Raw genomic sequence first — 72089 nt, 5'->3', positions numbered from 1 at the left:
ATCTTATGATGTACCAAATAACCTTGAAGCTAAAAAGAAGTATCAAATTAAAGTGGTAGTTAGGCCTGTTATTCCTAACAACAACATCAATTGGTAAGTGTTTGACTCTAATGCACAAATTGTAAGTTTCTTGCAGAATGAGGTAGAATTCTTAGATAGAAATTAGTCAAGGTTGCATGGCCAATATGGTGATAAGATTATCAATCTTAGTTCTAATAAGTTTCCTAAGGGTCTCATTACTTTAGAGAGTTTCTTCAACCCTAATGACCAAGCAAGAAATAGAAGCATAAATCTAACTGCTGACAAAGATGATTACACACCAATTGTGGTTGTTGATGGGAAGACTTTAAACATGGGAAATTTATGCTTTGAAACTGAGCAAGAGAATTTAATTCATTTATATCAAGAATTTAATGATGTATTTTCATGGACATATGATGATTTAAAGGGTTTTGACCCAAGTTTATTTCAGCATACCATAAATTTAATTGATAATGTCAAACTAGTAAGACAAAAGTAGAAGCCAGTGAATCCTAAGATTGAACCATTAATAAGAAAGGAGTTATCCAAGCTAATTGAGGCGAATATAATTTTCCCTATCAAGCACTCATCATGGGTAGAAAACCTTGTCCATATTAGGAAGAAGAATGGATAAATTAGATTATATATGGACTTTAAGGACCTTAACCAAGATTCCCTCAAAGATCATCATCCTCTTCCTTCCATGGAGCAGATATTGTCCAAGATCAGTGGTTCAAGAAGGTTCTCATTTCTTGATGGATTCTTTGGTTACAATCAAGTGTTGGTCAAGGAGTCCAACAGATACAAGACTATATTCACCACCAAATGGGGCACTCATGCTTATAGTAAAATGTCTTTTGGGCTAACAAATGTAGGTGCTACATTTCAAAAGGCAATGGAGATGGCCTTCAAGAACATGATTGAAAGGTTTATGTTGGTTTAACCTGATGATATCATAGTTTATTAAAAGAATATAGCAAATCATTTGGGTCATCTTAGATAAGTGTTCATAAGATGCAGAGAGTTTGGAGTATCTCTTAACCCAAGAAAGTGTGTCTTTGCTACTAATCTAGGAAAATTATTAGGACACATTGTATCCAAGGATGGCCTAATCATTAATCCAAAGAGAACTAAAGTCATACTTTCTCTCTCCCTTTCTCAACATAAGAAAGGGCTGCAAAGTTTCCTTGGTAGAATAAATTTTGTGAGGAGATTTATCCCTAATTTAGCTACCATGGTAAAACCTCTTATAGCTATGCTTAAAAATAATATCATCTTTTTATGGACATGAGAAGGGAAAGTAAGTTTTGAAGAAATCAAAGTAGCCATATTCTCAACCCCTACTCTCATCAATCCAAATTTTAATAAGGATTTCATTCTTTAAACCTTAGGTGGTGAGTCAAGCATTTATGTTGTCTTGACTCAAGCAAATGATAAGAATGAAGAACAACCCATTTCCTTCTTTAGTGAAGGGCTTAAGGAATATGAAGACAAATACAATTATTTAGAGAAGCAAACCCTTGCAGTCATAATAGCTTTGAAGAAGTTTAAGCACCTTCTATCACACAACAAGATCCATTTACTAGTACCCCATGCTAGTGTGAAAGACTTTCTTTTGAGAAAAGATATTAGTGAGAAGAGAGATGGATGGATCACTAAGGTAATGGAGTATCATGTTGGCATTCAAATTACCCAGTTGGTAAGGAGAAAGGGATTGTGTAAACAAATGATCTCATCTCAAGAACTAGATGAGGAAGTTGTTATGGTATTGATAGAACAACAAGAAGTGAGGAATGACAATGCAAGGATTGGATGGATGATATGATGACCTTCTTATCAGGTAATGGATATCCTCAAGGACTGGCTAGAACTAAAAGGAGACAATATAGGTTGTAGTCAATTCCTTATGCCATAGTTGATGGTATCCTTTTTAGGAGGGATTTCAATGGAGCCCTATTGAGATGCATTAATGCAGACCAAGCTAAGAGAATGATCAAAGAGCTTCATGATGGTTTTGATGGTGGCCACTTTTTAGCAAGGACAACTGCAATGAAGATTATGAGAGCTAGTTACTACTGGCCATCCTTGTTCCATGATTGTCATAAGTATGTGAGGAAGTGTGAGAAATTTAATTTCTTTTTAGGTAAGCAAAGACTTGCAGCCCTTCCTCTTCATCCCATTCAAGTAGATTGGCCTTTTGCTCAATGGGGATTAGATTTCATAGGCCCCATCAATCATCCTTCTAGCTTTGGTCATAAATGGATTCTAGCTACTACAGATTACTTCATCAGATGGACAAAGGCTATCGCATTGAAGGATGCCATAGAATCTTCAGTTGTTGAATTCCTTGATGGAATTGTGACTAGGTGTTAGCTAGGGTTTTAAAACACTAAGTATAACCCCTCCCGAACATTTAAATTTTTTTTTTAAAAACCTTCAAAGCAAAAAAATTATAAATTATTTTGCATTATATTTAATTATTTAAATAATTAAATATTAATACTTGCAAAATAATTAAATATCACATTTAATATGATCTTTCACATAATTAATTCTTTAATTCCAAAAGAATTAATTATTACTATTGTAATGTGATATTGAAAGAAAATTTGATAAATGGTAAGTTGGTGAGGGTAAGGTAGATTGAAAGGAGAATTTGAGATAATTAATTCTTTCTAAAAAGGAATTAGTTACTATTGTAATATGAGATTTTTGGAAAACTTATACAAAGAGAATCTTAGGAGATAAGGTAAAGAGATAAAATTAAATTAGTTCGGAAAGAAGAAGTTGTGGTGGTTGAACTTCTTTGAAAATTTATTTAATGGGAAAAAATCATTTGTAATGGGGTTCTTCTTCTTTCTAGGGTCTGTAAGTTCTGAAAGCTAAGACTGCAGAGAAGGAGTACAATTTGTAATAGGGGAAGGATATTTGTTTTATGTAGATTGATTGTAATAAAGGGATGGAACAATACTATTATTGTTTTTTCATGTTTCTAAAATAAAGAGGAATATATGTGTGCTTGGTTTTGTGGTTTGTACATTTATATTTATGATTTAAAAGGATATTGAGTCCTTTTACTTATGTTTTAGATGCAATTCTGTATTACTACCTTGAATGTGATGTATGCAGTCTTTTTGTCACGTACTCATGTTTCTTGCATAATGATATTTATAGCTTCCTCTCTCTCTCTCTCTCTCTCTCTCTCTCTCTCTCTCTCTCTCTCTCTCTCTCTCTCTCTCTCTCTCTCTCTCTCGTAATAAGAAAGATTGGTTAGGTAGCCCTATGGCTGCCTATTCATTTTTCTCTTTCTATTTAGTTTATAAATTTAGTAATTGCATTCATCCTATGTCTATGGATGAATGTCAGAAAACCTTAGTACCTTCATGTTAAAAGTATATCCTATCATTAAAATTCATTGTAAATATATAAATGAGGGAGCTATACCTCTTAATTCAGAGGATAATTATCAATCAATGATAACTGATCCAACTGTTAGTGCATTTTGTCCTTCCTAATTGGGCATGTTGAGTCCTCATTTGTGTTTCTATCTGAAGGAAAAATCTATTTACTAACAGATTTTTGGTGACTTTGTTGGGGAAAGAAAGTGAAGTTCTAGTGTTTTCCTTTCCTTGGATATTTGAAGGTACCTCCCCAAGGATGGAGATAGGTGACTCTAATTTATTTTGATGAAAGAAGTCTAGTGTTATGGCTTTGGTTGCAACCCAGCTGTGGGGGCTCAGATTGGGTCATTTGCTTTATCTCAATACTCAACCTTGCCTAAAAGTTCAATAGAATATCTCCTAAAGTTTTTCGGTGATGCAAAGCAAGACCCTGATGATCACATTAAAGAAACTATTTGCAAGGAGTCTCATTAGGAGCACTTCTGATTGGTTTTAGAATTTGTATAATGGTTGTATCACTTGCTGGAGTGACCTTGAGGTAAAATTTCTCCAAAGATTTAGGCTCGTAGTTGATGTTGCTAAGTTATTATTAAATTTCTTTCAAATTCAAAAGAAGGAGATTTTTCCCCTATGAGGGATTTTTTAGATAGGTTCAATAGGTGTTTTGGTAAAATTCCCCAAGAAAGCCAACCAAATAAAAATAATCAACTATGCATGTTCATTGTTGCTTTACAAATTGAAATCAAGTTTTTTTTAAAGTGCCAAAGAGTGAAAACATTGCAAGATAAACAAAGGGAGGGTATTAGTTTAGATGATGACATGATTCTAAGTAGAATGAAGTGTAAAGAAATTGCACAAGAAAGAATTTGTCTCTATGAACAATAGAATTATCTGAAGCTAAAGCCTAAACAGAAAAGGCACATTCTCAAAGCAGTAAAATTAGCACCTCCTACCTCTTTTTATCAAAGCTTAACAGTTTTCAATGATAAAGATCTCCTAATCCCTCATGTGATTGAAAGCACTCCCTATAGTGTAGTAGGAGCCTATCATCTACATGTTGACTATGATGATGAATATGCCTCAAGTCAACTAACTCAATGATTGGCCTTGATATTCCTCCCATTGAACAAAGCCTAGAGGCTAAAAGATCAAATAAAAAGTTATTAGGAGATTTTCAAACTTAAGAGTTTGATTCTTTTATATTTGAGATTTTTAATGTTATTTCACCAAATGATGTTGTTTGGTAAGTTATGAGGGATCAACATACACAAGAAAAGATTGATGACGAATACTCTTCTAAAAGTAAGGTTGATCACACAATGCAATATCTATCAGCATGCTTGGATGGTTCTTTCTATGAGCATGAATTTGATTATGAATTATTCTTGTTTGAACTCTTAGAGATTAATGAAGCATTACTACATCCTAAAGCATCAAATGATAGCCAAGAAGCAGAAAAGGACTCGTGCATTTTTCAGCCCCTTGTAGATCTTTTCCCCTCTCTTCCTTTGGAATAATTGGTGCAGCAAATCACATGTGCGATCCAAAAATCAAAGGACTCAAGGTATAGAAAAAGTAGTTGACATTCCATCTCTCTTTTTAAAAGATGATATTGATTTGAAAAATGTGGAAGAAAATCTTGAATCTATATTTATTTTCCCTCCTTTGCATTCATTTTCCATACATGAGTTAAAGATCACATTGGCCATGTTGCTCACTTGTGTGCAAAAAATTCTTCCATTCTATCGAGAGTTGGTTTGAAGAGGCTCATACTTTTTCCAGCCTGTAAATGGTCACATTTAGTTTTTAGGTTTTTGTCCTCTCCATTGTAAATAACTACCTCTTTTTGCAAATTTTGGCTTGGTTTGTTTTTTTTTTTTTCTTTGTGTATTGTTTCCCCTCCAATAAAGTTGCATCATCTTTTAATCCTCCCCTTCCCTTGAGTCAATCCATTTTTTGAAAACTATCAAAAATAAAGGCCCTTATGAATTGATTGGCAACACTCCATACCCACCCAGTTATATTGTGTAAGTTCAAATTCAAGGCTAAATTTTACATTTCAGCATGCAGATTCAAAGCTCAGATCATAGTTTAAGCTTCAAATTCAAGTTCAAGTTAAGATTTTGATATACGATTTTAATTCAAATATCTGTGAAAAATGAGGAAAAATTGCGAGGAACATGGTAAATATCAGAGATTCAAATTTTGTTCTGTGTTGAAGCTAGTCATCCCTAATATGCAGGCAGTACATTTTGAAGCATGCCTTCTGATCTAAGATTTTGTGAACAATTTAGTGTCGGGGTGCTTGGACCATGTGAAATTTTTGAAGAAAATCAATTGGAAACAATAGGTGTAATGTATTCATTAAGTGCCCGTGCTTCCAAAGATTTTAGATGCCAAACTCAATTTGGGAATAGCTACACAAGAAATTTTCAACAAAATCATACATTATTATATACAGTTTACTGCCCTCATAACCTAGTAGATTTCCAACATGCACTAACAGCTAAAGCCAAGGAAGGTATAAATGAAATTTACTGATTGGATGTTGCTAAAGTTTTTTTAAAAGAAGTTGCAAATGCTTCTATTATGTTGAAAAGTACTTTATTTGGGGTGGTTCAATAAAAATGGGATCCCTAAAGTAATAAGTGAAAAGAAAAAGGGAATGAAAAATACTTCATCACATTTTAGGGTTGATGCTTTTGATGCAATACTTAAAGAGAAAGATTGCATGTTGTGGTTAGATCTAGTTCAAGATAGGTGATAGATCTTCTAATATTAGAATTCATGGTATCGCATATGGTCCAGGCCATAGAATAAGTATTGAAAAATTCAGACAGATAGAGGAGACTGTTATAGTGTTATACAACGGGATCCAACTTGTACAAATTGTTGTGTAGCCCAAGTTCACTGTTGGTGAAGAGTTGGTAGTTTTTTGTGAAATCCTTGACCGAGGTTGGGGCGAGGCACACATCATTTTAGACAACAATGACAATACCTATTTTTGTGTGAGGAAGCATGAAGGTGTATTATTTATCACATTCCCTTCATTTTACATAGGAGTTTTCACAGCCAGTGATACCCCATATAAGCACTGAGATATATAGGATGAGAAAAAAGTCTTCTCAGCTAGCCTAAAGGGTGATGATGATCAACCAAATCTTTCTCACAAAGGAGCTCTCAATCTATTCTCGTACATTCTCAAAAATTCAAACTTGATTGCAAATTTTGTTGTATTATATACAATGCCTGACAAAATTCCAAGGTCCTTTATGCTTTGAGGATGTCTATATCCTTTTACGAAAGATTCCATTATGACTCAAGAAGGAAGAGTGCATCCAAGGTTGCAGCATTTGGATTTTTTTGGAAAATCCATTTCATGGGCATCAATCTCTACATTTCATTGTAGAGGACATGTATATGTGCAGTGACATATTACATGCAACTTGTAGGCAGTTTACAGAGTCAAGTTTTATTCTTTGCAATCATAACCATAGGTCTACAAATATTTAGACGTTTTGATGAAACAATTCAAGTGGACTGTCGATGATTACATATTGTGTATCTAAAACTTAAAGATCTTCATCTTTGCACACATTTTGTGTTCATTATACAAATATGATACCTATCATAGATCAATATACTTCGATGAATGTTCTTCCCATATTCAAGACTTTGGAAGATATTAACAAAGAGTTTAGTTTTGATGCCATGCCTATATTACTACATGTTTTAAATGCATTAGTTAATGTCGGATTTGGTCATGACAAGTTGTTGACAACTACTTTAAATTCATTGAGTGGAGACAATTTAGGAAGTTGACTTTTCAAAAACAAGAAACATGGAAAGGCCAATGTAGCTGCTAGTTTGGGCCTAATTCTTCTCTGGGATGTTGATGTCAGCCTTACACAAATTGACAAGTACTTTCATAGCAATGATAATCATGTCATTGTTGGAGCATTTCTAGCTATTGGTATTTTAAATCATGGTCATCCATGCAAGAAAGTTTCAAATGGAAAAGGAGATCTGAGATGTTAATAACATGTATCACTAGGCTAAATATATAAGTCTTGTAGGAATTTTCTTCAAAAGATAATAAAAAAAAGGATAAAGAAGATCTTGCAGGCTTCAAATTCATTGATTAGTGTGTTGAATCTATGGCCCAATAGGAAAACATTGGATAACAGCATTGAAGTGTCCCAGAGAGTCTGGAGTTCTCTACATCCTGGCGCATAATGCAGCCCCTAGAGAGAGCCACTATAAGCTAGGGTTTTAAAACCCTAAGTATTACCCCTCTCAAACATTTAAAATTTATAAAAATTTAAAATTTAAAAAAAAACCTTCAAAGAAAAAACATCATAAATTATTTTGCATTATATTTAATTATTTAAATAATTAAATGTTAATACTTGCAAAATAATTAAATATGATATTTCACATTATTAATTCTTTAATTCCAAAAGAATTAATTATTACTATTGTAATGTGATATTGAAAGCAAAATTGATAAATGGTAAGTTAGTGAGGGTAAGGTAAATTGAAAGAAGAATTTGAGATAATTAATTCTTTAAAAAAAAGAATTAGTTACTATTGTAATATGAGATATTTGGAAAACTTATACAGAGAAAATCTTGGGAGATAAGGTGCAGAGATAAAATTAAATTAGTTTGGCAAGAAGAAGTTGTGGTGGTTGAACTTCTTTGAAAATTTATCTAATGGGAAAAAATCATTTGTAATGGGGTTCTTCTTCTTTCTGGGGTATCTAAGTTCTAAAGCTGAGACTGTAGAGAAGAAGTACAATTTGCAATAGGGGAAGGATATTTTTTTATGCAGACTGGTTGTAATAAAGGGATGGAACAATACTATTATTGTTTTGTCATGTTTCTAAAATAAAGAGGAATATACGTGTGCTTGGTCTTGTGGTTTGTACATTTATATTTATATTTCTGATTTGGAAGGATACTAATTCCTTTTACTTTTGTTTTAGATGCAGTCTTGTATTACTACCTTGAATGTGATGTATGTAGTCTTGTGTTCATGTACTCACGTTTCTTGCATAATGATATTTATAGCTTCTTCTTCTTCTTCTTCTTCTTCTTCTTCTCTCTCTCTCTCTCTCTCTCTCTCTCTCTCTCTCTCTCTCTCTCTCTCTCTCTCTCTCTCTCTCTCTCTCTCTCTCTCTCTCTCTCTCTCTCTCTCTCTTCTCTATAATAAAAAAATTGGTTAGGTAGTTCTATGGCTGCTTATTCATTTTTCTCTTTCTATTTAGTTTATAAATTTAGCAATTGCATTCATCCTGTCTATGGATGAATGTCAAAAAACCTTAGTACCTTCATGTTAAAGGTATATCCTATCATTAAAATTCATTGTAAATTTTGTAAATGAGGGAGTTGTACCTCTTAATTTAGAGGACATTTATCAATCAATGATAATAGATCCAACTGTTAGTGCATTTTGTCCTTCCTAATCGAGCATGTTGAGTCCTCGATTATGTTTCTATCTAAAGGAAAAATCTATTTACTAGCACCAAGTTTGGTGCCCCTTCAACCCTTATTTCAAATAATGCAATATCTTTTGTAGTAGCTCATATTTGTGCATGGGCAGTTGACCATAATATCTACTTGAGCACATCCTTGAACTACTATCCCCAGGGCAATGGATTGCCTGAGTCATGTAACAAAATCCTAATTAGGTTTATGAAAAGAACTATAGAGGATAACTAGAGGTGTTGGCATCAAAAGTTGAGGACATCATTATGGGTTGATAGAATAACACCTAAGAGGGAAATTGGAAATTCACCCTTTATGTTAGTATATGGTAGGGAAGCAAGGCTTCCAATTTCATTAGAGTTCCCATCTCTAGAATTGGCTCATCAGTTAGATTTGATGGACAGTGATGCCATGATAGTAAGAATGGTAGAGCTAATAGAACTGGAAGAGAAAAGAAACTAGACCATGCAGACCCTAGAAATAGATCAACAACAAGTCAAGAAGCCCTTTGATAAGAAGGCCAGGGTCAGAATATTTAGAGAGGATGCAAACAGGGAAAAACCAGGGAGGCACTCAAAATTTGATACATTATGGAGTGGTCCCTGTGTGGCTATCAACTGCAAACAAGCCAATGCTTTTCAATTAAGTTGGCCTAATGGTGAAATATTGCCTATTCCAATTAATGAAATATATCTTAAGTCCTACTTCTGATAAAAGATGTTGTTTCCTATATATAGTTAGGTTAGTTTCCTTCCTTTGAGTTCCTATTTTCCAAGAAGTGCATGAGCACATGAAGTTGCAGAGTATTTTTGTTCCTAGTTTCAGTCATAAAGAGGCAGTTTTGAGGTTCCTAGGACATTTTTTCTATGATTTTAGGATTTTTTTGGGTGGATCTTCATGATTTCTATGACTCTATTGCCCAATGGATGTGCTAGTTATTGATATTATGCATAGTTGGCTTGCATCCTGCCTGAGTTGCTAGAATTGTTGGTCACTTTTGCCTTCCTACCAAAATTGCCATATTTAAGTTCAAACCTAGTTAACATTCATATATTTGAAAATTCAAATATTAGGGCACATAGAAATACTTTGGTTATACGAGCTATATCCTAAGTCCCAAGGTTAATTCATGTTTAATAATTCTACAGGGCCGCAACCTTCCCCACCATTAGATCTTCCTAGATCTACGGTTGTTGCCTTATTGCCCTGTGGAGTTACAAAGGTTTTATGGGAGGTGACAAAATGACAAATAGACACATAGCAAGGTGGACCCTCTTCCTTAGTTCTAATAGAGTTTATCGTAAATCTTTCCAGCCATCAATCTTTCCAAGATCAACGGTCCTTGCTATGTCATTATAGAATGTTATGAGTGTTTTAATTCATGCGACATAGAGACATTGTGACACGTGTATCTGGTGATGTCACTCTCTCAGTGAGCTGCAAAAGTAAAAAAAAGTTGTCAAACAAGTTGGCATATGGACAGGTTCTAATTGGTTCAAATCCTGGCATGGTCAGTGATTGGTTGCATGTTATTGGGCCATCAAATGAAGGTAGATCTACAATCATCATTATGTCACTATGCAGAGATGCAAAGGAGTTATTCCATGTGACATGGCAAGGTCTTGACGCATATCCCTGGTGGACCTATTATTTTCAGATCACAAACGTGAAAGGTCAGGGTTATGAATGTACGACTAGGTTCCTATGTTACGATCTTATGATCCAGCATAAGATCATGAATCTAATCCTTGAAGCTGTTGAAGCTATGATATTCAGCTATCATAATATCGTAACTATGTATGGTCACAAGAAATGTTAAGGTGGGTTGCAATCTTACCGTACATGGTTTTCGTAAGATCGAAGGTGTAGCTGAGATGGTCTTCTGAAGGCATGAAGAAAAGGCTTTTTCATAACATCGTGGTGATTGTAGTATTGTAAGAAGACTTCAAGGATGACTCGATGTTACAATAAACTAGCAATCATAAGATTATTAAGAGTGTCCTCGACCATAAGATGTTAGGAATAAGGTGTCTCAACCTTGAATAATTCCTATTCTTATTATTTATTTTGTAAAATGTATTTCTTGCAAATAATGTTGATGTGTCGACATCTTGAATTGTGTGTAAGGAGATCATACTAAAATGGTTATGACGGATTCCTATGACACGTAAGAGCTATGTTAGAAAGATTCAATGACAGGTGAAGACATCTGGCAACTAAGATATTTGAGTAGAAAATTTTTTTAGGGTTCCTATTTTCTCAGAGAATGGTAAAACCCTAATACGGTTTACCTTTTGGGAGTAGCCCTAAAGTGAAGTGCATGTTATAAGCATTTTTAGGGTTGCGAAGAGAAGCGATGCATGAGAGTGTATTGTTGGTATTGTGAGTAGCTACTGGAGTCTTTTGTTTTTGGTGTTGAACTTGCATTGCAAGTGTATTGTAACCTCGTGTTGAAGATAATACATTGTGCAGGTTCTGAAGGGGTGGGGTTGTTTTACCGAAAGGTTTTTCCCCACCGGTAAATCCTTATGTTATGGTTTCCTTTCTCTGTCTATTTTCTGTATGCATGGTTGGCTGCAATATTGTTGTTTACATGATATTGAATCTGTAAGTGTAGAAGATTTTAATAGGATTTGCATCATACTTTCCTTACGAGATTAGTGTAGGAAGCTATTTCCGCACCTGAGTTTCCTTACAAGTGGTATTAGAGCTTGATCAACTTTTGATCCTAGTTGTTGGGTAGGGTTTTTTGAGCTAATCTCAAGATTGAGTGGGAGTCTTGTGCAGAGCATCTTGAATCTTATTTGCAGATTGAGATGGCGAGTTCATCATATGGAAGAATGGAGGTGGAGAAATTTAATGGCACTAATTTTGAGTTGTGGAAACTCAAGATGGAAGACATGTTGGAAGATCGTGACCTATGGGAAGCAACTAAAAGTGCTAAAAGACCAGCAACTATAGCTCAAGCAGATTGGGATATCAAAGATCGTAAAGCTAAGGGTCTCATAAGACTCTGTTTAACCGATGTAGTCCTTCTAAATGTTCTAGATGAGAAAACTGCATATAGTTTGTGGGAGAGACTTGGGGTCGTGTATCAGGCCAAATATTTGGTGAACAAGTTTTTCCTAAGGAAGAAGTTGTATTCTTTGCGAATGGAGGAAGGTGGATCCTTAACAGATAATTTAAATGCATTTAATCTGTTGGCTACACAGTTAACATCAGCTGGTGTCAAGTTAGAGGAGGAGGATCATTGCTACACACTTTTGTGTTCTTTACCGGATTCATGGGAACATCTTGTAATGGCTCTCGAAAGCACATTAGTCACCTTCAAAATGGATGATGTGGTGTCTTCGTTGCTATCAGAGGAGATGCGAAGAAAGGCTCCCGTTTTGAAAAAAGAAGCCCTTGCTCTTCATGGGAGATCCACGGAAAGAGGGAAGAAAAATGACAATAAGTCTTACAATAAGGGTAGATCCAAATCTCGTGGGAAGTCAAAGACTTCCAATAAGTCCAAGGAAAAATGTTGGAACTATGATAAGACTGGGAACTTTCGTAAAGACTATAAAGAGCCTAAGAAGAAGAAGAAAGCCTCAGATTCTGGTTCTGAAAAATCTCAACAAGATGGCGATGCATTCATCGTAGCTTTGGCAGCCCATGCATCTGATGATGTGTGGTTGGTTGACTTGGGTGCATCTTGTCACATGACCTCTCATCGAAACTGGTTCTCAAGATATGAAGAGTTCGATGGTGGAAAGGTGTACTTGGGTGATGATTCTCACCTAAAGATAGTTGGGCATGGAAGGGTCACTATCAAATTTCCTGATGGACAAGTAAAGGGAATCAATGGAGTTATGCACATTCCAGGTTTGGCACGAAACCTATTATCTGTAGTATGCTGAATGATGTAGGTGTGCAAGTTATTTTTTCTAAAGATGGATGTGAGATTATGAGAGGAGCTATGGTGCTTGCTAAGGGTACTAGGAGAGGTACTTTGTTTCAGCTTGATGCACACATTTCTCAGTGTAATAGTTCTTCTGTTTCAAAGAAGAGAGTAGCTATCACTTCATCCCCACCATCTAAATGAGCAGTAAAGAAGACTGTGGTTAGTGGTTCTGATGGTAGTGCAACAAATGTACCTAAGGGTGCAAACACTTTGGAAGGTAAGCTTCTTGTAGAAAAGACAATGTTATGGCATTTGAGATTTGGTCACATTGGTGAGAAGGGTCTCAGAACCCTAAAAAATAAAAATCTCATTGAGGGGTTAAATGATTGCAATATCGAGTTTGACTTCTGTGAACACTGTGTATATGGTAAACAATATTGTGTTCAGTTTTACTCTAGTTCTCACAAATCTTTTGATGTTTTGGATCTTATTCATTCTTATGTATTTGGTCCTGTAAAAGTTCCTTCAATCTCCAAGTCTGTTATTTTTGTATCTTTCATAGATGATTATAGTAGAAGGACATGGATTTATTTCCTTAAAAGTAAGACACAAGTCTTTAGTCAATTCAAGGCATTTAAATCCCTTGTAGAGAATCAGACTAGTAAGAAGATTAAGTGTGTGAGAACTGACAATGGTGGTGAGTTTTTCTCAGCAGAGTTTGAACAGTTTTGTAAAGAACAAGGTATTGAGAGGCATAAGACAACTCCATATTCCCCACAGAAAAATGGAGTTGTAGAGAGAATGAACAGGACACTGATGGAGAAGGCTAGGAGTATGCTTAGTTGAGCTGGTTTAGAACAAAGGTTTTGGGCCGAAGTTGTGGCCACTGCTTGCTATTTGGTTAACAGATCTCCTACATCATCTCTTGTTGGTAAGACACCCATGGAGGTGTGGTCTGGTAAGAAGACTTCAATTAGACATCTTTGTGTTTTTGGTTGTGAAGCTTATGCACATGTTCCAATTGAGAAAAGATCTAAGTTGGAAAACAAAGCGGTTAAATGTATTTTCATCGGGTACAGTGCTGGTGTGAAAGGATACAAGCTTTGGGATCCTGTGACTAGTAAGGTGTTGTATAGTAGAAATGTTATTTTTAGAGAGCTAACATCTTCTCCTATTGTGCTACAACCAGATGAAAAAGAAAAATAAAAAGATGTTGTTCAATTGCCTCCTACCCTTGAGAAGACTGAACAGAGAGACCATGTTGGGTCTAATGATGAGGAGAGCTCTAGCAGCTCTGATAGTTCAGAAGAAGAGGAAGAAAAAACTCAACCTCAACCCTTGAGGAGATCCACAAGAGAAAGAAAGCAACCAGAAAGGTTTAGTTATTCTATGTTAGATTCCAGTTGTGCTTTTTCTTTGATTACTAACACTGATGAGCCTAGATCTGTGAAAGAGGCTTTGGGCATGGAAGATGCAGGTTCCTAGATTGAGGTTATGGATGATGAGATGGCTTCATTAGAGAAAAACAAAACATGGGACCTTGTACCTTTGCCTAAAGGGACAAAATCTATTGGTTGTAAATGGGTGTTCAAGAAGAAATTCTATGCAGATGACAGTGTTGAAAGGTACAAAGCTAGATTGGTTGCAAAGGGGTATTCACAGGTAGAGGAATAGATTATGGTGAAATATTCTCTCCTATTGCAAAGTTGACATCCATTAGATTTCTGTTATCTCTTGCTGCATCATATGATTTAGAGATAGAATAGATGGATGTGAAGACAGCTTTCCTTCATGGTGATTTGGAGGAAGAGATTTATATGTCACAGCCTGAGCACTACATTGTTAAAGGTAAAGAATCCTTAGTTTGCATATTAAAGAAATCTCTATATGGTTTGAAGCAATCTCCTAGGATGTGGTACCTTAATCTTGATGCCTTTGTATTGTAAATTGGATTTGTAAGATCGAAATCAGATCATTGTGTTTATTTCAAAATTGAAAATGATCGCCTTCTTATTGTTGCATTATATGTTGATGATATGTTGCTGTTTGGGAAGGGTAAGGGTATGATTTCTGATTTTAAATCTCAGTTGTCAGCATAGTTTGAGATGAAAGATCTTGGGGAAGCTAGGTACATCTTGGGTATGGAAATTAGTAGAGATAGGTCTCACAGAAAACTTTGGTTGAGTCAGAGTAAGTATGTGAAGTCTATGTTGGACAGGTTCAGCATGGAAGATTGTAGACCACTATGTGTTCCTATTCCTGTGGGAACAAAGTTATCTGTAGATGATTGTCCAAAATCTCCTAGTGAGGTGGAGGATATGAGTAGAGTACCTTATGCTAGTGCAGTTTTTAGTCTTATGTATGCTATGGTCTGTACTAGACCAGACATTGCCCAAGCAGTGGGAGTCCTGAGTCAATTTATGGCTAATCCTAGATGGATACATTGGGATGTAGTTAAGCAAGTATTCAAATATTTGAGGGGTACATTAGATTACTCCATATGTTATCATGGTAACTCTTCTACATCTCAGCATTCAGTTTGTATTCATGGGTTTGTGGATTCAGATTGGGCAAGTGATATTGACCGCAGGAGATCCACCAGTGCTTATGTGTTCACTATGTTTGGTGGTGCCATCAGTTGGATGAGCAAGCGACAACCTGTGGTTGCTTTGTCCACTACAGAAGCTAAGTACATGGCTGCTACTCATGCTTGTAAGGAAGCCATTTGGCTTAAGAGATTGTGTTCTGATGTTGGTGTTGATGCAGAACAAATTACTATTTGGTGTGACAGAACTTTAGAGTGCTATTTTCCTTGCAAAGAATCCAACTTTACATGCCAGAACGAAGCACATTGATGTGCATTATCACTTTTTGAGAGATATGGTGGAAGATGGAAAGGTAAATTTGGAAAAGGTAGATACTGTGAAGAATGTTGTAGATGCATTAACGAAACCAGTGGGCACTGAGAAGTTCAAATGGTGTTCAAAGACTATGGGCCTTTCGGCCTATAGCGGTTAGTTCCTATTATGTTCCTGTAGCTCTTACAAGGTGTTCGACAAGTGGGAGAATGTTAGGAATAAGGTGTCTCAACCTTGTATAATTCCTATTCTTATTATTTGTTTTGTAAAATGTATTTCTTACAAATAATGTTGATGTGTCAACATCTTCAATTGTGTGTAAGGAGATCATGACTACAATGGTTATGACGGATTCCTATGACACGTAAGAGCTATGTTAGGAAGATTCAATGACAGGTGAAGACATGTGGCAACTAAGATATTTGAGTAGAAAATTTTTTTGGGGTTCCTATTTTCTCAGAGAATGGTAAAACCCTAATATAGTTTACCTTTTGGGAGTAGCCCTAAAGTGAAGTGCATGTTATAAGCATTTTTAGGGTTGCAAAGATATGCGATGTGTGAGAGTGTATTGTTGGTACTACGAGTAGCTACTGGAGTCTTTTGTTGTTGATGTTGAACTTGCATTGCAAGTGTATTGTAACCTCGTGTTGAAGATAATACATTGTGCAGGTTCTGAAGGGGTGGGGTTGTTTTACCGAAAGGTTTTTCCCCACCGGCAAATCCTTGTGTTATGGTTTCCTTTCTCTGTCTATTTTTTGTATGCATGGTTGGCTGCAATATTGTTGTTTACATGATATTGAATCTGTAAGTGTAGAAGATTTTAATAGGATTTGCATCATATTTTCCTTATGAGATTAGTGTAGGAAGTTGTTTCCGCACCTGAGTTTCCTTACATAAGATACATTGATGATTGTAGGATCGTAAGAGGTTGACTTGATAAAGATGTTTCACTTGTCCGAGCTAGAAAAGAAAAGGGTCTTTGACCAATAAAATTGCAAGAAAGGTACAGGGTGAGTGTTGAATATAATTGACTTGCTAATACATTTGACTTGGCATGCTAGCGGCGAAGATGAAACAAATATTTAACAGTGGATCATATTTTTTGATCATCTACAAATTTCTTTTAGCATTGCCATGCTTAGTAAATGAAAAAGGAGCATGAATTCATCACCTGGTTATCCATCTACCCAACTATGCATTGATTTGCATCATTTCTATCACTTTAGGGTTTACTCCAATCAAGGTTTTTTATGATTTTCATGCCTCTTCAAGTGTACCAAATCAAATCTATTGTTAGGATCATCTTGATTGTTCTCTAAGCACTTAATGGTAGTGGCTATGGAGTAAATTTAGTTAGAAATATCTCACTTATGCTTGAACTATAAAAGAAAGGTTGTAATTCTTTCTTAAGGTTGACTCTTCTCTGTTTTCTTTGGCATGCTACTATAAATTCCCTTTAACTTTGAATTGTATGGTGCTCTACCTTATCTCCTTCAGCCATTGATGTATTGTGCAAGACCTATCTATCTCTCATTAGTTTATTGTGGATATCTGTAATTTGCATGACTATATCTCTTTGACCTATGAATGATATATAAGTGAATCTCATATTCCTTGTGTCATTTGTTTGGGTTTTTCTGGATCTGTATGTGATTTTTAGATTAAAATAAGTCGAGATATGTATATATTTTGGTGTCATGATGCTTCAAGAGTGCATGTATGGGTAGAGTTTGGTTTGAACACTCTATTTTGGTGCATCACCCCTTAGAGTAGAATAGGTAGCTTTGTTTTCTTGCATCTCTTTCTCCCTTTTCCCCTCGAAGTGTAGTTAGGTGCACCCTGACAGTAAAGGAAGTTGGCCTTTTCTAGAGTCTCAACCTCATAGTTCAAGTCCCAAAGCTTGGAGGTTGTTTCCATGTTTCACAAGGTTGTCCTTAGGTAAAAACTTTGGACAAAGGTGCAAACTTTTGTGACAATAAGTATGGGAAAGGCCTGAACCTGTTCTGCATAAAAAGGGTCTACCATTTCTTCATGCTCATGTTCTTCAACATCTACAACATCCATGTTTAACTTGAATTATTCAATCTTCTTTAGGGTGAACCAGGACCCCCACCTTCTACTCACTCCATGGTCTTCTTTGCAATCAGCCCAAAAATATTCCAGTTGAGGCATATGAGCATAATTCAAACTGGGATTCTAATAACCCTTTGCTATTAAATCTAGAGTGGGCAAAGTAACGTGACAAGTACATCACTTTCAATTCAACCTCTAGACTGAGAGCATCTTGAATGATTTTATAATGATAATGGCCAAGTTCAATTGGAAAGGTGTAACCAAAGCCTTTTCTAGCTTTACATTTTTTGTCTAACTCCGCTACTTGCCTACAAAATTCAATCAATGCATAGTGATCCAAACAATACATGGGTACATTTAAGGGTTTACCTTCATACATGCTAACCCTTATGTATGTGAATTTAGGGAACTGGGTGAAGAAGCTATCATATATGATAATGAGTTGAGCTCCTTCTTCTATCAATCTTCTATGTTATTTACCTTGGAGTTCAAAAACTAGTTTGGAAAGGAAGGTATCATGTACCCTTTTGAAGTCTTTGGGATTCTTCTCTTTCTGCAATAAGGGAAAATACACATAGATTGGCATGCTATTCACCTAGACCTGATGAGGCAATCCCTCCCACTCCCTACTGTAGACACCTAAAAACCTTTAGAAAATAAAGTATTTTTATTTTCTGAAAAAGTCCTGATGACATCATCATTTATTAATTAATTATTTAATTAATTAATTAATTAATTTTTATGCCATTAAATCCCTTTATCTTAATTAAAAATATTTAATTAAGGAATCCCTCCCAAAAATGTTTAAATCTTATTTAAACATTATTTCCTTATTTATTAATTATTTAATTAATAAATTGACCAAAAAACCCAAAATAAATAAAAAATTTATTTTTTGCCCAAAACTTGGCCAATTTTCTTAAGACCACTAACCTCTTCCAAAATCTTCTAATCCTTCTTTAATTTTAATTAAAGGCTAATCCCATCATTTCCTACCCCTAATCCCAACTCAAAATATTTAATTAAGATTAAATATTAATCCTCATGTTTATTAAAAAAGTTTTAATAAATATCTCCTCAACCCAAACTCTTGAAATAAATAAAACTTTATTTATTTCCTAAAAATCTAATTTATCCTCATCCTAAGAAGTTCTAGACTCTTCTAGAAAGTCTTCATCCTCATCCTAGGAAATTCTAGACTATTCTAGAAAGTCTTTATCCTCATCCAAAGTCTAGACTCTTTTAGAAGATGTCTTTAAACCTAATCCTAATCCCCTCCTAACCTTGTCACATTCCCTAAAAATGGGTTAAGACTTACTAACCCAAGCCAAAGTTAACAAATATCTCCTCTTTCACCCACCCTCATTAAATGCCATCCACTTGCCTATCCCTAAGCTAATCCTAAACCATCCTAATCCATCCTCTAATCATTTTCACAAGCCTAAGCAAGCTTAAAACCCTCCTAATCAAGTCCAAGTCGAAATTGCTCTCATCACCCTCAAAATATCTCAACCATAAAACTTTATGAAGTCCACTAGGCCATAAATGACTCTTCCAAGCCCTTTTATTGCTCTTACAAGCCATTATGAGGGTCTTTATGAAGATTTTATCCCTTGAGCCTCCTTTGTTGACTCATCCTTCCCCTTTCCTCCATCCTCTCACCATGTGACATGTGTCACTCCTTGATTGGTTGTAAGGAAGCACAATCCATGTGCTCTCCTCTCATGCAATCTAAGCTTTTTATAAGCTTTTTCACATCCTTGCATCCTAGCCCTTGATCTCTCAAGCCCTTTGCCTATTTAAGGAATCCTCTCCCAAGTCATTTTAACAAAATCCATGAAGTAAAGTCATAATGCCATTTTGAGAAGCCATTTTACATCAAAACCATACACTCACACCCAAATTCCAACTCCATTTGAAGCCCTTTTTGAAGCATAAGCTTGAGCATACATCCTATCTATTTGGACAAAGATACTCAACAAGAGAGCTTCTCATTGAGAGAGCCCATTAATGGATCATATTCTCAATTGAGAGTTCATCTTAGTCTATCTTGAAGTTTATGAATTTTGTTTAGTTTGTAGAAGCTTTATTTAAATTTGGTTTCTATTAGCATACTAACATTGCTCATATACATTTTGGCAGGCCTGGTGGGACCCCGCATGGGTCATCTTCATTAGCTTTTTTAGTCAAGTTTTGTATGTCATTTGCTAATTTTGGCTAATTTTGCTTGTTTTTGTGATTGGTAGGATTGTATAAATTGGTTTTGTAAGTCCACATGAGCATGAAGAAGACAAAGGAACTCATAGTCTATCTCATAGTATTTGCAGATTTTTCAAGCTTATAGGTGGACAAAGCACTTGGAATTCTTCTTCCACTTCTTGTATATATTCTTCTTATTCCATCTACTTCTTCTTCTTCTTCTTGTGGGAGATCTTGGCCTTTTTTTTTAAGGAAGCAAAATCATACACACTTCTTTTTAGTGCTTAAAATGAACCCCCAAATCATACTTAAATCCATTAAAAAATTAAAAATTTGCAAAAAAGAAAAAATCTTTTAACAAGTGAAACTAAACCAATCTAATCATTTTCATCCTTGCAACATCAAGGTTTTAGATGCATTCATGCAAAGTTAGGAACACTTCATTTTTGGAAATTTAAAAAGAACTTCAATTTTCCATTTCAAAAGGTTCAAAATCAACACTAAGTGCACACTAAAATCTAAATCAAACTCAAAGCATCAATCAAGGATAAAATGAACCTCATTTGAAAATATTTTAAAGTTCTTTTAAAAATCTCATGAAAACTAAGATTCCTAAAACTTTTGTTATTTGTTCCAAACAAATGTCTTGTTGCAAAATCTTGAATGTTTCTTAGATTTTTCATGCATCAAAACAATCTAGGAATATCATTTTTGGGCTTAAAACATGCAAACTAGAACACAAAATCTTGAATGAAAAGCAAAGTCCAAAGAGTCATTTTCACTTTTGAGTCCAAAAAAATATTGAATGATCTAAGGTTAAAACAAAGCACTTCAAAGTTCTTAAAACAACACACAAAATCTCAATCTTGAATGCTCAAAGGAAAAAACTTGAATGTTTAATCACTTGTCTTTGAATGCATGTTGCTAAACACACTCTTGAATGCCATGGATTAAAATCAAATTTTCCTTGAATTCATGATTAAAACAACAAATCCAATCTTGAATGCCAAGGATCAATTAACCATTGCAATATCAAACACTTCATTTGGAGCTTCTAAAATTGAACAAAACAAATCTCTTTTCCACATGCAATTTAGGTAAAGTTTGATTTTTGGATATTTAAGAGACTTTGTTAAGTTAAATACAAATTTGCAAAAATCAATTTGAGTAGTTCCTTGGACTCACCTCTTTTCTAATCACCCATCAATTCAACCATTGGTTGCAATCTCAACACCATTTATGGGGATGGGTCTACTTGAAAAAGGTGTTAAATGTTCCACAATCTAACTCACTCACTTGGTCTTTGAACGTTTGCTTTAACTTTATCAAAAAATTTAAATGACCAAAACCCTAGATTAAATCGATCACACTTCAAGTTTGGGCACTAAAATTGAACAACTATTGATGTGGAGGGCATCCGGGCGCGCGCTTGGCAATCAAGTTTCACACATCTTTGTTTTGGGCTTAAAATAAACCCACACTCAATCTTGAATGCCTAAAAATCAATGAACATCACATGGTTTTGATGCATTTTCAATGGCGCTCACATTTCTTATGTTGACGATCTCTCGACTTTCATTATGCTAATGACCCTGTCAAATTGGAATGAGCATTGTATGCCATAATCACAAGTGTCTTCAATCATAGCTTACAAAATTTAAATCATCAATTGGAATGAACGCATGTCTTTTAAAGCCCAAGATCATGTATGTGGTCTTGTTTTACACTTTTTAGGAGGCTTTCTTGGGGATTTCATCACCCCTTGGGACGACCTCAACTCCAGCGTTCTGGCGGAGTATAAAGATCGGGAGGTGAATCCAAAGACACCTCTCTTGGAATCAAGATTTTGTCACTTGGGCTAAGCCTCAAGGAACTTTATACCCTTGAGAAGTGAAAGAGGAGAAGTGGGTTACCGCTCCTCTCGGTTGTGTGACATCTTTTTGGTTTCATCTACGGATTTGGGCCTCATGTACCTTGCGTATATTGAGGACTCCCTAGCTATAACAAATTTTATCCTTGTAGAAAGCTTCCTAGGATGTTGGTGTGTTTGACGTGCTTGCTCAAAACTTTTGTCTGCTTATTTGTTCATAGCTTTTGAATGAATGTTTGCCAGCTTTGGTCAAAATCCCAAAAAAGCAAAAATCTCCCAGCTCAAGGCATACTTAGCATAGTCACTGCCTCATCAGAAAATAATCCAAGCTCCCCCACTGCAACTGAATCTATCTAGTTCCTTGCTTTAGAACAATCCCAAATCTAAAGTCTCTCCAAATCATCCCCCCCTAGCCAGCTAGAAACCCAATCCAAAATCACACCCAAGCCTTTAGAGAGTTGTTGTCATTCTGCTAGCATTTGTTATCCAATCAATCCGACCAATCCACCAGCCTCACCATGGTTATCCTTTTGATAGAGCTTTGTCTAGGGTAATCTAGCTTTGTCACCTGTTATCCCTCATCTCCTTGAGCTAAAGGTTGGGATCCACAAGTGATCAATCTCGTGTCATGCCCATAGGATCATTAGTCTATTCTTAGGTTTACACAATCTCCACCAATCCAGCACATAGGAAAGCAAAACTCTCACTTTTTGACAGCATGCCCTTGAAGTCTTCCATCCACAGGAAAGCCAAAAATCTCTAGCCAATCCTCCTTAGGTCTGTCATGCAACTTTGACTCTCCCTAGGAAATCTTTCATCAGCCAATCCAAAATCTGTGCTTAACCCAAATCCAACCATGACCTTCCGTGTTCATCCATACGCAAGACCCCATCCCCATCAAACTCATCATCAAAGCATGAAGTACCAATCCTATCATGATGTGTTTGGTCGCATTGTCCTTGCTCCCATCACCTCCTATTCTAATGATGATGAAAATCTTGTTGACTATGACGGGTATATTGAAAGCCTTAGAAACATTCCCCCAAGCATCCCCCAAAATCCAAGAGTTATTCCAAACTATCTAGTCATGTCATCTGATATTTCAGCTTCCCCTCCATCACCCCATCAACCAAGCTTCCAATCTTCCACCCCCATCACACTAGCTATTCCTGTCAATCCACCTCCACCTTCGACACACGAGTCTCCAAGGAATCTCCTAGAGGAAATACAAGAAAAGTTGCCTCCAACAGTCAATAAGCCATCTCATCTAATCCAACCATGTGAAGTAGTCAGTGATGAAGCTTCCCCATCTATAATATCACCTCCATCTCCCATAGCTATCATCCCCATACCATCCATCAAATTTCTTAAAATCCTTCCAATTCTCGCAAGCATCAAAATCCCACCACCTGGCAAATCCCTCCAAATCCTATCCACATCGCCTCCAAGCATTTCCCAAATCTCTCGTAATGACCCTTATGCATCCATCTTCTACTCACCCATCTCCACTATTGAATCTCCCATCTATCCATCCGCTGCCTTTGAAGAATCCATCCCTTCACCTCCTATCGCACCATCCACTCCAAACCAATCCTATCAAGATCCTACCCAAAAGCATGTTGACATCCCCCAAAGCATAAATGAAGATATCATCGTACCATGTCTTCCATCCATAGTGTTGTCACCATCTCCTCCATCTCCAAAACCTCGAGCCATATCTCCTCCACTACAAGATATCTTGTCATCCCACCAGCTACATCAAGATCCTATCCTTCCATCTCCCCCACTCCATGCTTCCATCTTACCACCTATCCAAGCTATTCCACCATCTATAATCTACCCTCTTGGGTCACTTACATTCATCCACGGTGGCCCTCTCTCAGCAAAAGAATTAAGAACAGTATCTCCCCATTGCAATACACCTAATAAATCACTTCTACCATTTTCTGCAAGCAAAAAGTTTCCTCAGCTTGTTCAAATGCTCAATCGATGGCATTATCAAGGTCAAGGTTTAGGACCACAAGAGCAAGGAATCAGAGAGCCTATTATTGCACAAAAAAATTTAAGATTTTATGCTCTTGGATATGTATCCAAAGGCTCACCATCTAAAGGTGTTGGTACACCACACCCCCAAACCAAGCCTATCTCCAAGCCCACCATACCAGCCTCCCATCACTCCTTCAAGAAATCTTATGTCATCCCCCCCTCCACCATCTTTGCAACCCAAAACAACCTACTATATCCCCCCTTCATCCGCTAAATCCATTTTGGGTCCCTATGTCCCAAAATCTACCATCCTCCATCCTCCTATCAGCCATCATAAAAATCCTATTCCATCCATTTCTATGCAAGATCAACAAAGGCACATATCAGGGCACATCATCCATCATCATCCCCCTACATGCTCTTTCATATCCTCTCCATCTCACAAAGCTTCTCCTAACCATCTTCCCAAAGCTTACCACAGCAATGTAAATGCCAACTTCAAAATGCATAAAGCTAAAAATTCACATCCTAGGCAATCATATGTCTATTCTAAAAGACATACTCCAAAAAGGCAAAATCCAATCAAAGAATGCAAAACAATGCAAAAGCCTACGAAAAGAAAATCCAAAACCATGTGGATCCCCAAGAAAAAAGTTGAAACCCAATGCATAATGGCATCCACCATTGCTAATCCCCCATCTAGTGACTCATGTCCCCCATCTCCTAACTCCATCTTGGGTGCCTATATCCCCAAGCACGCTTCCAAAAATCCTCCATCACGCCCGCATCTACCATCTATCCCCCATATGCTCTTTTCACACCCGTTCCAACATGTGCCAATGTTTCTCTTGCAAGCATCCCCATCTCATGCTCCTTTCCAGCATTTTCATCCCTCCATCTCCTACCATCAATCCCATCTAATCCGATCTATTGCATAAATCACACATCCGGTGTACCAATAGCTAGCAACAAAATTGAACATTCCAACAGCCAATGAAAAATCCCAAAAAAGCCAAAATAGTTGAAGAAAGCCAAAATCATTCCAGCTAAGTCCAAAGTCAAAAAGTCAAAAAAGAAAAGAAAAATAAAGCGTCCACTGGTGAAAACTTGGCAATTCAAGCACCTTGGACAAGTAACATGATGAAAACTTGGCAAACAAGCGTTATGCGTAATCCCGCCATCCCCAGATTAGCCTATCACCCTCATGCTTTTGGTCATCTCTTGACATCCAACTCCATCTTCCAATCTATCCACCTATCCTCCACCCTCCATCTTCCATCTCACACCATCCACTAATCTCCTGCAACTTCAGCCAATCATCCCAGCTATCATCCATCTCCCTAGCCCCTTCAGCTTTTTCCATCCTAGCTTCAATCCTATCACATCCATCATAAGACCTTCTTCTGCATGTTATCTTCTGATTGGGGGCACTATATTCCTTGGAGATCTTGTCTTGTCCATCCTCCCTTGTCATTGGTATCTAGCTCTAGGCTATCCTCATGCAAACCCAATGTCATCTCTTTATATCCATCATAATCCTAGCTATCTACCATCCTATCCATCCATCTCATCCTGCTCCTCTAGCTATCCTTGGTCACAAAATCTCTCCTCATCATTGGATGCATCCTGCCAAATCCATATCTTTCACTATCACCCCACCCTTAGCTTTCACATCTTGCACAACATCGAACCATCCCGCTATCCTCTCATCCTGAGCTTTTTATCCATCTGTATCATACCTATCATTGGTTTGTTAGCTTGTACCATATCTTGATTAGCCCGCTTGTAAATATCTTGGTCTATCAGCTTGTACATCCTCTTTAGCTTAGTACCATTGCATCTATCCAACATTCATGTCAGTTCATCCTTGATCAACATCTTGCACCCATCGCACATCTTGGTTAGCTATTCCAATGCATCCTTTAGCTAGATTTCCTGTCACCAAAGTGTTATCTTTCTTAGTTCAGCTTGCCAGACGCATCACTCATCCAAATCCAATAGCTTAGGTGCTCTCCGATAGGTCCTTGCAGGATATAGCTTTCCTCATGTCTGATCTTGGTCCGTTAGTACCTCGTCCTGCCCATCTCGTTGGCAAACTGTTCTCTTTTGGATTTTCACTTTCTTTTGATTTGGACTCTTCCCTGTTGGGTCTTGAAATATCTTTTCCAAGAAATCTTCTTGTTCCCTCCTCAAGGTTGCCATGATCTTCCATATCATGGTATACTGCGAATGGGGCAATCAGAGCGTAAGGTCTTGATCATGTCTTTTACTTGTTTTCTTTTCTGCTTGTGGGTTACCCAGTGTCAGTTCCACTCTGATTCTTTCGAGATTCATGTGTGATGCTGGGGAAATCCTTGTGTGTTTGTTTTAAGTCAGTCCGTCAGTCCTCTGGATAGTTGGTGAAAAGGCCTTGATGTTCTTGGTAACCTTGGCAATTAACCAACAGTCCTATAGCAAATCTAGTGCTCAACTACATGGTGGTACTTCTCTTTGAAGTATCCCCCCGCTCAAAAAGCTTCAATGGTTTTCCTTCATCTCCATTATCCCCCATCCATATCCAGCATTCGTCTCTCCTACCCTAGCTTATGCATCAGTATCTCTTTGAATCACTCATCACTCTTAGCTTTAGGGATCCACAATCCTAGTCTTAGGGATCCACCAATACAAATCAATCCACCAAGCCTCATCTTTCGAGATCCACAATCCTAGTCCTAGGGATCTCCGAAACCCATCTTCCACCAATCTAACTCTTTGAAATCCTGTTGCATTAGCTTTATAATCCCCTCATCCATCTCCCTATCCTGGATTCCTTTTTATAGCGCTCTGCTCCTTCATCCTCCACCTTCCCTAAAGTCTTAAGCTTGCTTCCTCTTCTGCATCTGATTCTCCTTTATCATTCTCCCATAGTGAGAGTTTGAGCTAATTCAGCCCCTTCTCTTTGCCAATCTGAGTTTCCTTGCTCATCTAAGATTCTTGTACTTTTCAAGAAGCCATCGAGCCTCGCTTTCTCTCCCCGTCGCCTTCTTGAGGGGGCATCTCACAGTCCATTCTCTCCTCTTCTGCTCTAGCCTTGGGCATCTTATTTTCTTATCTTTGATGCCATGCCACTTGCGGCATCACATCAAAGAGGGGAAAAATGTAGACACCTAAAAACCTTTAGAAAATAAAGTATTTTTATTTTTTGAAAAAGTTCTGATGACATCATCATTTATTAATTAATTATTTAATTAATTAATTAATTAATTTTTATGTCATTAAATCCCTTTATCTTAATTAAAAATATTTAATTAAGGAATCCCTCCCAAAAATGTTTAAATCTTATTTAAACATTATTTCCTTATTTATTAATTATTTAATTAATAAATTGACCAAAAAATCCAAAATAAATAAAAAATTTATTTTTTGCCCAAAACTTGGCCAATTTCCTTAAGACCACTAACCTCTTCCAAAATCTTCTAATCCTTCTTTAATTTTAATTAAAGGCTAATCCCATCATTTCCTACCCCTAATCCCAACTCAAAATATTTAATTAAGATTAAATATTAATCCTCATGTTTATTAAAAAAATTTTAATAAATATCTCCTCAACCCAAACCCTTGAAATAAATCAAACTTTATTTATTTCCTAAAAATCTAATTTATCCTCATCCTAAGAAGTTCTAGACTCTTCTAGAAAGTCTTCATCCTCATCCTAGGAAATTCTAGACTATTCTAGAAAGTCTTTATCCTCATCCAAAGTCTAGACTCTTCTAGAAGATGTCTTTAAACCTAATCCTAATCCCCTCCTAACCTTGTCACATTCCCTAAAAATGGGTTAAGACTTACTAACCCAAGCCAAAGTTAACAAATATCTCCTCCTTCACCCACCCTCATTAAATGCCATCCACTTGCCTATCCCTAAGCTAATCCTAAACCATCATAATCCATCCTCTAATCATTTTCACAAGCCTAAGCAAGCTTAAAACCCTCCTAATCAAGTCCAAGTCGAAATTGCTCTCATCACCCTCAAAATATCTCAACCATAAAACTTTATGAAGTCCACTAGGCCATAAATGACTCTTCCAAGCCCTTTTATTGCTCTTACAAGCCATTATGAGGGTCTTTATGAAGATTTTATCCCTTGAGCCTCCTTTTTTGACTCATCCTTCCCCTTTCCTCCATCCTCTCACCATGTGACATGTGTCACTCCCTGATTGGTTGTAAGGAAGCACAATCCATGTGCTCTCCTCTCATGCAATCTGAGCCTTCTATAAGCTTTTTCACATCCTTGCATCCTAGCCCTTGATCCCTCAAACCCTTTGCCTATTTAAGGAATCCTCTCCCAAGTCATTTTAACACAATCCATGAAGTAAAGTCATAATGCCATTTTGAGAAGCCATTTTACATCAAAACCATACACTCACACCCAAATTCCAACTCCATTTGAAGCCCTTTTTGAAGCATAAGCTTGAGCATACATCCTATCTATTTGGACAAAGCTACTCAACAAGAGAGCTTCTCATTGAGAGAGCCCATTAATGGCTCATATTCTCAATTGAGAGTTCATCTTAGTCTATCTTGAAGTTTATGAATTTTGTTTAGTTTGTAGAAGCTTTATTTAAATTTGGTTTCTATTAGCATACTAACATTGCTCATATACACCTACAACATGTTAGAATGTAGAACAAGTAAGAGGACATATAGAAACCAAAAGCTCAAGGCACTTGCGAAATTTCCTCATGCAATCTATCAGCTATGATTTCAACCTAGTCAATGTATTTCACTCTGCTTAGAATGGTTTGAACAAAGAAGTACATCCAATTTCCCAAAAAAAAGGCATTTATGTTTCCCTTGGCATTTTTCAGAAAGGTTGTAGGGTAAAAGCACAAACCTGTGTCACATTTTATAAAGGAGAAGTGATATCAGAATTTAAAGTCTTCAACTTTAATGAAATAAAAGTGGCATTTTTGCTTAGAATTTGAAGATGATGTAAACTAATGAAATGTGTAAAATTGGATGAAGTTTATGTATATAATTTTTTAAAAAAAAATTGAGTGAAAATTTTATTTATTTTTGAATTTTTAAAGTGTATTTTTTAATTTTTTAAAAATACTAAAAATATAGAGTTTTTTTCCCGTCAAACAAATATATGCAAATCTTCATATTTTGGTTTGATTTTGGAATATGTTAGAGTTAACATGTATACCTGGTACACCAAAAAATTAAAATTAAAATTCGGCTAATATTTTTGAAGTTATAACTGGTCAAAGTCAAAGTTATCAGAAATAGACAATTTTTTTCTCCCGTCAAACATTTTCCATCAAATCTACATTTTTTTTTTTTAAAATTACATATTCTTGAAGAAGACTCTCTCCTCTAGTACACCATTAAAATTTTTTTTAAAAATTAACATGATTTACTATTTTTTTCTTATTTTTGAATAGACATCTTCTTGAATCTTAAGATACCTACTTGTAATATTTTTAAATTATAACATATTATTCATAATCAAAACTTTAAAAAAATTATACAATCATAATCTTGACTCCAAGAACTACTAAAGTATATTTTTAGTTTTAAAAAATACATCAATTTAGTAGGTCAAATTGGCCTTCAAAGTGAGATGTTTACAGAAGTTCTGATTTTTGCTTGTTTGGCTGCCACATAGACAGTTACGGCTGGAACTGTTTCGGCCGTAATCGTTTCGGCCGGAACAGTTACGGCTGAAACTCCTAGTCGGCCTGAGAAACTGCTAGCGGTTAGTGTGACTTTTTGATATAAAAAAATATTGTTTTGTCTTTTTTGAATAATTAAATATACAGGGACAGCGAAAATTGAAAGAAGATTTGCAAAAAACAATTAATTTTGAAGCAATTTTCAACAACTGTTTTGCGGATTTAATCAATATTGCAAAGGATCGAATAATTTGAAGGTGCTTTTTTTCTCTTCTAATTATTTTTATTTTTATGTATTATATATTGAACCATTAGCTGATATTTAGTAAAATCTAATTTTTTAATTTATTTTTCTATAGGTTGAATTATTCAATGGGTAGTAAAAGGAAAAGATCAAGGAAATATGATAGAAAAAGAGATGACAAAATGAAAGGTCATACAAAACATGCTCAAAACCAACCTACTGAAATTCCTGAACATGATGAGATTCATGAAGAAAATGAAAGTAATGAAGACGAAGAAATTGGCAGTTCTATTGATAGAGACAAATTAGAAAGCATAAAAAATTTGATGGATTTGGATGAAGAACTACTTTTTAACCAAATTCCATCTAAAGATATGATAAATGATAACACTATCAAAAAGCATTGTCAGAACATGTGGGATGAATATTTCAAGGATAAAAGTATATTTGGACAGGCACAATTATTTGTCAAGTTATTTAGGAGAAGAGATATGAGACCTGTCTTAGAGTTGTTGGGTGTTGATAACAGGAAAAGCCATGCTCATAGTATTAATAAAACAATAGTTGAAAATTTTCAAAATGCTTATAACAAAATTGACAACACAACTCGAGGAGGTGATTTGAGTAATGCACATAAAGCATTGATGACTACTATATCTAGTAGAAAATTGACACATAGAAAATAGGTACGTGCAATTTTTGATGTACTACATATATCTAGAAGAACTGTCCAGAGATACATCAAGAGGAGAAATATGCTAGATGATAACATTGAGAATAACTGGGTGACTATTTGTAGAGTTCCTCAAAAAGACAGGATTTCTGAAGAAGTAAAAAGACAAGTTATTGAATTTTGGACCACACATTCTCATGTTTCTTCCAACAGGCATGATACTATACCAATTAAAGATCAAGAAACAGGGGCCAAAATTGAACATCCAAAACATTTCATAGATATAACTCAAAGTGAACTTTTTGAAGCATTCAAACAAGAATTTTCAAATGTCAAAATATGTCAAAGAATGTTTGAGAGTTTACGTCCTTCCTTTGTACGCATAAATAAGATGCGAGAAACTTGTTGTTGTAGAAATCATGTTGAATTTGGTCTACACTTGCAATCATTTAAAAAAGTTATGGAAATACTTGATCCTAATTTGGTCATCCCTAGCAGTACAACACAATTTGTGAGGTCCATATTATGTGATAAATTAAAAGATTCAGATGAATTCAAAGTGCAATGCATCAAAAATCAGTGTGAAGTTTGTGCAGATTTACACAAATTTTCTCAAATTATGCAAGTTGAAAATATTAATGAATCCACACCAGTTTCATGGATGAGATATGAATATGAGACATACCAAAATAATAGAGGAGATGAATCCAGAAAAATTGTATTGAAGGAGAGTGAATTGCATTATGATGAGTTCATGGCCAAGTTTCGTCCATTGATATATCCACATATCCAACATTGTCATGGTGCACGATGGCAAGCTAAACAGTTTCGTGATTCCAAAAATTGTTTTCCACCTGGTTGTATACTTTCAATTGTAGATTTTTTTGAGAATTATACATTTGCACCTCATACAGAGCTCCAAAGCCAATATTATCATTCTGAACAAGTTGCAATATTTGTGCAAGTGACCTATAGACATGCACAATTTGAGGTGGATCAGATAGAAAGATTGGAAGAAAATGAACGCATCATCATCAAAGAGGTTCATTTCTATATTAGTGATGATAAAGTTCATGACAAGAGTTATGTGGCTCATTGTTTTGCAATGTTCTCTGAAGATCTCAGAAATCATGGAATAAATGTTTCAGAGCACTGGATTTGGTCTGATGGATGTGCAGGTTAGTATACACCAAATAATTACACATTTATTTAACTTTATTTTAACTTGTATTTATTTGGACATGTCCATTTCTATTTAATATATGTACTTGGATAATTGTAGATACTTATCATGTTTCACGTTCACAGGACAATTCAAATCTGCAAAAGCATTTAATTGGTTAGCAATGCAACATGCTAGAACCAATGTTAAGTTTTTATGGAATTTCTTTGAAAGTGGACATGGAAAAGGGGAGCATGATGGAGCAGGAGCATGTATAAAACATGCACTTCGACAACATGAACTTGCAGGTAAATATATGCATTTTTTAAATGTACATGTTTAATACTCTAATAGCATATATTTTAAATTTTATATATACATGCATATTTTATGTACATACAGGGAATAGGATAGAGAGCGCAAATCAAATTGTTGAATGGTGCAAAGTTCATTTTGCTACTCAAGATATTGAATACAATAAGTGTTACTTTTGGGAGGTGAAAGGTGAACTAAATTATATTTATTTTTAATGTCTTTTTCAAATCAAGTTGAGTTTTTAATTAAATATTTATTTTGAAATATGACAATTAGTTTTTGTATTTGTAACAGATATAGATCGATCTAATCCTTACAATTGTCAAACAATTCCTGGAATTAGAAGTTTACATCAAGTGATGACTACAGGAAACCATAAACCTCCAATACTTAAAGTAAGAGAGAAAACATGTTTTTGTGATGATTGCATTAAGGACAATGTAGTGAGTGCATGTGAAAATATTGAAAATGGATATGTTTCACATTGGGATTTGAAGGAGATAGTTAGAAAGCCTCCTTTTGAAGATGTTGACATTGACATTGACATTCATGATCCTGTATATTCAGCTGATTATGAGCGCATTTCTAATTTAGTTGTGGCAGGTTTGTGTGCATATATACATATATATAAATTAATATACATGTATATTTTTTTTAAAATTAATTTATATTTCTCTTTTTATATACATGCAGGAGATATTTTTGCAGTTCAAGCCTTACCAGATAATGCAAAAAATGTGGACTATTATCTTTTAAGATGCACAAAAGCAAAACACAAGTTGCTAGAAGGAACTATAGATGCTGATGAACAGTCATATCCAATTGGATCAGTTGTTATTGAAGGAACATATTATCAACAAACAAGGGTAATTGGTAGTTGTATTGAATTTATTGAATAGAAGCCTGGAGAAAAGGTTTTACACTATAGCAACCATGTTATAGCAACCAAATTACAATTTGAAGCAGTACAAAGAAAAGGACGTCGTGGAAATCAAAAGTGGAAATTGCCTATTGAAGAACATGAAAAACTTCTAGAGATAATAAAAAGTAGAGAGGATCCTAACAATACATTGTTTGTGGAGCTCTAGTTTACCTATGTACTTATTGTGGAGCTCTAGTTGAGTTATGCCTGTATAGCTCTTATACTCTCATATTTAATATTGATAGGATATTTGTTTTATATAAATTTTTGTACATTGGATCATTTATCTTGCATATGCAAAATTAGACATGTATTGTTATTTTTATTTAAATTCGACATGGATATCTCATTTAAGACCAGGTCTCTTAGGACCTCCCCTTAAGACAACCTTTTTAGTATTTGTATGCATTTGTACGTGTACATATAATCTTTATATGTTCTTATATGATACATTCTTTATGTTTGTATATAATCGTTATGTTAAGATTACATGTATATGTTATATGAACTATGTTACATATAATTACATGTACATTATATTTTATTAATTAAATGCTGTTAATTATAGTTAATTAAGAATGTATGTCATTAAATATAGTTAATTAAGTTATTAAATAGAGTTAATTATTAAGACATTAAATATAATTAGATTAAATATAGTTAATTTAAAGGTTAAATATAGTTAATTAAGGCATGTCATTAAATAGAGTTAATTAAGTCATTAAATAGAGTTAATTATTAAGACATTAAATATAATTAGATTAAATATAGTTAGTTATAGTTAATTAGGTTAAATATAGTTAATTATAGTTAATTAAGACATGTCATTAAATAGAGTAACTAATTAAGTCATTAAATAGAGTTAATTAGTAAGATATTAAATATAATTAGATTAAATATAGTTAATAGGATTAAATATAGTTAGTTATAGTTAATTAGGTTAAATATAGTTAATTATAGTTAATTAAGGCATGTCATTAAATATAGTTAATACATGATCTACATTAAATATAATTAGACTAAATATAGTTAAGTAAGACATGTCATTAAATATATGTTATATTGTTATGTACATTGACCATTAAAATTATATAGTTAATTACACTTAGATTAAGGCATTAAGATGAATAACTATACATATACATGTAAACTTGAATATTGAAAATATGAATAACATATAGAAACATGTGCATAACACATACATAAGTTACATAAAAGATGAAGACATCAAAAGATCAATAAAATAGACGTCTACATTAAAAGATCAATAACATACATGTGCATATATCTGGAGAATATAATGTACCCATATTAAATTTATAAAAATAGATCATGTAGATCAAATGTCTGGAAATAACATATATAAAACATCAAAATCTCCATATAAGCATGTATCTCGAAATAACATATAAAACATCATTTAGTGTCCATGATATAAACACGTATTTAGAAATAACATATAAAACATCAAAGTGTCCATATAAACCATGTATCTGAAAATAACATATAAGACATCAAAGTGTTTGGATATAAAATGTATGCATATGGAAATAACATATAAAACATCAAACTGTCCATATAAATATGTATCTAGACATAACATGTGTGTAGTAAAATAAAAGGCCACATATGATCTAATCAGCTACATCCCCCCTCCTGATCTTGGGCCTTGTCCCCAAAAGGGTCTATCGGCTGCATCTGAACCCTGTGTCAAATGATAACAAGTGAGCCATTTAATTATGTGTACAGACAAATTATATCAAGATCTACATGTATATAAATCAAATATATATATATATATATATATATATATATATTGTAACATACCTGGGACTCACGACGTGTAGGATCTGTCGGCACTGTCTGCAGATCAGCAAAACGTAACATACTATTAGTCAAACCCTATAACACATACACAAACACACACATATACATTAATTTAAACATATAGACATATTATTTACTATAATAAAAATAAATCTAAACATATAGAGATATTTACCGTAGCATTATGTAATGCTCTGCCGATCTGACTGATATCTAAATCATGTAATGAAAAAATAGTATCAGCATCCAAGTCAATAGTGTAGCCCTGATCTGAAAGCATGGAAGTAAATAAACCAGGTTGTATGGTGCCACTGAGATCCTGAGTAGGGGGGGGGTGTTGTAGGGTCCTGAGTAGCTGGGGTTGGTGCTGTAGCCTGGGCCTGTGTAGCAGTAGGAGTAGTAGAAGGTGCAGGAATGTCCTCCTGCCTCTGTGAATCCTCTAGGACTGTTGTACGTGACAAAGTATGTCTAATCTGAGAGCTCATGTTACGAAGTGGAATCCCTGAGAGTGTAGATAATGCTCGATATGCATCTAAAAGATCAGATTCTAAATATGATGCCAAACGATGCAATGCATCCACCTCTAAGACTGCAAAAATGTCTACAGGAGAAGGTATGTCTGCAACTCCATAATCATCATCAACAGGTGTGCTAGATGATGTAGATGTGGGAGTGGTACCTCGAGACCGTAGCATAATTCGACTACATCGATCAGAAGAAATCTCGTGTAACTGTGTGGCGACGATGGAAATGCTCGAAAAAATTTGTGTCCTAATTGTGTCATCAGGAACACTCTCACCTGCAGTAGCCATCTATGGACCTCTCGGCATAACCAAAAGGTTTGGATCCGGAATTGCCTGTTTGTTAACGGGCGCAGGAGTGTCCACGGGTCTAAATCTATCAGAAAGTCTCCCCTGACCCTGCCCAACATGCCGTGGATAATCTGTATAGTCAACATCATAGTGTAAATGAAATTCTGCAAACAATTGTTTGCAGAAATATAGGGGGAACTCATCCTTCTGTGGCCATCTATGATGAGTAGCCAACCAACGAGGATACATCAATGGTGCAACAAGTGGATCAGTACACTTCGTCGTCGAGTAGCCTCTGACTCTGCAACGATGTGCATAAGATGGAAACATGGTTTTCACCATGCCGGTGGAAACCTCAATATCAATCTGTGTGTACTTCACAGTGCCAGTGACACTGTGAGATAAAGAAGAATAAAATGTCTCAATGCTCATATCATCAAAAGGGTTGTATGATTCAACTGTATGAATCATACGAAATAACTCCTCTCGCATCACTATAACCTTCTCCCTATTAGGGAGGGTGGTAGAAGAGGAAAGCGAGCTATCCAAAACTTGCATAGCACGAGATAATCTCGCCACTGTATCTCTAAATAACTGCTATCTATCATGGGTGGAGGTCGCTCTACGTGTTGTACCAGACTCAGCACTCTGACCCCCACCACGAACACTGGCATCCCCTAAGGATGCAGAAGCACGATCCGCAGAACTGGATGCCATAGTGTATATATGAAAATAAATATGAGAATATGAATGTGAAGCTACAATCTGAGTGATAAATATCTAGAGATCTGCACATGCAATATATATAGAAATATAAACATACAAGTCTATTTAAATTAAAATAATTAAAAGTTAAATTTAATTTGAAACACATGTACATATAAATACACAACATTAAATGTATGGTGCTAAATGAACAATCATGTAACATACACATGTATTTTAAAACAAATTATCTTAGAGACCATATCTAATGTACATTGTAACGTGCTCATGCAAATGTGAAAAATAAATATTCGTACATGTACATGTATATGCAATAAAAATAAAATAAAATTTCTTGATTAAATGATAACTAAATGCACACATGTACATACATGCAATAAAAAAATATAATTCTTGACTAAAATCTAAATTTTGATGTAAATGCTTTGATGATTATGGCCCAGAGTGTAGATGACAGTTAGGACATAGGGATAGAAAAATTTGTTACTAGATAAGTAAATGAGTTTAGTTAGCAAATGTTAATTTACAATTTAGAACTCATGACTTAATTTACTAGTTTGAATTAGAGTTAAGAATGTTAATAAAGTAAATGGGATATAGTTTTATTAAGGTTGATAGTAAGGTCAGTCTATTATGTGCTAGTTTAAACATATGAATACCTATTACAACCTATAACAGACGTAATGACCTAGTAGGAGTCCCTAGGTCCCCTTAACATATATATGGATAAAAATACCTAGAAATGTATCATGAGGTCCTATTACGACTCCTATGTCCCCTTAAGACACACATGTATGGATAACGTATTGAAAAATGCAATTGACATAAGTGATCAAGTAATGTGTTGTTTGGTAATGTAAGACTCATTATTACCTGACAATACCTATTATGTGCTAGTAAACATATGAATACCTATTACAACCTATAACAGACGTAATGACCTAGTAGGAGTCCCTAGGTCCCCTTAACATATATATGGATAAAAATACCTAAAAATGTATCATGAGGTCGTTATGTGTCATATGGTAATGTAAGAATCATCATTACCTAATAAGACCTATTATATCCTAATAATACATATTAAGATTTATTAGAACCTATAAAAAATAGTATGATCTATTACGACTCCTATGTCTCCTTAAGACACACATGTATGGATAATGTATTGAAAAACGCAGTTGACATTAGTGATCAAGTAATGTGTTGTTTGGTAATGTAAGACTCATTATTACTTGAAAATACCTATTATGTGCTAGTAAACATATGAATACCTATTACAACCTATAACAAATGTAATGACCTAGTAGGAGTCCCTAGGTCCCCTTAATATATATATGGATAAAAATACCTAAAAATGTATCATGAGGTCGTTATCTGTCATTTGGTAATGTAAGAATCATCATTACCTAATAAGACCTATTATATCCTAATAATACATATTAAGATTTATTAGAACCTATAAAAAATAGTATGACCTATTACGACTCCTATGTCCCCTTAAGACACACATGTATGGATAAGGTATTGAAAAATGCAGTTGACATAAGTGATCAAGTAATGTGTTGTTTGGGAATGTAAGACTTATTATTACTTGACAATACCTATTATGTGCTAGTAAACATATGAATGTACCTATTACAACCTATAACAGACGTAATGACCTAGTAGGAGTCCCTAGGTCCCCTTAACATATATATGGATAAAAATACCTAAAAATGTATCATGAGCTCGTTATGTGTCATATGGTAATGTAAGAATCATAATTACCTAATAAGACCTATTATATCCTAATAATACATATTAAGATTTATTATCTAACCTATAAAAAATAGTATGACCTATTACGACTCCTATGTCCCCTTAAGACACACATGTATGGATAAGGTATTGAAAAACGCAATTGACCTAAGTGATCAAGTAATGTGTTGTTTGGTAATGTAAGACTCATTATTACCTGAAAATACCTATTATGTGCTAGTAAACATATGAATACCTATTACAACCTATAACAGACGTAATGACCTAGTAGGAGTCCCTAGGTCCCCTTAACATATATATGGATAAAAATACTTAGAAATGTATCATGAGGTCGTTATGTGTCATTTGGTAATGTAAGAATCATTATTACCTAACAATAACTAGTTGTTAAAATGAACATCATCAATATCTAAGTGTGGTTCATTCGGTTAGTAGAGGGCCTATGTTATGGTTAGAATGTGGTATGGGTTATGATTGTAGTTAATATAAGGTTATGTTAGAAGGTATATTTTTGTATATTTTAACCTAATGTTTTTGTATATTTTAACCTAATTTTTTTTTATATTTTAACCTAATGTTTTTTTATATTTTAACCTAATGTTTTTCTACACTTTTAACTAATGTTTTTCTATATTTTACTCTAATGTTTTTCCTAGTATTTTTCTACACTTTTAATTAATGTTTTTCTACGTTTTTATCTCATGTTTAACTACATTTTTGCTAACAAATTAATTTAAATACCATTCTTAAATAATCTAAAATAATTAAAATAATTTAAACATATTAAAAAATAAATAATTTAAAGCATTCCACTCACAAAATACGTAAAAAACAACTATTTTAAGTACGATTAACATCTACTAATCAAAAAATACATTTAAAAACTATTAAAAAATAGGGAGGGAAAAATCACCAACCAGTTACAGCCGAAACCCTTAATCCGCTCTCCAAACATTCAAGAACCGCAACAGTAACAATGATAGCCGCTAGAGGTTTGCGCCGAGTTTTATTCCATTTCGGGGTTTCGGCCGTAACCCTTTCGGCCGAACCGGTTTCGGCCAGAACGGTACACGCCAGGTAGGTGCACGAAACTGCCACGTGTGTACGACCGGAGCCGTTACGGCCGAAACCGTTATGGCCGAAAGTGTTCCGGCCGAAACGGTACAAGATATCAAAAAAGGTGACACAGATTTGTGCTTTTACCCTATAATATCCTTAACTTTAGGAACCATGTATTTACACATCATGGGATGAGGGAGGCAAGAACCACCTTTCTCAAGGTTGAGTAACCAATTTTTAGCAATGACATTATTGAATTTGTTGGTATCAATGAAAAACTAGGAGTGAGATAGGCTAATGGCCTAATCTTCATGTTCTTCATGGGAGGGATCCTGAAGGCACCTATTATCATGACTCTATTTACCTATACCAAGAATTTTCCTATGTGTGTTCTGATGCACCTTTTAGTTGTGTTGTACTTATTTATATACTCTAAGACAAGATCTAGGCAAGGGGTAGCTTCCAAAAATCCTCCAGCCTACACTGACCCACTCATGGACATCTTTTCTGCAATTGACCTAGGTTTAGATTTTGATAACCTTTGACACTAGTTTTTCAATGTTTTCTTTAGCAAGGAAGGTATCTCCTAGTTTAGGTAAGAAACTAGTTAGGGTTGTGATTACTTTCTCTTTGGGAAACTTAGGGCAAAAGGCAACCATGTTGGAGCTATAGATTTTAATTTTTCCCACAAGGAAAAGAAAAAATAAAAGAGAACCAACAAAGTTTACTTTATCATTAAGCATGATTAAAACAATAGCTGATGAGAAGAGAATGAGACTCACTGAGAGGGATCTATGAAAAATCTCCTATCAAAAAAGATTAAGTTGTAGAATCCCTATATCTCCAAGAAAAACCAAAATGCTTACCTCATGCAATAGTGACAGAATAATAAGAAAGGGAAACTTTTAATACTTTAAACAAAAGAATATTTTTTAGACAGATAGATAAAACTTATGATTTGATATGGAGTCCCAATCATTAACGAGTGTTTCCTTTCCTTGCACATACCAAATTTCACTCCCCTACCTTTCATACCAATGAGCATTCAATGCATGTCTTTTCTGCCTTTTTGGGTAATATTTTGTAATCTCCCTACTGCTAGGTGTCTCTATTTGGATGACTTTCAGACTAATGAATCTTGAACTCTTGAACCATGGGTAGTGGTTCAAGGTTCATGTTCGAAAGTCTTAAAATATGGGGATATAATGATTATATACCGACTCAACATAGTAGGATAATTTAACCACAATGAACTTAGAACTTGAACCACCAACAATTCATGGTTCAACTTCAAAGAAGAGCAGCAAAATCCAACCGGTACCATAGGCATTGTCAGGACTTTTAATAAACACATGGGCTGAACCTTTGAACTTTGAACCTTGAACTAATCGGCTCAAGAGTTCAAGTTCAAGGTTCAAATTCAATAGGAAAACTAACACAGGATAATTATGACAAAGATGTCTCGACAAGACTAAGGCGGCTTCGAACCTCTTAATATTGAACCTTGCGGTTCAAGTTCAAGGTTCAGACCATGATGGAGACCATTAAAAAAGATAAACATAGGCACAAAAATGTTAGACCAAAATGTGAGTAATACGCACGTAGTTTACTAGTTTGTAAGACTTCCTTGATGGTGGTGCTTTTGTTTTATAATTCTTAGCTATGTGTCCATAGTGGTTGTAGGTGCAATAGTATCCATCAAAGCTTCCTCCAGGTGTTCTACTATTTGATCTTGTTCTAGACTCATAAGATTTATGACCATGCTTATTTCAATTGTAACAATAACTATTAAATTGTGTACTCCTTGGAATGTTAACCTATCTTCTTTTGCAAATATTTGTTTAGTGATTGTACTTTCCACAATCGTAACAAGTAGGCTTTGTAGGCTTCTTATCTTGCATAATGATAGGATCTTTGGGATTCTTTGCTTGTTGTTCAACTCTATATTTTGATGATTCTCCACCTTTAAATTTGTTGTTATTGATATAACCTAGTCTAGTTGTATCACTAGAATTCCTTTGACTCTTTAAATACTCATCAATTTTCTACATACTCTTCCCAAACCTTGTAAGTCTTTCATTTATTTCCTTCTCAAATTTCTGATTTATTTTCATCTATTCATTATCTTTCTTAAGTCTTCCATTATCTACTTGTATCTACAAGTTTTCATTACCTAACCCTCATACCTATCCATTTAGTGTGTGAATCTCCTATTGTTTTCTTTGTAGGATTGAAGCTTTAATGATCTTGATAGTCTCTTAAACATTCCTCTTTTTTATTGAAGGATCTCTTTTGCACTTTTAGAAGTTACCATTTTCTTAAGTCATTTTTAGGGCTTAATGTTCCTATTCGCTTTTCATCCTTGTCACATCTTCAAGTAGTGCATTGTTTTTTCTCAACAAATCAGAAATGGTTGCATCAGCTTCTTTATAACTAACACTTCCTTTAGACATTTTTTCAATGTTTTCCAGAATTATCTTTAGTTGTTCTAACAATTCCTTCCTTTTGGAAAATGAGATCTTGAGTTTGTCTTTTAGATCTTGTATCTATTCATGCACATCTTCTAGAGATTATTCCAATTCCTTCTTATACCCATAATTGTCCACTATCTCATATCTACTCTCAAGTTGTTAAAATTTCTCTCTAGAGAACCAATGCTCTAATACCAATTATTGGAAAGTTGGGTACTAAGAGGGGGGTTGAATCAGTATGACACATTTCTTTATTACTTCAACCTTTTAACCTTCAAACCATTAAATTGATAATCATAAACAATTAACTTGTTGTAATGAAAAGATAGTTTATCTATTTTTGAAATGTGAATATGTAAAGTAATAAACATCAACACGTAACATGTACACACATAACACTAGATTTTGGTCTCGTAGAAACCCTTGGTTAGAGGGATAAACTTCAATGGGGATGATACCCATAACACATCATAACAATAATAAGGTTGCCATGTTGGGAGCTACAACATTGTCAACTTTTGAGTGACTCACCTTGTTAGGAGTGATCAATACCCTATTAAAAATATCTTAAGTCCTATTAAAGACTACCCCATTAGAGGATTTTATCTCACTATTACAATTTTTACCTTATTAGAGAATTTAGAAATAATTCAACCAAGAACCTTTAGTCATGTTAAGAACTACCCAGTTAAGAGATTTCACAAACTTATTGCAAACTATTAAGTATAAACAAGAAGGGTATGGCCTATAAAATTCTTTCTCCAAAAGTTCGTTAGATCCTTTAAGCTTAGATTTTATCATTGCAATCCTTTTGTAACTATTATGTGACATGCCTTGTGATCTCTCCTTGATTATGCACTTAACTCATTCGTTCACATCAACCTCTCAACAACTTGCATAATCACCTTTTTATTCATCTCTCTTTCACAAGTAAAATTTGCATACCTAATTAGAGTTCCCTTGGCTTCCTCTCGAATCTACCTAGTTCTCAAATTTTCCATAGTACACTTGACTAGGTAGTCTTTATTCAATCTATTATGTCATTCCTCAGGTAGTAATGAACCTTATTTCTATTCACTAAAGCTTCCTCAAAATCATCAATTAAATATCTTAGCATTTCCTTTGATTCCTAAATCCATGTAGCACACTTGACTAGGTAGTCTTTATTCAATCTATTATGTCATTCCTCAGGTAGTAATGAACCTTATTTCTATTCGCTAAAGCTTCCTCAAAATCATCAATTAAATATCTTAGAATTTCCTTTGATTCCTAAATCCATGTAGCAAATTTTATCTTTTGTTCAGATTCAATGTATCTTGCTCATTCATGATCATGCGTTGATTTCATGAAAATTGTTCTTTGTTTAGCTATTTACTTCATTCTGTATTTATCAATAATACTAGTTCTCCTTTGAACCGATATGACTTGTCTTCTAGTTTACCGATTATACTTCACCTATTTCCTTTACTAATAGTGTTTAGTGTACCTATTTGTTTATGTTCACCAATAAGTATCTCAGTTTACGTGTTGTCTTAGTCTGTTTACATGTTTGTCTATCTTCTTAGTAGTGATCTTTACCTCTTCAATGATTTGCCAACATTGATAAACATCCTCTAAAATATTCATCAATAACAATATGTAAGATTTGCAATCAACACATGAGGTTTGTCATCCTTATTTTTTGGTCAACTATTGTCCATGCCTAACTAGAAGTTGCAAGTTATCCACCTTAAGTTGGCATCCCCTAGCATTTGGCTATAACTTGTGTTTTGAAAGTTTAAGTTTCACAACTTTTAGGGCCCGTTTGGTGAGCAGAATAGGAATACGTATTCCAAAAATTGTGAATTCTTTGTTTGGATGCACCAAAATGGGATTGGAATACGAAGCAAAAATGGAATAAGTATTCCATTTTTGGCCCAAAAATGGGGTTTTGCAATTCCACCAAAATAGGTGGTATTGGAATACGTATTCCTATTCCATTTTTTTAAATTTTAGAAAACATAAATTTTCGGGTCCGCAAATTCCCATCAAATATTTGCTGAACCAAATGGAGAATAGGAATATGTTCTATTCTAGAATACGTATTCCTATTCCGCTCACCAAACGAGCCCTTAGAGTCAGTACATTATATCCCTTCTTTGTTGACAACTCTACCATTATATCTATAATTTAATTTTTATCAAATAAGTCTATAGAGAAACAACTGTCATTACTAATAAGTAATTTTTATGAATCATAAAGAACTAAGAGTTATGTTCCAAAAGAATGATATGACCAACAAATCAATGAAAATTTATTTTTTAATCTTTTAAAATAAGACACATTAATATTAACGCTTACAAAAATGATGAACTAACAACTTTGACACATTTAATTCTACTCCATTGTATACCCTTGTATTTTAACCTACACTAGTTCATACATTGTGACATAATAAATTTTTAATTTTTAAACAAAGTATATTACATATTCAAAAAAATGATAGTTCAAAAAGAACAACAAGAAGGAAATAAAATAAAGAGATATACATGTCCACTACACAACTTCAAGTGACTAGTAAGGGAACCAAGTTCTAGCAATAAACAACAAATTACAACAGCTCAAACAAGTAAGGAACCAACTTATGTCACTAAACCATAACATACATCAGAAACTGGACCAACAAAGAACAAAACCTAACAATGCTCTAAACTTAAAATTTAAAGATCATTTGAAGTTGTCTATAGCATCTCACATCAACTTTATTAGACTATAGAAACTGACACTTTATCTTATCTAGATGCATGTTGTAGGTGGCCTCTTTTTTGAATTGATAATACGAAAAATAAGTTGTACCAAGACATAATAGTAAAATTGTAGCATTTCAATTTTTTGATAAATTAGAAAATAAAGTTAGATATCTACTTTTTCAAATGTACACGAAAATAGCTTGTTTTATAGAACTAGCAATAAAAATCTTATAAAAGCCAAAACCAAATTCAACTATACTCAAAGGCAGTAGAGAAGTGTACATGAATAGCAAACCATTTCTACTTAGCCCAAACACAACTCCAAGAAATATTTTTAATTCTCTCATATCCATAGAAAAGGGAACATCTAACTAATCAATTTTTAGAAATTTGTCTTTGACTTACAATTGAAAAAAATAATTCCCATGGTGATATGTAGACATTAACTCTAGCTCCTTCACTTTTCTTTTAGAACATTAAGAGCTACAAGTATGAAATCCTAACCACGTGGGAGTCACCAACAAATGAATCACAAGGCAACTTTATTAGCTAGCATGCACGAGAATAAATGTGAATGTGATCATTTGTCTACATTTGTAGTCCCCATTTCTACTTTTAGATAGTAACTAAATAATATTTGCTATGTAGTGTAAGGGTCCCCTACAAAAGGCATGGAGAACATGGTATTCCCTTCAAAAGAATAATTATAGAAAACCATAGTTATTTTATAAATCTTTTTTCTAGGGTTAGGTGTAAAAAAACCTCAAAATGATCTAAACATATATAATATTGAGGTTTAAATTTGAACTATGTCAAAAAAATATATAATTGTGAGAATGTGAAAATTTTAAAATTTTAAGGATAAATGGGTGGTCTATTTTAGATGTCATTTTAGATTAGTTATAAAGATGAAAAAATTCGTTATTATCATTTTCACTATTATTTTTGTCATTTAGTAATTCTTATTAATATTTTTTATTTTTCAAGTCTCTTTATATTTCTAATCTAAAAATGTCCATATGTATTTGATCCCCAAGATCTATCCAATTGACTTTCAAGGAGTGGTCTAGTTTTCCCTTACCTAATTTATGAATGATGCACTTTAATATAAATTAATGTAAACAAAAACGTATAGTCATTAAATTCTTTTTTACGAATAGTCATACAATCGATAACAAATTTTCACAGTCTATGATATTCTATTTTTGCTTCTAGATGAGATTGTGTGTGATTTATTAGCATCAACGTTTCAAATCACACTCAATGATCCATCATCACAATGAGAGCAAAAATAGAATAGTCATATAATTTTATCATAAAAACAATCAATAAGAAATAACTCGATATAAAATTATATCTTATTGATTTGTTTTTATGATAAAATTATATGACTATTCTATTTTTGCTCTCATTGTGATGATGGATCATTGAGTGTGATATGAAACGTTGATGCTAATAAATCACACACAATCTCACCGAAAAGCAAAAATAGAATATCATGGATTGTGAAAAAAACAATCAATAAGAAATAACTCAATATAAAATATTCCGTGCAAAATAAAAAGTAGCACCATACTAAAAAGTCAACAAGACAATAAATAGTAGAGAAATTATGTACTATTTTCAACCTTGAATTATCTATATAATATATATGTTTACATCAATCACTCTAACATCTTTTAACAATCTTTTCGATTGAATTAACACATTTGGAGTTTTTCCCTTGGATTCCTTAGGTAAGTTGCAATTTATTTTCGTAGAATTTGACATAAAGTTTTGAATGATTGATGTTATGGACACGTTATTGTTTCCTATTTTCTATTTTCCAACTTTGAAAAGTCACATTGACTATATTGTCGGATTGGTAAAACTAGGTTTGAAAAAAAGTTGTGATTGATTTTAATTAAATTATTTCCCTTGTGAAAGATACATTTTTGCTATAATGAGTTTTATGTTGTGGGAAGTGTGAGAGGCTCCTTAAAGTAAATGGTAATAAGTGGATTTCTTGAAGAGACACACCACTACCACATTTATTATTTGCATAAGGACAAAAACATCACATAAATATATGTTGAGGAAAACGTAACCATTGAAAACTATACCTCTTTTATCTTTGATTTGGTGCCTTTTTTAAAGGTATCATAACAATTCTCTAAATTTCATTACAAGTCAAGAACCTTGATTCTCTAAATTTGACATAGAAGTTTGATGGTATATGTCCCTTGATTAGGAAACAAACAGGGGATGATGACTAATGTGGTATTGCTATACAAGAACATTATTTGACATTCTTCTTGGGACTCTTGTTGTCATTTAGATGAGAATAGAAGATATGGGGATAGGGAAAATATGGGTCATTGCTATGTATTCACCAATAATGTGTGGGCCTTAACTAACGATGGACCTAGAAGTTAGTTGGCTTCTTTATCAATTTGAGTTCCCTTCAACGTGGGGGGTTGGTTACTTGAGATCAAATTGGAAATGAATTGTCTCCAACACCATGCTTTCTAGATGGGAATGAAACTCTACCATACATCATGGATTTGGCCTTCCCATGAATGTAACTAAAAGCTTGGATTAAATCACCCTAGTATGTTTTGCTTAATTATTAAGCTTTTTCATTTGGCCTTTAAAATTATATAATGAGATTATTTAAATGTATTTTAGATTTTGAAACAAAAGAATTATGAGTAAGGGTGAGGATTAGGTTGCGTTATGAATAGACTTGTGTGCTAGATGGAGACTTGATTGTACAATACTCAATGATCAATTGCCACATGTCTTCACATCTTCACCCATCATCAAATATTCCAAAGATAACTCTTACGCATCATAAGAATCTGTCATAACCATTTCAGTCATGATCTCCTTAAACACAATTCAAGATGCTGACACATGCAAGTGGAGTGACACATCAACATGCCAACCAGACATGTACACTCACACTTAATTACATTATTTACAAAAAATACATTTACAAAACAAATAATAACAATAGGAATTATCCAAGGGTGAGACACCTTATTCTTAACAACACCATGTTGAAAGACAAATGTTGACTCCTAAAATTTGGCTAAGTCTAAAGTCCTAAAGCTCTAAAATTTGGCTAATTTGAATTTTTAAAGCCCTAAAATTTTCTAGAATCTTTATCTTAACTCAAAGAGGTTTGGAACCTATCTCAAATGAATCGTCACATATATTAAAATATATCTCACGTATATACATCAACTTATACTTAAATGATATATTTTAAACCCCATAAAAGTTAGTTTTCAAGTAGGAAGATGTAAAACCCAATAGAGTGTCCAAAACCAACTTCCAAACTTTCCTCAGCCAAGCCTAAATGCCCACTATTTTTTGTGCAAGGAAATATTGATCTGCAATCTCATGCAAGACTTTGCTTCTCTGTGTGAGACCTTGCCTAATTGTGCATGAGGATTTGCATTGCATCACTTCATGCAAGTCTTTTACATCATGTCATGTGAGGAAGTACCCTCTACATGTTAGACTTTATTTCTCTGTGCAAGGAAGTACATGCTAACGTGAGGAAGTACATGCTTGCATGAGGGAGAATTCATGTCCTCATGAGACAATACATTCTCATGCAAGAAACTTCCCTTCCCATGCAAGGAATGCCAATAGCGCAACATAGAAGCAAGAAGAAATACATGAAAACATGAAATCGCCACACTAGAGAGTACTGGATCCGTGTAAATCGAGGAATTATCACTTGAGAGCATAAAAGAGATCAAATAATTATAACATCTAATCCATAGCATCTAATATAGTTATGTGGAAAGCAACATCACAGTAAATGTACATGTGCATAAATCAACTATCACAAGAAGGAAAACACAATAAGTGAAGCCACCAAACTAAAACCAACTGTGCTCATTTCCTCCCATCCATAATCGCATCATAAGACCTCAAAGGCCCTAGCCATTTTCTAAGCATGAATCTCAAATTGCCAATAAGATAGTTGGAGTAGTGTCATGAGATCATTCTTACCAATACTATCAATAACAACATAGGGGAAAAATACATCCAATCATGCTAATCTATCAATAGCAACACTATCCAAAGAAATGGTAAGGAATCTCATTTAGCAATATGGTACAACATCATGATGAAGGAATGCATCAAGTAACATACTAATAATCATTTGAACATGATAGTAAATGCATCCAAAGTAAAACATAAATCACTAGAAAACATACTCCAAATATACCAAGTACCAAGTGAATATCCAGCATCAGCCTCAAACTGGAAATAGACCATCTTTGTGCATCAGTCCCTAGAAATGGTATAGGTAGCTACACCTCCCAACCACGTGGAACCCTTAGGCCCACTCTAGCCATGCTAATGGAGATAATGATCTGACCACAAACACGCAACACAAGCATCCATGGCTAACACTAATGCCAAACAGTACAGAGGACTGAAACCAAGATCATGAGACAATTCAATATAACAAGTCATGGTCAAACACTTTATGGGTCTACTATGCAGGGACTAGCTCAACATCGTAAGGACCGTACCACTCGAGACTCCCTTGTGAGGCCAATGTGATGTGTCCCTAGATGATCTATACGGACAATGTGGCACTCAGATAAGCTGACGAGCACATACCTTCGAAGGATGCGTACAAGTACTTAGTATTTTTTATATTAGTTAATTACCCATGAATTATTTAGTTATCACTTATTAGAAATTTCTTCATGTATACCTCACAAGAAACATGACCCAGGGTTATGAGAGAAACCCCTCCACACTGACCTACCCTGCATACCCATGCCCATTACACAATGAGTGCTCGTAGGAAATGTAGTTTTCCAACCCAACCCTAATGAACATAACTCAACCGATGAGCAACCAGGAGCTTGGGACTTGCAAGACCCCGCTAAGTGCATGCTCACGTATTTGTGTGTGGGCGCACCAACTACATGATGATCATAAACAAAAAAGACTAGATGAGAAACAATCAAAATACTGAGTAACAAGATCACTCAACCAGCTTATATCTAGGAGTACAGATTCTACACAAATCCCAATGAACAATAAATCACCAAGCATCTGGAAGTATAGATTATACACGAATCCTAACAATACAACAAAACATTGGACATCATGAACTCACTCAATCAGCCTAAATTTGGGTGTACATATTCTACATGAATCTTAGTGTCCACGAAATAACAACTTTGATAAAAAATAATAACACTAGGTACAAAATCACTCAACTAAACACATAGTCAGGAGTACGAATTCAACATGAATCCCAATGCAAGAAGAATACAAATATGGGTGGATTGGAATCTTCATGAATAATCCAAATCCACGACCAATATCAGTGCCAAGAAACACCCAAGAAAATAGTACAACACACAAATCAAGGCGAAGTCAAAATTCTCAAATTCCAACATTAATGAAAATCAACGAAATTAAAACCTTTTTTAGAAGTGGATATAAAAACCCCAAATATCTAATAAAATTTGGGTTTAGAGTCTGTATGCAAAAATGGCCAGGATAATGGTCCAAAACCCCAAGTCAAAAAGCAATCAAATGCTCGTACCCACCCAACCAAGTAGAGCCAACATACAAGAACAAAAGGGAACACTAGTTCTCTACCTCCTAAAAAACTACTATCTAAAACAGATTTTAAAACAAAGCCGAACCATAAAAACGGGAGAGCCCTACTTGGCAGCCAAAAGGCATAAAACAAGAATGTATGTGATAAAATAATTACTTCATGGAGGTTGCCCAAAAGCTTGGCAAAACAAAATATCCCCTAGCTAGATCCAACAAGACCAACCTCGTGATGATCCCACACCCATAGCTCCCACAACGAATCAAACATTGATTCCTCCTTAAGAGGACTTGGATGTTGCTCTCAAACTTTCTAATTCAAAAGGTGAGAAGTGAGAAATAATTCCATTTTTGGGATATATATTCACTTTAAAAGTGAAATATTAAAATAGGAAAATAACTGGCTCACTTAATTGAATCCCCTCTCAAACCAGACCAAAATTGGACAATTCCAATTGAATGGAATTCAACTACAACAAAGCTGTTGATAATTAAAATAAGTTAAATCAATATAAAATTCCCTTACGACATTAAATCACAATAATTAGATAACTTCCATGACCACTATGGATTACTAAATGCATAGACACACTCACAGGTCTAATCACATAATGTATTATGAATATGGGTTTACCAATTACTAGAGGATTAAAATATCAATAAGGATACATCATCCATACATGGATGATATTGGCTTAACATGAAAGGTCTAATCACTAAATCCATGTGTCACTATCATGGATATAAGTCTTGCATAATAAACAAACACAATCAAGTGTAGATGCACAATAATAGTAGCCGAAGCAACAATTATGTGAAATCATGTAATTAAAGCATCTAATTAATTTCATTTAAATAATCCATTTTTCATAACAACTAAAATGAATAGGGTAAATATCCATAGCACCATCACATCATAATAAACCCAACAATATACATTGATAATCCTCAGTGAAACCATCTTAGCACATCATAATCTCATAAATTAGACAACATAATCAACCAGATAATGCAACAATATAATCAAATCACCCCCAGGGCATAGATCACTCTTGGTCCTAATCATGATTACTCAGAAGAAAGATCATCAAGGTTTCATCCATCAAGATGACTCATAGAAATCAAATGGGAGAGACACTACATAAGACTTTTTGGTTTTCATTTGTTTAAGGCTTCACTTATCTAGATTTTTCAAGGCATGACACTATTTTATGTTTTATTTTTTAATTAGTATAATATAATATTTCAAGTAGTGAAAATGTCACACATTTATTTAAAAATATGAAATCAAATTTCTGTCAATATTATTATTATTATTTAATATCACATATGACTAAGCATAAATGTTTGTGATCCTATTATTATAGTGAAACTTCAAATCAAGGTGATCAAATAAAATTAAAATATTTTAATTGGAGTCTAAATAGTTAGAAAATAAATGTTCAATACATTAAATACAATTTTTTTACTAATAATTTATTCTAATGGACTAGTTAATTTTCATGTTGCTTGTTTTTACACCTTTAATATAAAGAATCAATTAACATACAAAAGCCCTTAATATTTATTCACATAGCTCAAAATATAGTGAATGTAAAATATTACTAGAGATTTTCATTTTCTAACTTTTTTCCCCTTCATTATCAATTGTTTTAAAATAGATAATATCATATAAATCACTTTCATTTTATAATTTTATAGATATTTAAAGATCCAATTATATATTTATACTAAGCCAAAAACTCCATTAACATTTTAAATCATTAGGACCTAGGTTAATGTTAAAAAACTCATGCAAGATGTCCAAGGCCTGCCTAATCCCACAAGTGTTATGTTGTTATATGACCCCTACTCCTTAGTCATATCCATCTTCCACTCCCTCTTGGACCTCTAAGGAATAGAAAATATCTAGATATTGATAAGGCCCTAGTTAATGCTAAAAATCACAAAACTGAACAACTTGTGGAGGTTGATTTGGTGGAATATGAAGATGACCACGAGGGTGGTTGTAGGAGGTTCGATAAATTTGCTAAAAGTAAATCAAGTTGGAAACAAATGGTCAATAGGCAAATGGAAATAAAAGAAAAGGATTCGGGATCAGGGTAATGATGTAATAGGCTCACTGATGCTCTCTAATTCCTCATTCATGGCTACTAAATGTAACCAGAGACACCTCAAATCAAATTCACAAGACCCCAAAACTGCCCATTCCCACATCTCCACACTTAGGACAGTCACTTAAAGAATTCCCCTTGAACATTTTGGGATATTCCTCTCATCAAATATACTCCCTAACATCCTTCTAGACCCTTTCCATATACTTTCCCATCCACTAAATCCATTAAACAAAACTCTTGAAACAAATTGTCAAGAATATACCTTCTTGCTGTCCTCTGGATAGACCCGTACTCAGGGAGGTATAACTTTTGAACCAGACCAAATATCCTCAATCGCTTCGGTGAGGATGGGCGTAACTAGGTTTTCAAAAACATATTAAAATATTAGGAAGATCCAACGGTGTATTAGGGAGATCTGGCCCCTGCACTGAGGACCTATATTCTGAGACAATGCCATTTTCTGTTATCCATTTGGAACATAACTACCACCTTCGCTTTTGTTCAAAACTAATAACCATCCCTTCCTTTGCTCTTCACTATTACTCCTTTAGGTGACTGCTCCATTCATTAAACTAAAATAGTAACCAAAAACCATATGTATTGATGGTTTGCATAACTCATAAACATGCAATGACCAACTCACAGAGACAACTATAGGATTGTTTTGCATAAAACATTCAATATAAAAGAGAGACATGATAGAACTTAAACACATTCTATTAACTTCAAAGATATGCAATACAAATGCATATAACATGCATGGCTCTCTGGTTGAAGGCCAGAGAGCCAACCCTTTCTTTCTATTCTTTTGTTCTCTCTAAGCTATATGTTGTAGCTGCTCAACTATCGACCTTTCCATTGCTTAAAGACGTCTTATTAAAGACTATCTTGGACAGTTACAACCGTCCACTTTCCATGCCTCTTTGGTTGCATGCTTGTCTCTAAAGAGATTCTAGGGAGCTATGAATTTTAATGTCTCCTCATAACCATTCCATGAATACATCGTGTTGTCTAATAGTAACCAAACATAATTGGTTACAAATGTCATTTAATTACATTTGGAATTTTAGCACATCCCCATATTTTCATGGCACATGCCCATATGTCATTTACATATTACATTCTAAAACTTACATAGCCTTGTGGTTTTGAACATTAATCATCAAATTAATTCAATTTTGGGGTGATCCTACACTAGGTAACTAAAAAGAAAAAAAACCAAGGAGGAAGGAGAAAGCAGTTAGGGATAAGTATGTTGATGAGGATGAGGTGGAAGAGGAGACCATAAATTCAAAGGAGGACGAAGTGAAGAAGAAGGAGGAGCCCAACCTTGCCTCCACTCACATCTCAATCATTTTTACCATCAAAACTGATGACTTCATCTCCCCTATCCTCCTAATACTCTTGTCATAAATGTCATATAATTCCCACCCGTAAGTTGCTTTTATGTTTTGATTGCGAAACTCTTAAGCCTATTTCATGCATGTATTAGTTTTAGAGATATTTGATTTACAATTATATGTCATTATTTCATGACTTGGATTACATATATATCAGTGATGATTACTTAATCGATTATACTTCACGAGTTATATTTGATGATTATGATTACTTGCATAGTAATGATGCTTCAATTATGTCTAGTTATAAAAGGTGATTTCCCTCATGATGATTTCATATTATAGGTTTCTAAATGATGATTATTTTATATTCATAGTGATGAGTTTCTATGTTTGAATATGCGATGATTTATACACAAGATTTATCATGGTACCTACCTCATACTAGCATGTGTATGGTGTGTGTGTCTATTATACTTTTCTATTTGGTGTGCCTCATGTGGTTAAGGGAGGGAGTCATAGTCACCTACTAGTCGAGATCTACACAATATACCATTCCTTGCCATTGTTTGTTTAGCTTAGAGATATATGCATATGTACATGCTCATCTTTTATCCAGGTTGTAAGTACCGAACATTGACTTCCCTGAATTGCCAAGATGGGTGTACCCTATCACAATAACTCAATGGTAAGAATGGGAAGATAATGATCTGATCCAATCTCAACCATAGCCTAAATACTTTTCTTGAGAAGGAGGACTCATATCTAACTGTCTACCCTTTTAAAACCTATGAGTGTTTCTTTGCATATGTTGTTTAAATTTCTCTTAAGTCGGTTTTCCTTATGCTTTTTTCTGTGATTTTGACTTTGTGATTTTACTTGGTAAATGGTTTAATGGTGATGCTTGGTATATTTGAATAATTAAAAGTTATTTGAGTAAAATGGGAAAGATGTTATTAAAAGATGATATTTAATCTACTGGAATTATTTCAATGTATGACTAATTTAAAAGATTTGATTTAAAGTTCTAAATCAGAAAACTAGATGAAAACTAAATTTAAATATTAAATATTAAATATTGTTTTAGTGTGAATATTTAATTAATACTGATTAAATTAGAGTTGTATTTAAATAATGAACTCTAATTATATTTATTGATTAAAATAATAAATAATTTATTTTAACATGCTTGCATTAAATATTAAAGTGGGAAAATAAAATACAAGAATATTTATTTAATTAAAAAGTAAGTTAAATGTGCATGAAAAGGTTTATTGATTAAATAATTATATTTTAGAGCTTTTAGAGACAGAACCCTAAAGAGAGGGCTTTATATTATGAGTTTTTGGTTCATTATTTAACACATAGGTTTTGGGGAGCAATTTTTTGGATTTTGAGCAAAAGGAATTTTGGAAGCTTGAAGGGTTTCAGTTTAGCAAAGGTTTCTCTAGATTGGTAGATTGTTAGAAACAACGTAAGGTAGGGTTTGAAACCTACAATAGTATATTCATTTGAAAAGAATTGTATGTTTTGTGTCTTTTGGGTGCTTCAAACTTATTGTCATTCTATTTTATTAGCTCTAATATGTGCAAATGAAATGAAACCCTTGTTTGTTTTTCTACAAAAAAAAAAAATTTAGGGAGAAAATGAACTAGATGGGCTAGGGTTTGATAAAAAAAAATTACATAAATTTAATCTACGATTCTGTTTATATTCCGTTCATTTCTTTAAAAAAAAAAAGTTTAAATTTAATTTGTTGGAAAAAATCATCCTCCCAAACCTATACCTGCACAAAAAAGAAAGAAACATGTTAAATTGTGCTTTTATTGTTTTAATTTTAAAAAATTAAAAAAATTGGAAAAGGGTTAATAGACCCCCACTTTATCACACACTGCTTAGCAGCAAACATTGCTGAGGCAACATGAGTTGCGAATGGCAGTCGTCATGGGTTCTTATTAGGGCTATGATCACAGGCTCCACATGGGGTTTGATTTTTATTAAAAAAACTATTTATTTTATTTAGAATTTTAAACTTAATTAAAATATAAATATGTAATATTTTTGAATTAGTTTTTAAAAATAATTATTATTTAGTGTAAATTAATTTGAGTTGCTAAAATATATTTTGTTAATTTAAATTATTATATTTAAATGTTTGATAAATTAGGTATGTTTAGTTTGTGTGTGTGTGTGTGTGTGTGTGTGTTGTTTAGTTGGCCAACTAGGACATTCACTAGAGGCTTTTTACATTTTTTTTAATAATGTCTATCTGGCTCGATGTTATGATGTGCCTTGAGATTTAATTGAGAAAATTGCATTTATGAGATTTACTTGTTTGAGAATTTATGTTTACTTGGGGTTTGAGAACCAACTTATTGTCAGGTTACTTGTTAAGGAACTAAGTTTGTTTATTGTGGGTGTTATGGTATGGGAAACAACTATGGTTTGTGTGCTTAGGGGAGGTTGTCTAGGTACATTTCTTTGGGAGTGGCTTGCAATAGGTGTCCAAGGCCCAAAGTGGCCAGTGCCAGGGTAACCTATTGTAATTTGTATAATAAGTGATAACATCTAGTAATTAAAATATTTTTCCTAGCCCTTTCCTTGAGATACACTAAAAGATAAGTTAGAGATATTGCCTCTTCCATGCGTTGAGTGCTTGTATAGGATAAGGTTTGGATTGGGATGATACATAGTGAGAGGTATGAATGGTTTTCCTCGTCTTGATTGGAGGGTATTCTAGTTTCACATATGTTATGTTGATGGTCTTGGGTCTAGAGTGACCAATCCAAGGTAACTCAACACTTGAAGGTTTGACATCTAATGAGAGACCAATCTAGGGTGACTCAAGTAGTTTGACCATGTGATGAGACTCCCTAGTATGCAACCTAAGTTTCCTGCATAGATTTTGTATTTTCCTTTGGCGATGTATTCATTGGTGGTGTTTTTATTGTCGGATGTACATATTGTTGATGATTTACTTTTATTAATGGCAGTTAGTGACAAGTTTGTTATTATGCTTTTGACATGTGGCTTTTGACTTTAAGTGGATATATTTCATTAACTTTATCTTCTGATTTTGATACTCATTTTGTACTTGGTATCTGATTTGTTGAATTGGTATGAGGTGTTGCATCAGTTGATCATATTTTTAATTTTGGTTATCTTTTCTTCATCAGTAGTTTGTGTACCCTTGAGGTAGTTTTGGCTATTAGGTTTCCTTGCTTAGGATTATTTTATGATTTAGTTATGTGTATGTGGATCATTCATTATCTTCCCTGCATGGTGGGAGTGGGAGTCTAACTAGTTAACTACGTGGTCGGGAGGTAGTGTCTTCATACCATTTGGATCCCCCTCAAATTTGGAAAATGTTGGATGTTTGTTGATGCAGTTGTAGCATTATCTTTCTTATTCTTATCATGGACACTTCTATTCAGTTGATGTATATATGTTATCATGTAACTTGTATTTTGATGTACTTGCAATTCTTGCATACCTTGTGTCATGTGCAATGTATGTTATTCATTGGATGTATTTCATTGTATTAGTTGTATTTATGCATTTTCTTATTAGATGGTGTATGTGTTACTTCTTTATTATTAGGAACATTATATTTAAGGCTCAAACTAATTGATATAAAAATTATTAAATGTGACTCAACATGAAGGAACCCTTGAGGAATATAAATTGTATTTGTAATTGCTTATGTGTATGTGTATATTGCTTCTACATTGTTACTTTGATATTGTTTAAACTTTAAAAAAAAAAAAAAAATCGGTAAATGTTGTAACATGTTAGATTATTTCTCAAGGAGGTCCACGAGCAAGGCGTTACATGCCACCTCCCCTACGACATCTACTTCCTTGGAGGGTACCAAGAAAAAAAGGTAAAGAAAAGGTATTGTCTAACCCCAATCTACTTTAGGTACATGATATTGAGATGCCTAATGGAAAGTGTGTTGGTTGATAGGATCTGGAGAGTACCATGGAGAAGGCTAGAGGAGATCTTGACTACATGTAGGCTCATTTTGCATCTCTGGATGAGAGCTTCAACACTTATACAAATTTTGTTGTAAAGGTTATGTATGTGGCAATAAATATGTTGCAACTGCTTTAGGAGGAGAAGGATCATGCAACGCTCGGAAGAGGAGACTCAAAGAAACTTTATGAATTTTAGGTCGATGATTAGAAAAAGATTCTCCTTTCGAGATCAAGGAAGGATGGGGCAAAAAATCAGGCCATATTTTATTGTATTTTGTCTCTAGTGCTCTTGATTTGCTAGTACAACCCATCTTTGAAAGTTTTGGATTGGCTTTGCATGGGCATATTTGGTTTTAAAAACTTTTCTAGAAGCTTTATGATTAGTGTTTATAGTACAGTCTTAAAGATGGATACTACTATGAACATTTTTTATGTTAAGTTAGATAAGTACTTTAATTGGTTAAGTATATTTTATGTGGATGAGTTTTTGATATTACATGTTGGGGTTGTGATTGTGATGGTTATTATGTACTTGGTTGTCTGCTATCAATGGTTTTTCCATTTTTTTGTTCTTAAGAGCCAACCTCCTTGCTTTGGCTAATTTAATATCAAAAACATTGTAAACAATTTTATAGCTTTAAATTTCTTTGTTTTGCCTTCATGTGAAAAATGATTTGGCAATTCATGATCTTTTATTAAGTCATATAAACTTTAAAAAGAGTCCAATTGTTCTCCTACATTCTATTGATGGATCACAAAGTGTAACTTGAAACATTGATGCAAATATTTCATATACAGATGAATCCATAAATCAATTACAATCAATAACAGAAATTATGGAATTTATGATATTAAGTTTGCACAATCCATAGTTTTGCTCAATATTGTTCTTGAGGTTAGGTTGTGTGGCAGTTTTTTGCATCAACATTTCAAATCACTCTATGAACTACCGTCATGCTGAAAAATGTTAGAAGAGAAAAAAAATGATAGATATAAAGTACCACACAATCTAATGCAAAAATAATATTGAGTAGAACTATAAATTATATACACGTTCTACCAAAAACTTGTTTCTTCTTCTTTTAACATTTTTCATTATAATAGCGATAAATCACAAAATATGATTTATAATATTAATGGAAAAATTACATTACAATCTAACTCCCAAATAATATGAAAATCTAATAAAACTAAAAGAATAAAGAAAGTTAGAAATTCAACTATTGATGAGATTTTGTAATAAAAGATTGCCATGTACTTTTGCAAGTGTGACTAATTAAAACTAATCAACCATCTTGGTCACCACTTAATAAGATTACAAAAGAGGAAATAATAGAAGACCAAGTGAGTGGGGCCTTTGATTAAATAGGGTGAAGAAAAAGGTTGGAGGGAATGTAAACATCCCACCTTGTAGAGAAGGAATAAACCCAAAATGGCAAATAATGATATAGTATTTTGCCACGTCATCAGCAAATAGGAATGTAGAAGATGGGGAGGAAGAGACCCATAAAAAGGGGTCCATGTCTTATGGAGAATATGCTTATTTAGGTGTAAAAATAAAATATGGATTATTATTATTAAATTATTTGGTATAAAAATAAAATATGGATTATTATTATTAAATTATTAGGTGTTTCTTTTACTTCACTTTCACACTTTGCTTATGTTTTGGCCAATGCCACCATTCAATTTTTCTTCCATACGTAACGTTTATGCGCTTATAAGGGAACACCTTGGATTTCAATACTAAAGGACAAATTTGGTCGGAGAAATATCACAAAGGAAATTAAATAATATAATATCACTGGATCCTTAGCATAAATTGGGTGAGAGGATAATCTTAAAATTATTTTAAGAAGATTAATAAACCATCAATCATTATAGTGGAGGTCCAAGAGTTTATAATTGATGACGTAGTGTTTTAAGAATAGACAAATTTTACGTAATTAAGCATTCCTTGATTTTGGTACAAGATGATAATTGTTTTGATGATAGATTCAAGGCTTAAATATAATAGGAAGAATATATATTTATTTGGGTCTTTAGAATAAAATCTTAATTTGTATAAATTGTGATGTTGAATTCGGCTCTTAAATAAATATATTTGATTGAATTGATATCTTATAGAGACCTGATGAGCTTAAATATTATAAGCAAATGGACATGAAATTATAGATGGGGTTGGATAAAAGTTTTGAGAAGTTTGATAATAAAAGTAATACTAGCTTTAAATTTCACTTATAAAGGATAATATCATGTTCTAATCTTAAATGAATTTAATAGAATGTATGCACTTTAGTTTTTGGAAAATAGGTTTATAATAGATAATGCATAAGGGATGGGACTAAATTTAAACATTTGATGAATTTGGTTAATATAAGAAGTGAGGCTAAGTTCACATCTTTGATAAATTTAACAAGTATTTGTATTGTAAAGATCTTTCACACAATATTTTGACATCTTCAAATAATGGTAATTAATTTGATTGTGAACAAATCTGACATGATGAATAATCCTCAATAAAAAAGATTAACCTGTATTAGAAATGTGATTGGATTCATGTCACACTTTGATCCAACATAATAAATTCTCTTTATTTCTAGTGCAAAAGCTCACTATTCATAAATCATAAACTAAATTCAAATCTTGTCAAATTTAAGAAAATGATTATATTTCAAATATTTTCATTATAAATCTCAAAGTTTTAATATTAAACCTCAAAAATAATTTTTAAAAAGGTTGTAATTTGAGCATCCATTCATAATATTGTAACTAATTTTCCTTTGAAAATCAAGATAGGTCTCTTTGATGACTTCACACGAGGGCAGTATTTTAATGAAAATGAGCTTCTTTAAATATTTGGTGTTGAAATTTTTAAAGATATTTTAAAATGAGTGATTTCATAAAGAAAAAATTGAGCTTAGAATTTTAGTAGTTAAAATTTATAAAATTTGTTGTTCTTTTAATAATTTTAGTTGACAACATCAATTTCATAAATTGTAAATTATTGGGTGAGCTTAGAATTTTAGCAGTTAAATTTTATAAAAAATTGTTGTTCTTTTAATATTTTTAAATAATCATTTTAGTTGAATGTAATTTGTTGCAATGTAAGTTTGACTGCTGATTAGTTTCTGCACCAACTTTAATGTGCTTTTGAGGTTGTTGTTTTGTACATCACTTTTGTAATTATTTTTATTTGTAATTTATATGCCTCTTTCCAATATTTAAAAAAAATGAATCTTTAGAATGTCAAAATCATTAAGTTATCTTTGAAATGTTAACAAAATTCAATTGTTTTTAGATCCATCTCAAATGCACACAAATTTGAAATTTTTTTGAAGTACCATTCACCTTAAAAATCTTATATTAAAAAAAACCTAATCAAAAAGTATTATTTACCTTAAAAAAAAAATTTTGAAATGAAAAAATTATCATAAAAGACCCCTCCACCATGAGACCACATCTTAATCAACCATTAATAGAAAAAACCAAAGTCAACATTTTTGTTATTAAAGTCTTGAGAATTATATTAAAACGAATAATTTAATGAATTGTGTGAAAATGGGCAAGTGTACAATTTTAAGTCTTTAAAATTTATGAAAGTTGTCATTTCACTCGATTTTTAACAAATAATACTAAATAATAATGTTTAAAAGTTTTAGCCCTGTGTAGCTTAATAGTTTAGTTTACTATGTTATGATGAACTCTCATAGTTTATTTTGGTTTTCGTTTTTTGTTCATGATAGAACTCAAAAGCTTAAATCTTTTTGTAAGTTAGTTTTTTATAGAGACAAGTTACTATGGGGTCCCTTTTCTTTCTGGGCTTTGAAGTTGTTAATCCTTTGTTTTTTATTAGATAAACAGGTTTTATAGGGATCTTGAAACCCAAAAGTTAAAACATATAAGGCTAATAATAAGCATGAAAGCCCAGCCAAAAAAGTATAAGTTTAGAGGTTGATAATAAGCATAAAGCCCAGCCAAAAAGTAGAGTTCTGAGAAAAGACTAGGAAAAAAGACAAGTAATACCACGGCCTAAAGCCAAAACGAAAGCCAAAAGACAAAGAAAAACAAAAGAACAGGTGAGAGTTATTCCTTGCTCTTTTGCTCCAGCTCTTGCATAACTTGAGCAGCCTCGAAGACCAGTTGATTCTCCTCAGCTTCCAGCTATTGCGCCCTTTGGTCCCCCTGGTCCTGATCAGGAGTGGTGTTTTCCTTTGCAGATTCGTCCTCTGTTATGGCTTCATCCCTGTCTTTTCCTTCCTCGTCATCCTGCATTTCTCTGTCTTTGATCCAGCCCATAAGAGAGATGATGTTTTTGTTAACGGAGCTTAACAAAGAGAACATCTGATTCGCAAGGTTGTGATTGTAGTTCTCTAGGTTGTGTATCCCTCTTTCTACCAGACTGAGCCTGTTAGCCAAATCCGTCCTCCTGTTAGCATCCATCCCATTCTTTGTTGCCTCAATATGTCTCACCTGATTTTTGACCTCCTCCAACTCATGGAAAAGGCATTTGATTGATCTAAAATTATCAATCATACTATTACGAGCATTATTCAAGAGGTTCATCCCTATCTCCATGGCTCTGTCCAAAATAGCCACTATCACCAGGTCAATGAGTTCTTCCAGCCGCTGTTCCTCTTGATTATCCACGAGGATTTGGGGATTCATGGCCTTCTTGAAGATGCCCATCTTTGAAGTCTTGACATTAAAGTTTATCCAAGCTTTCCTCCTATCATTGACCTACACTTCCCCTTCTGCATACCTTGCATTCTCCTCTTTCTGCTCCTCAAGTTGGGCTTGGAGGTGGACAAGAGATAGGGGCAACATAGACGCCTCCTCAAACTAAGAGCGTGCATCCTCCAACCTCTCCTTCTTGCATTTCTTCCTTCCACTTTCATCCTTAATTTCCTCATATGTCTCCTTAACCACCTCCTCAGACTTTGGCTCCTCCTTATCATCATTGTCTCCCTCCTCATCCTTCTCAAGAGGCTTCTGCCCAAGATCCCTAGGGCTTTTTCTACTAGGGGTTATGGGGGAGGGCAATTTTTTAGCTTGGTGAGTCGTTAATTTCCTCGAAGAAGAGATCCCTCCTTCCTCAGAGCTGAGGCTGTGAATTTCATCCGAGTCAGAGGAGTAACTAGAACTACCAGACTCCACATTCTCTACCTGAGGGGGAGCGATGCTTATAGTATGAGCCTTGAAGTGCTCATGGATAAGTAGCAGCAACCCCTCGTGCAGAGCCAAGTTTGCGGTGGGCTTCTTTTTGAAGCTATCCACCACCTTGTTCATAGAGGTTAACAGATAATATGGAAAGGAAATATTAGCATTATGCCAGAAATGATTCAATATAACAAAGTGGTGGGTTCGAGCTCTATCAAACCTAGGGTCCAACATGATGTACTCGATAACAACTCTTAGAACATACCTCCATCGCTTCTTCATGGAGTCGGGGACATAGTAGGTGTCAATCTTTCTCAGCGCCTTTAGTTCATTCTCACTCTCCACAAAGTCCCTAACCACATTGGCCAAGAGCTTCTTATCCTTGAAGAATTTAAAACCCTTGATAGAGATTTCGGTGACAGTCGCAATCACCTCCTCCGTTATCCTGAAGCAGACCTCATTCACCTTCACCTTGCCACCCTTCCAGGACCCCACCATACTTTTGGTCACCTCTTGATCGAAACCATGTAGCTTCATGATATAATTGGCAACCTCACCCTCTTCTAGCTTTTCCCACACTTTCTCCCTACTTCTCCATTTCTCAAAATCTCCCACCGGCTCCTTTTTGGACCTTTCGCCTACCATTTTTGCACACTGCACACCTTCTTTACTCATGTGCTCCTCACTGTGTGACTGAAAGGGACCACCAAGAGTAAGCAATAAACAGAGAAAAATAGCCCTGCTATTGCTCCAGAATTGAGTGCGAAAAATGACCCACAAAGCGTGTCGATTAATCAATAATGAATCATTGTAGTTACGATTTCCCATGCTTCCATTTTGAAAAGTACCCTTATTACTCAAAACCTTCATAATCATCATTATAGCTTGATTTTCTCCGTACTTCCGTGGATCTTATCCAAGTCGATCAAACTTTTAACGTCTGCCAGAAAACAAAATTTGGGATGCCAAGTCATTTTTTGGTCTGCGCCGACCCTAATGTTCGCAAACCTGTCGGCAATTGGGTTTGCTTCCCGAAAAATATGTGTGACGTGGATTCTATTAAATTTGGTGAGGGTCTCACGAGTCTCATCAATTAGATTTGCAATCGTCCATGATGGATGTGAGTTGCCAATGATGCACTTTATAATGTTATTCGAATCCCCTTCGAGCCATAAATTGATAACACAAATTTCAAAAGCCAATTTTACAACATTGCACACGGCGTTTGCTTTCGCAAAATGATTGGTTTGGAATCCTAGTGGGAGAGAAAAAGCTGCAATACTATCTCCATTTTCATTCCTTATCACACCTCCACTACTCGAGGAGCCAAGGTTGTCCTTGGAGGCTCCGTCGAAGTTGGCTTTGTGCCAGCCTTCAGGGGGGAGGAGCCACTTGGCTTCCTGTCTTTTCCTCGATCTGTCTTTTACGTTCTCCTTTATCCTGCCTCCTATCACAAATTCTCCCCCCTTCCTCATAGAAAATTTTTCCTTTATGTTACTGAAAATCTTTCTCCCAACAACTAAAGCGGGCTCCTCCCTATCTCTGAAAATCCGATTGTTTCTCTCCTTCCACATGCTCCAACAAAAATTCGATTGTTAATCCTTTGTTAATGTGCTTCTAGAGTGTCATTTGTACCATGGGCTAGGACTCTCTTCCTATTGCGTTTATCAAAAACTTAATAAGAATATTTTACAAGGCTAAAAATAAGTTTTACCTCCAAAAAATTTGAGACAACTTCAAATGCACACCTTAAAATGACCAGTTTTTACTCTTTCATACATATTGAATCCCACAACACTGTATTATACCACTCAAAAAATTAAAACAATATTTATGAATAGTTAAGTCACATACAAAAAGAACAACAAAAATTGTCAAAATTCAATATACTATTCATAAAGAACAAGATATATGAAATTAATTATAACAAATATTGACTATTTTCTTAACTCTACCCCATGTTCCCCAATTGTTTTTAAATCTTAAACCCACAAAAAAATGTCTAAAAAAAGCCCTCCTCCCTTGATGAAACACACCCTAATTAATCCCTAAGACCCAAAACTGAAGACCTTTCCCTTTTAAGCAGTGCCTCATCTCATAATTATTGATGTTAGTACATCCTAGCCATTGGTTCACAAAATAGTACAACAAAGATGACCATAATGTGACTGTAGTTGCTTTAATTAATTAAGCTACCCTATTTGGTATTAGTGCAATATGGGCTGCAAATTTTTTAAGAGTACTTAGGTAATGTCCCTAGCATGCGCACATACCTTATAAGCATTTTTTGAGTACATTGTGAATGTTATTGATATTTTGGAAGGCCATTACATAGAGTACTTGGTGAATATCACACATCTTGATGTTCTAGAAGACCATTACTCACAAAGTACTTGGTGAATATCACACATCCAAATATTCTGGGATGCCAATACTCATGATATCATATATGATATCAAAAAATTTAAGTACTTGGTGGATATCGAATGTTGATATTCTGGGAGACCAAGGCTCATGATTTCAAAATGTTGAATGTCTTCTAATCAAAGATATTCATATATTACATTGAGTTAATATATTATTACATTTTTATCCTCCCTAGCTAAGAGAGAGTGTTGATGTTTTGATAACTTTAGTAGAATAAACCCACGAGATTAGAGAGAAATTAAGATGTGTGTGTGTGTGTACATACATATACATATACATATATATGTATAAACACACACACACACACACACACAACTCTAGTTAAGTTTGCTATTATATTAATTATATAAATGAATAGACTTGTCCCACGAAGGGGCATGTCTCTTCTAGGTTTATTCCTCATACAAAATCAAAGAGATCAATGCATTTGAAAAATATATATTACAAACATAAACTCAACGATTAAAATAAATTAAAGGTATTTTAGTTTTTAAATTTTTATTCATTAGGAATTAAATTCAAATCTTGGCAAATTTAACAAAATGATTATATTTCAAACATTTTCAAAATAAATTTCAAGTTTTAATATTAAACTTCAAATATAATTAAAATAATAATAATTTGATCATTGATTCATAATATTATTGTAAATAAATTTCCTTTCAACATTAAGATAGGTCTCTTTGATGACTTCACTAGGGTTGTATTTTAATGAAAATGTGCTTCTTTAAATATTTTGGTAGTTGGATTTTTTTAAAATATTTTAAAATGAGTGATTTCATAAATTGTAAAGTATTGGACAATCTTATAATTTTAGTAATTAAAATTTATAAAAATTGTTGTTCTTTTAATAATATTAAATAATAATTTTAGTTGACAATATCATTTTTAGCCTTTAAAATGTCAATATCATTAAGTTATCTTTAAAATGTTAACAAATATTTTTTCCTATCAATTATTTTTAGATCCATCTCAAATGCACACCTTAAATCTGATTTTTTTTGAAGTACTATTCACCTTAAAAAATTTAACTTATATTTTTAAAAAACTAATTAAAAAGTATTATTTACCTTATAAAAATATTTTTGACATAAAAAAGGTCTTAAAAGACCCCTCCACCATGAGACCACATCCTAATCAATCATTAATATGAAAAACCAAAGTCAACATTTTAGTTATTAAAGTTTTCAAAAGTTTATTAAAACCAATAATCTAATGAATTGTGAGAAAATGGGTGAGCATAAAATTTAAAGCCTTTAAAATTTATGAAATCTGTCATTTCACTTAATTTTTAATGAATAATACTAAATAATTTAATGAGAATATTTTATAAGGCTAAAAATATTTTTTACCTCCAAAACATTTGAGACAACTTCAAATGCACACCTTGAAGTGACAAGTTTTTACTCTTTCATATATCATCACATTTTTATCCTCCCTAGCTAAGAGAGAGTATTGATGTTTTGATAGATTTAGTCGAATTAATCCATGAGATCAGATAGAAGTTAAGATATGTGTGTGTGTGTACACACACACACACACACACACACACACACACACACACACACACACACACACACACACACACACACAATTCTAATTAAGTTTGCTATTATATTAATTATATTAATGAATAGACATGTCCCACGAAAGGGCATGCCTCTTCTAGGTTTATTCCTCATACAAATTCAAAGAGATCAATGCATTTGAAAATATATACCACAAATATGTCACAAACTCAACGATTAAAATAAATTAAAGATATTTTAGTTATTAAAGTTTTATTCATTAGGAACTAAATTCAAATATTGTCATATTTAACAAAATGATTATATTTCAAATGTTTTCAAAAGAAATTTCAGAGTTTTAATAAAATACTTCAAATATAATTAAATAAATATTGTAATTTGAACATCCATTCATAATATTATTGTAACTAAATTTCCTTTGAAAACTAGGATAGGTCTCTTTGATGACTTCACTAGGGTTATATTACAATCAAAATGGGCTTCTTTAAATAATTTGGTAATTGATTTTTTTAAAATATATTTTAAAATGAGTAATTTCATAAATTGTAAAGTATTAGACAATCTTAGAATTTTAGTAATTAAAATTTATAAAAGTTGTTGTTCTTTTAATAATATTAAATAATAATTTTAGTTGACAATATCAATTTTAGTCTTTAGAATGTCAATATCATTAAGTTATCTTTAAAATGTTAACAGTGATTTTTTTCTATCAATTATTTTTAGATCCATCTCAAATGCACACCTTAAATCTGATTTTTTTTTGAAGTACTATTCACCTTAAATAATTTAACTTATATTAAAAAAAAAACTAGTTAAAAAGTATTATTTACCTTATAAAAATATTTTTGACATAAAAAAGGGTCTTAAAAGACCCCTCCACCATGAGACTACATCCTAATCAATCATCAATATGAAAAACCAAATTCAACATTTTAGTTATTAAAGTCTTGAGAAGTCTATTAAAACCAATAATCTAATGAATTGTGAGAAAATGGGTGAGCATAAAATTTAAAGTCTTTAAAATTTATGAAATTTGTCATTTCACTTAATTTTTAATGAGTAATACTAAATAATTTAATGAGAATATTTTATAAGGCTAAAAATATTTTTTAACTCCAAAACATTTGAGACAATTTCAAATGCACACCTTGAAATGACAAGTTTTTACTCTTTCATGTACATCGAATCCCACAACATTTATTTATACCACTCAAAAAATTAAAACGATATTAATAAATAGTTAAATCACATACAAAAACAATAACAAAAATTGTCAAAATTCAAATACTCCATTCATAAAGATCAAAATATACGAAAACAATTATAACGAATATTAACTCTTTTCTTAACGCACACATAACTCTAATTAAGTTTGCTATTATATTAATTATATTAATGAATAGACTTGTCCCATGAAGGGGTATGTCTCTTCTAGTTTTATTACTCATACAAATTCAAAGAGCTCAATGCATTTGAAAAATTTATATCACAAACATAAACTCAACGATTAGAATAAATTAAAGGTATTTTAGTTATTAAAGTTTTATTCACTAGGAACTAAATTCAAATCTTGTCAAATTTAACAAAATGATTATAACATTTTCAAAATAAATTTCAAGTTTTAATATTAAACTTCAAATATAATAATAAAATTATAATTTGAGCATCGATGCATAATATTATTGTAACTAAATTTCCTTTCAAAATTAAGATAGGTCTCTTTGATGACTTCACTAGGGTTGTGTTTTAACGAAAATGCACTTCTTTAAATATTCTGGTAGTTGAATTGTTTTAAAATATTTTAAAATGAGTGATTTCATAAATTGTAAAGTATTGGGTTTATTAGTAAAAAATTATATAAGTTGTTGTTCTTTTAATAATGTTGAATAATGATTTTAGTTGACAACATCAATTTTAGTCTTTAGAGTGCCAATATCATTAAGTTATATTTAAAACGTTAACAAGGATTTTTTCTTTCAATTGTTTTTAGATCAATATCAAATGCACACCTTAAATTTGAAGATTTATGAAGTATTATTCACCTTAAAAAATCTAAAGTTATATTAAAAAAAACTAATTAAAAAGCATTATTTACCTTTAAAAAATATTTTTTTAAACGTAAAAAACGTGTCTTGAAAGACCCCTCCACCATGAGACCACATCCTAATCAATCATTAATAAAAAAAACCAAAGTCAACATTTTAGTTATTAATTTTTTTGAAAGTTGTGATTTCACTTAATTTTTAATCAATAATACTAAATAACTTTATAAGAATATTTTACAAGGCTAAAAATAATATTTACCTCCAAAACATTCGAGACAACTTCAAATGCACATCTTAAAATGACAAGTTTTCACTCTTTCATACATATCGAATCCCACAACATATACCGCTCAAAAAATTAAAACAATATCTATAAATAATTAAGTCACATACAAAAACAACAACAACAAAAATTACCAAAATTCAAATACACCGTTCATAAAGATCAAAATATACGAAAATAATAATAACGAATATTAACTCTTTTCTTAACTCTTCCCCATTTTCCCAAAAAAATCAAAAACAAAAAATCCTTAAACCCACAAAAATTTGTCTAAAAAGAGTCCTAATCAATCCCTAAGACCCAAAACTGAAGACCTTTTCCCTTTTAAGCCGCGCCTCATCTCATCATTATAGATGTCGGTAAATCCTAGCCATTGATTCACGAAATCGTACGGCAGAGGTGGTCATTATGTGATTGTAATTGTTTTATTTTAATTACTTAGGTAATGTCCCTAGCATGCGCTCAACTTAAAAAGATATGCAAAAGATTCTTTTATTTCCTTACAAGCCCCCCATGCCCATGCCCATGCAGCTTTTACAACATCCTCTTTAATATTCCTCCTTATATGGCAAGGATTTTCCTAGGCTTTTTAGGAGTCTAAGGTGTGGTCACATCATATGTTTGGGCATAAAGTTGGCTTGGTTTGAAAATTGTACTTACAAGGCTTTGGAATGAGAGAGATCAAAAGGAGGCCAAGCTTCTGGAGATACTACTTTTAAAAGAGGGTCCCCTACACATATAGTGATGGTGGTCAATTTGTTTTGATAGTGAAATTCAGTTTGGAGTACTCTTTCAAGGACTTTGTGCTTAGTAATGTCAATTTGTTTGGTGGCCAACATTGAGCAACTTATTTTGGCAATGATGGTTTAGTTATTTGGTAATGTTTTGAGTAGTTGTAAGGTTTAATATTGTCATTATAAGTTTTTTATTTAGGAATCAAATTCAATTCATGTATACTTATATCTTTAGATGGATGGTAGATGTATGTTACATATTTAAATAAATGTGGATGATGATAGGTAGATGTTAGAGTTTATTTTGTTTAAATTGAGGTAAAGATATAACTTTTTATTTCTAATGAATATAAAACTATTTTTTTAGAAGACTATAATAAGTATGTTCTTATATGTCTAAGATAGTAATGGCTTACGAAATTATTTGTACTTGTTGTTTTGTTGGTATTTATTTTTTGCAGAAGAGAAGTTAGTTTTAGCTTAGATTTGATGGTTGTTCTTTAACCCAAGTTGTCTACCTTTTATGTCTCCAACTTCCTCATGGATCGTGTCAGGGAATTTGAAGTAAATTATTGGTCTTCTCACTAAATTCATTAATGGAGACACGAATGACTAACATCAAAATGTTAAATGGAAATACTCATTCTCTAACTCCAAATGGTTCGAACATAGCTCGTCACTATGGAAGTCTAAGGCTAACTCAATCTCAAAATTTTACCTACTCTTTTCTCAGTTCATGACTCTGCATTATTGACAATCTTCATTTGATTCACAATGAGTCTCAATTCTCTACATATTTGCAAGAAGGTTGGAATTTTTAATACACCATGTCATTTCTCCCCTTCACCAACATTCCTAGCATAGAATCTTCTTGTAAATTCCTATTATATTTTTGTTGTATACTATCTCTTGAACCATCTTTATTTGGTGGTAATGTTTCTAATTATAAATAGCTATATAAATTTGAAGAGATCATCAACAAAAATGGATTTCCAGATTTATTGTTTGCGGATGACCTCCATAACAAAAAATGTATTTCAAGATTTATTGTTTGGCTATATTTTTAATTTAACTTATTCTCATGATGTTGGCATTCTAGCATCATGTTCTAAATGGTGAATCTTTGGGTCTACAAGACACTTTTAGCACTATCACATATTTGGCCAAACAAATTTAGTCCTTTCAAGATTGCTTAAATCACTTGAAAAATAATCAAGATGGTTTCTTCAAAAAGACCAAATAGATATCACATCGAGAACTAATATAACCTATCTACAATTGAAACTACTTTACACGATGAAAGTCAAAACAACAAAATAAACTTCTTGTACATCAAAAATAGAAAAATCGACCAAATAAATATGTCATTGTTGCTACTATAACTAAACAAAGATTCTATTGTTACAACTATAATGTGTTCTTAGTCAAAGATTGATTCTTAGTCAACTAAAATCTCCCTAAAAGAAAAAAATGACATTATAAGACATCTTTATCAAGACCAAAGAAATTGCATGTAATCACCAGAGATCTCATGAAATAGATAGATAAGCTGTGGCAAGGAGAAAGAGAGTCGTCCTTGGCATTGCAAGGTCATAAAAGTCCAACGAGAAGATGTTATCTTTCTTGTCTGAAGGAATAAACCATGAGCAATGGACCCATATTAAAAAATGCAATGTATTGAGAAGAGTTGTGGAGCACATATCCATGTCCTTCTATAGTTGAAGTACATCAATTTTCAATGGAAATTTTGTCTACTATTATGTGTCTTTTGATGTTTTGATATTGTTCTCCTTTTCATTCAATGCCACGTTAAAGCCCTTGTGGACCATATATCCTTTCTTTTCCTAATCACTCCCTCCTAGACTTTTTTTTTTAAAGCCTCTTTCATTATTGTTGCTTTGGCTTGCATTAAAAAATAAGGTCCTTAAAAAGCCAAAAAGTTTTTTCTTACATGGGAGGGACCTTCCAATAATTTGATACATTCTATTTACAACTTGACATGTGGCATTGGTTTTAAAAACATATACAAGTTTTTTTTCAAACCATGAAGTCAAATTTCAATAAAGCACAAGTACTTATCACATGGTTTTTCCCTTTTCTTGTGTTGATTGAGGACTCACCAAACATTGGACTAATTTTAAGGTTTAACGTCTCCAAAGCCAGTCCTTTCCCTCATAATTATTTTTTCATACTTACTTTTGGCTATATTAGTGTAAGGGGATAATAATGATAGGATATTAGCTTTTGTGTGAAGGAGGAAAAGGGTGTGGAATTGTCAAAGTACAACGAAGATATGAAATTGAAGTGTAAGTTGAAAGTCTCCTCTTTTTTTAATTTATAGAAAGTAAAGAATAATAAAAACATTCATTAAATTTTCATTTTTTATTCCATAAAAAATAGTAATAATGAAAGATAAGCATTGAAAAAAAATGTATAGGTGAAAAATCATGTCATTTTATGACTCATAGATCTTGTTATTTTTATAAGTTTATTTTGTTGTCTTCTTATTATATCTTGAAGAAGAAACATGTTGAAAAGAGAAGTGATTCTTAAAGAAATAAAATGATTGTTGACTTTAGATTCTAATGACAAACCTGCCAAACACAATGCATCTAAGAAATATGATGATTAGTTTCTATACAAAGTAGGTATGGACCAAATCTAAATTGTATTTAGGAGTCCCGAAGTATATGATAATTGAAACTTAGTATAACCTTCAGATTGGATGATCTCACTGTAAAAGTCAAGATATGTCTTGT

This window comes from Cupressus sempervirens, chromosome 2 (assembly GCF_028749045.1).
Source record: "Cupressus sempervirens isolate cs-2001-9-10 chromosome 2, ASM2874904v1, whole genome shotgun sequence".
Classification (NCBI taxonomy): Eukaryota; Viridiplantae; Streptophyta; class Pinopsida; order Cupressales; family Cupressaceae; genus Cupressus; species Cupressus sempervirens.
Note: the sequence above shows the minus strand (reverse complement) of the source record.